The sequence below is a fragment of the Drosophila takahashii genome, chromosome 2L, assembly GCF_030179915.1.
Source record: "Drosophila takahashii strain IR98-3 E-12201 chromosome 2L, DtakHiC1v2, whole genome shotgun sequence".
Lineage (NCBI taxonomy): Eukaryota > Metazoa > Arthropoda > Insecta > Diptera > Drosophilidae > Drosophila > Drosophila takahashii.
The window spans coordinates 34,608,115-34,680,203 of NC_091678.1; the positions used below are offsets into that span (position 1 = coordinate 34,608,115).

General features: G+C 42.9%; 5 protein-coding genes across 5 annotated transcripts; 2 read left to right on the forward strand and 3 right to left on the reverse strand.

Annotated features, from left to right (window-relative positions):
• Positions 1-8,689: 8,689 nt before the first annotated feature.
• On the reverse strand, positions 8,690-9,795 carry LOC138914886 (uncharacterized). Its single transcript, XM_070219588.1, has 3 exons — positions 9,188-9,795; positions 9,027-9,127; positions 8,690-8,958 (listed from the first exon to the last, which is right to left on the reverse strand). Exons 1-3 carry the CDS (start codon positions 9,295-9,297, stop codon positions 8,690-8,692), a joined length of 480 nt encoding a protein of 159 aa, XP_070075689.1. The 5' UTR covers positions 9,298-9,795.
• Positions 9,796-16,670: 6,875 nt separating this feature from the next.
• On the forward strand, positions 16,671-18,302 carry LOC108056454 (uncharacterized). Its single transcript, XM_044393659.2, has one exon. It carries the CDS (start codon positions 16,671-16,673, stop codon positions 18,300-18,302), a length of 1,632 nt encoding a protein of 543 aa, XP_044249594.2.
• A 22,577-nt stretch (positions 18,303-40,879) lies between these two features.
• Positions 40,880-43,168, reverse strand: LOC138914887 (uncharacterized). The gene has a single exon (XM_070219589.1). The coding sequence runs from the start codon at positions 43,166-43,168 to the stop codon at positions 40,880-40,882; it is 2,289 nt and encodes a 762-aa protein (XP_070075690.1).
• Positions 43,169-43,293: 125 nt separating this feature from the next.
• On the reverse strand, positions 43,294-44,529 carry LOC138914888 (uncharacterized). The gene has a single exon (XM_070219590.1). The coding sequence runs from the start codon at positions 44,527-44,529 to the stop codon at positions 43,294-43,296; it is 1,236 nt and encodes a 411-aa protein (XP_070075691.1).
• A 24,593-nt stretch (positions 44,530-69,122) lies between these two features.
• Positions 69,123-69,887, forward strand: LOC138914889 (uncharacterized). The gene has a single exon (XM_070219591.1). It carries the CDS (start codon positions 69,123-69,125, stop codon positions 69,885-69,887), a length of 765 nt encoding a protein of 254 aa, XP_070075692.1.
• The last annotated feature ends 2,202 nt before the right edge of the window (positions 69,888-72,089 follow it).

Sequence of the window (72,089 nt, forward strand, 5' to 3'; positions counted from 1 at the left end):
ATGTTATGATGTATGCTGACGACGTAAAACTCTGTTTGCCGTTATCGAATCCCGATTCCCAGGCACTTTTGCAAGCTGATCTGAACAATCTGAATTCATGGTGCATCCAAAATTTGTTGTTTTTGAACAATTCTAAATGTAACTTTATGTCCTTTTATCGGAAGAAGCTTCTCCTAACTACATATTCTATTGGGTCGAATGAACTTGAACGCATAAATTCCGTTACAGACCTTGGAGTGTTATTCAACCACAACTTAAATTTCTCTAATCACATTGGTATCATAGTTAGTAAAGCAAAAGGCGTTTTTGCCTTTGTTAAGCGTTGGTCGAAGGAATTTGAGGACCCCTACACCACAAAACATTTATACATTTCCTTGGTTCGTCCAATTCTTGAATACTGCTCGTGTGTTTGGTCACCCCAATATACCATTTATCAGGACCTTATCGAGTCGGTACAGAAACAGTTCCTTTTGTTTGCTCTACGTGGTTTAAACTGGGAAACACATCGACACCTGCCATCGTACGTGGATAGACTGCGTCTACTTAACCTGCCCTCCCTCAAGGATCGTCGAACGTGCCATGGTGTTATGTTCCTGCACAAATTAATTACTGGACTTGTAAATTCAAGCTACCTTCTTGGTCAAATTCGTTTCTCCATTCCTGTAAGGTCTACTCGGCACTTTCGACCAATTGCCCTCGATATTTGTAAAACTAACTTTGAGTTACATGATCCATTTCGCGTTTTATGTTTGCAATATAATGAACTGTATTTTTTGATATTCTCGGAATGCTCTGTTAATTTAATTGTAACAAACATCCTAACTTACCTGTCCCTGCCCCCTTCCACTTGATGTGAGTAGGGTACTATGTTTATGTTGGCAGATATTTGCTAACTTTAAATAAATAAATAAATAAATAAAAAGGATACTACAAGATAACTCCAAGGACTATCCAAGGATACTACAAGATAACTCCAAGGACTATCCAAGGATACTACAAGATAACTCCAAGGACTATCCAAGGATACTACAAGATAACTGCAAGTACTATCCAAGGATCCTACAAGATAGCTCCAAGGACTATCCAAGGATACTACAAGATAACTCCAAGGTCTATCCAAGGATACTACAAGATAACTTCAAAGACTATCCAAGGATACTACAAGATAATTCCAAGGACTATTCAAGGATCCTACAAGATAACTTCAAGGACTATCCAAGGATACTACAAGATAACACCAAGGAGAATCCAAGGATACTACAAGACTCCAAGGATACTATGAAACTCAAAGGATAACTGTTGGCCGCTTTCTCGGCCAGATGAATTGCAGCCTTTTGGAGCTCCGGTAGTCCAGATGAATTGCAGTCGTATGCCTGCTCGTAGGCTTAATTCTCGATTAAATAAAAAACACTTGTTAAGTTGGGCTTGGTTGCTGAGTTTATTTTGCGTTCGTCGCATTCGCTCGTTCATTAGGCAGTGAAAATCTCCAAACTTGTGGGCATGGAAATTTCCGACCAGAATGGCAGTATCAAAAGGAAAGAGAAAGGAGCGAGTCTGGTGTTGCCAGATCGCGTGCCTTCCAGGGTATCGATGTATCGATATACAAAATAATAAGATTTCGGATTTAATCAAATAAACTATTTACAATGTGATAGAAATAAAAGTCAGCGGAGGCGTTCTCCTCCAACATCCTCCCCGCGTTGAAATGCGTCAGTTCCAAATTAATTAGGAAGAGGCGCGAGCTTATGTATAGGTCTCGTAAAAACTTTCTTGCCGGTGCTGACTTCGGCAACTCGAACCTTTCCATCGTTTCCAGCAGTAACGGACACTATCCTTGCCAACGGCCAATACTGCGCTGGGGTGTTATCCTCGTGAACGATGACTAATTGCCCGATCGTCAGATTTGGTTCTTCTCGGTTCCACTTGCCGCGTTGTTGAAGATTATGGATGTAGTCCCGGTGCCAAATTGACCAAAACTGTTGTTTGAGGTAGGTCACACGCTGCCATCTGTCCAGGTAGCGCATTTCTTTTCCTGGAGCATCCGAAGAATGGTGCAGCGACGACTCGGGTGCTGAGGTTAACTCGGTTCCAATTAGCAAATGGGCCGGAGTTAACGCGTTAAAGTCATTTGGGTCATCGGAAGCTGGTGCTATTGGTCTTGAATTCAGAATGGCTTCCACATCCAAAAACACTGTTTGCAGTTCCTTGAATGTTAAGTATGCATTCGCGATGTTCTTTAGCACCAATGTCTTTGCCGATTTAACGGCGGCCTCCCAGAGGCCGCCAAAGTGGGGTGCCCTGGGGGGTATAAAAGAGAATTGAAAACCTTTGATTGTACTGTAAGTCTTAACTATGTCGATAATGTCTGAGCTAAGCATTTTTGTTTTGAATTCGTCGAGTTTTTTGGCGGCGCCGACAAAGTTTGTGGCGTTATCGCAAACCATTCGCAGAGGAACACCACGACGCGCGATGAATCTTCGGATGCAAAGCAGGAAAGCATTTGTCGATAATTCGGACACCAACTCAATGTGAATGGCCCTCGAGGCGAAACATACAAAAATGGCTGCGTATGTCTTATACGGCTGCTTGCCACGCAGTTTGTATGACGTTAGAAAGGGTCCACAGAAGTCGACTCCTGTGACCAAAAACGGTCTTTCAGCTCGCAGGCGGTCTGCTGGTAGACTCCCCATCAATTGCGTCATAAGACGAGGTTTGAAATGAAAACATCGTGTGCAGTTTCTGACGACCTTCCTTATCAATTGTCTGGCATTAATTACCCAAATCCGTTCTCGTAGAAGAGACAAAACGATTTTTGGGCCAGCATGAAGGTTGCTGTGATGAAGGTATTCTACATACAGCTGTGTAAATCTATGGGTTTGGGGTAATAGAGCCTGATGCTTTGCGTTGAATGGAATATCGGCGTTTTCTAAGCGGCCACCTACTCTCATCACACATACTTCAGTTTTGTCTATGGAAAAATTATGTAGAAATGGAGCCAATCGCTGGAGGCTGGGTGACAAGGACTTGTTGTTTGCCAGCGACGCCATCTCATGCTTGTAGTTCTCTTTCTGTATCAGACAGACAATTCTCCAGAAAGTGTCTGACAATTCAGCTGCTGTGATGCGAAGGCTGTCTGCTGTTGTCGATCTTATCATTGTGTCAGGTTTATTACGGTTCACGCACCGAAACAGATATGATATTATATGAATAATACGTAGATAAGATGACGAATTGTTTATGATTGAATTCAAAGTAGATTCTGAGTTTGCGCTGTCTGCTTTGCTACACAAAAGGATTGCCCTTGTTCGTAATTCGATCGGTGGTGGAAGCGGCTCTGCTAATTGTGGCCACTCAGTCTCTGGTTGACGTAAGAATGAAGGACCTGTTAGCCACATGGTGCTAAGTAAGTCGACTGCACGGCAGCCACGCGATACGATGTCCGCAGGATTTTTTGCTGATGGGACGTGCCTCCAAGTCGCCTGGCTAGTGTGCTCTTGGAGTTCGGATACGCGGTTCGCTACGAAGCAGTTCAGATTTGATGCATGCATTGTGAGCCACTGTAGCACAATTTTGGAGTCGCTCCAAAACGTTACCTTGTCAATGTGTTTTATGAGATTATCTGCAATTTTACGCCACGTCCTATTTAACAGTAACGCTGCGCAAAGTTTGAGCTTGGGCAGAGATTGTACCTTTGTGGGAGCTACCTTTGATTTTGCGATGAGCAGATTTACTTCGATTTTGTCAGGGAGCTTAGCAAGGACATAAATACAACATCCGTAAGCTCTCTCGGACGCATCAGCGAAACCGTGTATTTCACTGCGATGCGATTTGGATGTGTGTACAAATCTTGGGATTTGGATTTTCGGTAAGTCCTTTAAATCCTCTAATAGGTTTATCCATCTCTCCTTCAGTTGCCCGTCGACTGGTTCATCCCATTCGAGTCCTTTTAAAGAGATATCTTGGATGAGAATCTTGCATCGCACGATCACTGGGCTGATGAATAGAATTGTTCGTTTGGTGAATGGCTCGTGATGGATGCAAGGATATTTGAAAGTAAAGACGTCGGTGTTTGGCTTCCAAGCCATCCCAAGTGTTTTGGTTATATCCTGGTCATCGAGCGCAATAAACACCTCGTTTTCCGAAGTTTTAGTAATTTCTTTACAGTTGCTGCTGAACTTTGTAAGATGAAGACCAGCCCGAGCTAAGATGTTGACAGTTTCGTCCTTGATCTGTTGGAGCTCAATGATCTGGTCTGCTCCTGTTAACAAATCATCAACATAAAGATCTTTTCGCACCGTCGCAGCTCCAAGGGGATACTTGTCCTCATGTAGATCCGCGATGTGCCTTAGCCCTCTTATAGCCAAGAAAGGCGCTGCTGACATGCCATAGGTTACGGTTCTCAGCTCGTATGTTTGTATTTCTCCTGAGGATTCTGGTCTCCAGAGAATTCTTTGGTAGCATCTGTCTTTTTCGTCAATAAGGAACTGGCGATACATTTTTTCGATGTCGCCTGTGAGTGCGTACCTATGAAGACGGAATGATAAGAAGGTTAATATAAGATCTTGCTGAATTGTTGGGCCAATCATTAGAAGATCGTTCAATGATTTCCCTGAGGTCGTCTTAGCTGACGCGTCGAATACGACCCTAAGCTTCGTTGTAAGGCTTTCGGGCTTAATGACGCAGTGATGCGGTATATAAAAATGCGAATTCTTGGTATTCGCATTCTCTATGGGGGCCATGTGCCCGAGGTTGATATACTCGTTGAGGAATTCCACATATGCGTATTTTAATTGATCGTCGCGATCAAGTCTGCGTTCTAATGATTTGAATCGCTTTACTGCAGTTTCGTATGAGTCTCCCAAGCATTCTGGAGAGTCCTTGAAAGGAAGTCGAACCTTGACTCTTCCATCTGTCTGCAGTGTCGTGTTTTTACAAAAATGTGCTTCACAAAGACTTTCTTCCGACGTGTATTTGGGAATAGGAAATTCACAGCCTTCAATCTGCCAGAATTTCTTAACAATGGTGTCGAGGTCCAAGTCCGATTGGGCAAAGAAACATTTCTGCAGAGGATTCCGGATTGCGGGTCCTAGGTTGCCACCGACTATCCAACCGTATGCAGTATTAATTAGATATGGCATGTTGTCGCCGAGGCTTTGCTTTCCTTCTCGTATCGCATCAAAAAATCCCTCTGTGTTGATGAGAATGTGGATTTTATGTGACTCGTTGAAGAACGGATCGGCTAACTGCAACGCATCAGGAATTTCCCATTTTGAAGTGTCAAACGATTCCTGCGGTTGGCGAGCACAAATCTTCTTAATGATTGCAAAGTTGGATGACCAACGAAAATCTGAGCACCGGGCTCGAAGAGTGGCAAAGGCGTTGAACTTAATACCTTGACTGGATCCAGAAATTCCGCTAACTTCTTGTGTGACCCGTTGTTTGTCCAGGTTTAGTCGCTTTGCTGTCTCCTCAGTGATGAAGCTGACCTCTGAGCATGAATCCAGAAGCGCGCGCAAGACGTGGGGTTGACCCGATTTGTCGTATACGTGAACAAGTGCCGTCGGAAGGATTCCTTTCTTGGCCATGCGTGTGAGGAGCGATGTTGTGTGTGAATGACTTAAGCCAGACGTAGTTGGCTGATCGAATGTTACCGAAGGTTCTGTAGTGGCTTCGAATTTGTGTAATAAGGTGTGATGCATCGCGCGACACACCCTGCATCGTGATCGAGATGGACATTCCTTAACCCTGTGTGTCTTACGAAGACAATTAAGGCATGCATTCGAGCGTTTGACAATTTCGAACCGTTGCGGCAACGGAAGTTCCGCAAAAGACTTGCAGCTGCCGACGTAGTGTGCAGCTGATTGGCAATGTAAACATTCGGAGGTTGTACTGATGAAGGTTTTGGATAAAGATCGCTTCCCAGGATGGAGCGCTTTGGGCTGGACCAGTTGACCTGTTGCTTGGCTTTCAAGGAACTGGCAGCGCCGAGTGAGGATGTTACAGAAATCCTCCCAGGTTGAGAGCTTGTCGAAACACTGCTTTTCGTCATACTTGCTTTTGGTGTCGGAGTCAACCTTCGTAAGAATAATGTGAATTATGATGCAATTCATGATTTCCTCAGCTGATCCTAAAGAGCACAGTGAGCCACGTATAGCAGATGCGTTGTCGATAAGTTTTTGTATAGCTCTTGCATCGGGTTGCTTCACCGATGGCAAATTGAAGAGACTTGAAATGCAATCCAGGAAGATAAGGACATCGTTGTCGTACCGTGCCTCAAGTCTTGCCAAGGCTAGCTCGTAATTCTTCTCTGTGATCTGAAATGATTGTACAACTTCTAAGGCAGGGCCTGATAAACAATTTAAAAGGTAATTGAATTTATCAATGGTCGCAATTTGCTGATCGTTGTGAATCAAGTTCTTGTAAGATGAATAGAACCGTTTGAATGCCGAATAATTCCCACCGAAGCTAGGAAGTTGTAGTTTCGGAAGTCGTTGACTGTGACCTGATGCTGGAGCGAATGTTGAGTTCAAACAACTTGCCTCGGGGCCGTTTGCTGAACACATTAACCGATTTTTTGGAATAAGAGACATGATTTTCACCTTCACTGCAATAAAATCCTCTTCCAACCGACCGCGCTCGTCGTCAGAGCTGTGCAGAGGTTCAATTTGTGTTTGAACTTGAGTCAACTGGCGATAATGTGATTCGAGGATTTGGAGTCTGCAGTTCAGCGTATCAGCATCTTCGGTGTCTCCTGTAGACATAACCCTTTGGTTTAGATTGCGGATATGTTTCTCGAACGTTTCTCGCTGAGCCTTGAGACTGTTTAGCTTGAGCAAGTTTTTTGAATCTTCGTCATGCATTTTGGGCAGAACTTAAGTGTAGAAAAACCAGCGCAAAAACACTACGGCTAGTTATGTAGGTGTAAACAACCAAGTATGTGATCTGCGTAAATATATTAGCTGTTCCCTACGATAACCTAGCTGTCCATAAGGTTTAAGTATTGACCAAGAAAACAGGGCAAGTTGGTGTGTATGTATATTTATTTGCACTGTGTGCGTATACTTGCGGTTTTCCTCAATGACTGTAAAACTGTATGTGGAGAGCAATTTGGTGGCACGCGGTGTCTTGCGAGTTGAGGTTATGTGATACCGTATGCGATACCGTAGTCCAAACTCAATCTTGTTGTTGCTGCAGGGTACGTTGAGCAGAGACCGCCGCTGTATGTGGGGCTTCTCAAGCTTGGTCTGTGATAACTGAACAAAATAATTAGACACACGAATCCAAAATGGTTGCAATTGGACGAAGACTCATCTAATGGCAAGAGTCCGTCCTGTCACGGTCGCCAATATGTTGGCCGCTTTCTCGGCCAGATGAATTGCAGCCTTTTGGAGCTCCGGTAGTCCAGATGAATTGCAGTCGTATGCCTGCTGGTAGGCTTAATTCTCGATTAAATAAAAAACACTTGTTAAGTTGGGCTTGGTTGCTGAGTTTATTTTGCGTTCGTCGCATTCGCTCGTTCATTAGGCAGTGAAAATCTCCAAACTTGTGGGCATGGAAATTTCCGACCAGAATGGCAGTATCAAAAGGAAAGAGAAAGGAGCGAGTCTGGTGTTGCCAGATCGCGTGCCTTCCAGGGTATCGATGTATCGATATACAAAATAATAAGATTTCGGATTTAATCAAATAAACTATTTACAATGTGATAGAAATAATAGTCAGCGGAGGCGTTCTCCTCCAACAAACTCGTCAGGAAAATGAACAAAAACACCCAAAGTCTCGTTTGGATCTGACCAGAGCACACGTTTCAAATATCTGCCGAAGGAAGGGAGAAGACGGCACAGAAAACTGTACCGTATTGTCCGCATAGAATAAGGAAGGCGAAGGAAATAGCGGTATCGGAGAAAAAGGAAGAAGCGAAACCGAGTTATCGTTAAAGGGGGCACGGCTCCAGTCGAATAATCTAAAGTAAGCAAGCAAAATGAGCACACGTGTTACAAGGAGTGAGGCGCGTCGCATCCTGGCGATTAACCACCCCGCCGAAGGATCCAGCCCGGTACGAGGGGTCACCCAGGTGGAGGCCTGCACGACCACCCACGCCGCGTTTCGAGCCGACGCAGCCCGAGCAATTACAGCAGCGGCACCCCGAGCCGCCGCAGCCGAAGCAGCCCGAGACGCCGCTGCCGCCACAACCCGAGCCGCCACTGTCGAATCCCGGGGAGCACCATGTCCGCACGGACATCCCGGTGGCGCACGTGAGCCACAGTGCGCGCGTTCGTGGTCGACGGTGTGCGGAGGCGGCAACAGACGATCACGTGGACATGGCCGGAGGGACCCGCGGAGGACGCGACTGCGGGGGAAGAACCACGGATCTGGGAGGAGGTGGAACCGCGGGTGAGCCCAAGGGATCCGAGGGTCCGAGGCAGACCCGAGGCAACGGCGACGCAGAACCCGGGATCGACGACGCCGGCACACGCAACACCAGGTTCTTGGAAGCCACCGACGCCGAGCACCGGGCCAACGACACCCGCGTCACCGTACTCAGGAGCAGCCGCAGACAACGCGACAAGACTGGCCGGTCAGCGGCCACCGTGGAAGCGGCAACATTCCGCGCCGGAGGTCGTCGGAGAGGCCGCGAGGCCGAAACTGATGCGGCAGACGTCGGCACCCGAGGGTCAGCGGTGGCGCGAGATTAAGAAGGACGAGTGGCCCGAAGGAATCGCGGAGGTACAAGCGGTGAAGGAGGCCCGCATCCTGGGCGGAAGGCGCAGCGTGCGCGTAAGATTGGACGGGCGCGGGTTCCGAGTGAGGATTGGGCTCGCGGGCCTGAGGGTGTTTGAAGAACAGCGGCCATAAATAAATGATCCCAACGAAACACAAACACGAAACGGCGTAGATCGGGGGTGACGCGGCTGAAAACAGGGGGGTGAAGAAAATGGGGCATACATGTCGGCATCACATCTGAAAAGAAAAAAAAAGGGAATGAAAATTTGCTGGTGGAACTTGAAAACAAACACCCCAATACTCACCTGTTGCCTCGTTTGAAATGCCAGTGTTGGGGCAATGTTGCCAGCACAAAACCCAGAGCCACTGGGGCACTAGCCAAGGGCAGATAGAGGGCGAAGGAGTGCTAGAAAGGAGATAGAAGGATGAAAGAGAAAGGAAACAAAAGAAAGTTAAAGAAACTTACCGAGAAAATGCCGAATCACCATGAACTAGGGACGGGGGCGCCTCGATAAGGCGGTCGATTGTCACTGGACGATAGTGCGATCGATGGGCACACGAAAATGGAAATATCATGGTGAATATCGCTGCGATCAGGTGGCAACGCTACACCTGCAATATCGATAGCTGAGGAATATCGATAGGTTATGAATATCGGTTCAGAGGGGAACCAGTTCAGAGATCGTCGCGGGAAATTCAAACTGCGGGCCGCTGGCATAGCGATAGCCGACGGCTATCGATGCCCAGTGTGGCCATATGGAGGAGCGGCGCGGGAAGTTCAAATTGCTGCAGAGATGACGACTGGCGCCGTAGAAACTCTCGGAGTTGAAAGCGTCGAGGGAGCGTCGAGGGAGCAACGAGGGAGCACCGAGGGAGCGCCGAGGGAATCAACAAGGTCATCGCAAGGACTCAATGGCTAGGATACACTAGCGAACGCCAGAGAGTAGGAACGAGTTTTCTTTAAAAACTTCCCGAAGTAAGGGGGGAATGTGAGGAGTTGAATAACTCCCCACAAATAGCAGCAACAACAATAACGGATCGCCGGCCGCATACCAGTTACGGCGAATTAGCGTAGTAGCGGCGCGGCGAAGAGAGAGTGGAGACTTCGCAGCGAAGAGAGAGTGGAGACTTCAAGGTGAAGAGAGAGAGTTTGGAGAGTGAGAGTCGGGAGAACGAGGGTGCAGATAAAGAGAGAAAGTGGAGACTTATCCGGCAGAGCGAGAGTGCCGGGTGCAAAAGGGATTAACGGAACAGGCACCGGACTTTGGACTCTGCCGTGGACTTCGGACTAGGAGGTCAAGTGCCACATCTCGGCAACCAAGCGGCACACAGGCGTGCCACATGCACCATTGAAAGCAGCGGGACGACGGCAACAAGCAGAACAACAACTAAAGGCCGTGGGCGATGTGCAAAGGAGTCAATCAGGAACCTTGGACTTTGGACCTGCGTTGGAGAGTTGCCGCGAGCAGAGCGCAGAAGGAAAATAAAGGAACTACACCGGACTTTGGACTCTGCAGTGGACGATGGACAAAGGCCACATCTCCGCAACGGAGCAACACTCAAGCGTGCCACATGCACCATCGGGAACGGCGCGATGGCAGCAACGCGCAGAAATAAAAGCGGAGGCCATGCGTGATGGACAAGTGGGTCAAACGGGAACCACGGACTTTGGACCCAGAATGGAGAGTTGCCGCGGACAGAGCGCAAAGGGGAAGTAACGGTACCCGGAGGCCCTATATAAAGCCGCCGGGCGCTGGCAGCAGGATCAGTCGACCACGAAGAGTCAATCTATCAAGATCAGTCCAGATAATCCACGTGAACAAGTCAGCCAGTACAGTGAACAGTCAGTGAGCAACGAAAGTCGAGTCGCCGGAAGCAACGCCGTGGGAACCTACAAGGATCAAGATCGCTACGTCGAGACGTTCGGGATTGGATCACCAGGAATCTCCGAATTAAGACACAGGTAGCTGAGGTCCAGAGGGCGTCACACGGCTAGGTCAAGGCGATCCGCTTTCATTCCTGTCTCAACGAAATCCTCGCATCTAGCCTGGAGCGTCGAACAGATCTTGAGTGGTGAAAGCCTGCGACAAGAAATCGTGAGCTTGGGAAGATCCTATCCTATCGGCCAGAAGGGAGATCGGTCAATCGTCTGTGGTCTCGAGTGGAGCACTCCAGAAGAGTCCTGCGGTTTGAGTTGTGTAGTCCCGGAGCGGCGTGTGTTGGAACCCCGAGTGAAACGAGCCAGAAGGGAGATCGGTCGAGCGTCTGTGGCCTCAAGTGGAGAACTCCATAAGAGCCCTACGGTTGAGTCGTGTACGACCAATACCCCGAGTATCAGAAGCCACGCTACGTCAAGCCAAGCAGCCACAAACCCCTACAGACCAGCCTACGCGGAAACGTCAAGGACGATAAGCCAAAGGGTGAAGCTAGGGCGGAACGTTCGTTTGCACTAGGCGTAGAAGCGAAATGAAGCGCTCGGCAGCATCCTTGCGTAACTTGGATTGCCAGCGCGATGTGAGTGGAACTCTAGTGGGACCATCCGGGACAGAGCAAGGGACAGACAGGTGCATCGACAGGAGACACTCCTGGAGATCGCGACCTCTGTTGACCCTAGTCTGAGAACGGTGACGCTTCCCTAAACCCGCGCAGCTGAACTCTTGGCGAGTTTAAGACGCTACGAGTAGGGGTCGATTCTACACAGCCGAGACGAGCAACGCCAAGCATCTTCAGGGAGCCTCAGGGATCTTCAGAAGGCTGCAGAGATCGTCGAGGGAGCTACAGAACCGGAGCACTCCGTCAACGAGGAGAGCACCAAGTCATCAAGGCGACCAGGAGTCGTCGACGGCCACGAGTGGCCATATCAAGATCACTGTACTATCACACCCGTAATAAACCCACTAAGAACCCGTGAATTCTGTGCTTTCTCACTGATCTACTGGGCGGTCACGCTTATATAAATTTGGTGGGACGAACACACAACTATACTGAGCTAGCCGCACGAATCTCGTAGCGAGCAGACCTAAATAATCAGTTCGTTACATCTGGCGCCCAAAACGTGATTGTCCCAGCAGTGAAAGCAACATAAAGCAGAATGGGAAAGAAGTGGATTTACCGCCTCAAGACAGAGGATTTTTCCTACGTCGCAGAGAGGCTAAACATCGCTCTGGAAGGAAAAACAGACGACAAAAGAAAGGTATTGTCAGAATACTATTCTGAGACGGAGAACGACCCGGAACTGGCCGGGATCTGGGTCGAGCTGGAGGCAGCATACACCGAGAAAACAGCCCCAAGCATCACATTGACTCCCGCCGAAGGGGAATATCTATTGGCAAGCCTGAGCATCGACAACATGCAAAAGGAGGCACAAAAGAGGGAGCCAAGCCAGGAGAGGAAAAATACAGAGTTCATACAGAAAACAGCAGCCAACCAGATTATGCAAAGGTTGCGAAACAAGTCCGCGAATGGTCGTTTAAGTTCGACGGAATTGAGAAACCGTTCGAGTTTCTGGAGCGAGTGGAGTGGTCCGCAAATACATACGGCCTGGATTTGGATATGATTCCCCGCGCCGTGCCAGAATTACTGAAGGGGAGGGCATTGAAATGGTTCATCTCCAACAACAAACAGTGGCAAACCTGGGCGGAATTCATCCAGAGCTTTAACACATACTTCCTGCCGAGAGACTTTTTCTCCACACTTTCGGACAAAGTCAAGCAGAGGAAGCAAGGCTACGGGGAGACGTTTAAGGACTACATGATCGACATACAGGCAATTCGCCGACAGAGGCCCTCACCATCATCCGCCAGAACTGCACACCGAACCTAAAGATCGCCCTCAGAGCATACACAGTGGCAGACCTGGATACACTCATGGACCTAGCCGACGAGTTTGAGGAACTGGAGAAGGAACGGGAGACATTTGCCCAGGAGAACAAATTCGCCAGGGCAAAACCAGCAGCTCAGGCACAAACGATGTGCAGACGGTGCGAGGACACTGGCGACCAGGAACCCCGTGGGAACAGTCAATGGACACCGCCCCTACAAGACCACCGACAACAGGCAACCAACCCACCGTATGAACGCCGTATGAGCGGCCGCCGATACAACACCAACGGAGGCAGCCAACAAACCCCTTGTGGAGGCCACCAATCACAACGCAGAGGCCACGAGAGAGTACCCACATCACAGACCCCCAGGAGGCCTGCCGAAAGTGCGGCGGTCACGGGCACTGGGAACGCGGCTGTCGAAACCAGCGCTTGTTGTTCTGCTGGGTGTGCGGCAAAGTGGGTATCAGGAGCGTCGAGTGCTGCCAAAGAGTGGGAAATGGTCAGCGATCTCAGCCGCAGAGAGGCGGGCGGGGATCGCAAAATGCTTCCTCTCCAAACTAACTGGCAAGCTGATCGAGGAGGAGCAGCAGTTGTCCGCAGCGGTAACGATAGGTGGAGGCACGTATAAAGCCACAATCGACACCGGGGCAACAGCGAGCTTCATAAGCGAGGAACTTTCGGACAATCTGGCTGCCCTTGGAAAGATCACAAGGACAAGACGGCAAGTTAGGTTGGCAGACGGGAGATGCGGCGGAATCAATGCACAGCTGGAGGTAGAAATCGCATTCGGAAACAAGCGATTGACCATGAGCCTGCTGATACTACCAGGGGTAGTGGATTCGTTGGTGTTAGGATGGAATTTCCTCACGCAAGTCGGAACCGAGATAAAGTGTGCCGGCCACGAGATCACAATACCGGCCAGGAACCGACACAATGGGTGGCTCGAGGAAAAGCTATCGGTGGCAGTCGTTCAACACACAAGCGAGGATAACGACACAGCGAAATTCCTGGAGGAACAGCTAGCCGACTTCAACACCATGACGGGAACGTCGAACATGGCCGAGCATCTGATCACGATGAAAGACGACAAACCAATCAAGCAACGATACTACCCCAAGAATCCCAAAGTTCAAGGGGAGACCAATGCGAAGGTGGATGAGCTTCTCGAAATGGGGTATATAGAGCACTCAAAGAGCCCATACAGCTCCCCCATCGTGATGGGGAAGAAGAAGACGATGAAATGGAGACCCTGTGTCGATTTCAGGCAGATCAACGCAAAGTCGATAAAGGATGCCTACCCAATGCCGCGCATAAATTATATCCTCGACCAACTGCGAGAAGCGAGGTACATCAGCAGTTTGGACCTGAAGGATGGGTACTGGCAAATCCCACTGGAGGAAAGCAGCAGGCAATTCACGGCTTTCACGGTACCCGGAAAAGGTTTGTTCCAGTGGAGGGTCATGCCTTTCGGTCTCCATTGCCGAATGGACTTTTTAACGAGTTTTGGACCAAGTAATTGGTCCGGAAATGTCACCCCACGCTTTCGCCTACCAGGACGACATAATAGTGATCGGACGCACGCTAGAAGAACACAAAGCGAACCTGAGAGAAGTGTTTCGGCGGCTGAAAGAAGAAAATCTGAGGCTAAACCCAGACAAGTGTCAATTCTTCAAGAAGGAACTGTTGTATCTAGGCCATCGAGTGACCAGCGAAGGAATAGGCACGGATCCGGAAAAGGTAGCAGCCATCGCCGAACTAGAACCACCATCCACAGTAAGAGAACTCCGACAGTACCTGGGCGTAGCATCGTGGTACCGCCGATTCGTACCTGATTTCGCGAAAATAGTCAAACCACTCAACGATTTGCTACGCAAGGGCAACAAGTGGGTGTGGACACCGGAACATCAGAAGGCATTCGAAGAGGTCAAGGCAAGACTCGTTGCAGACCCCGTATTGGCGTGCCCGGACTTCGACAAACCGTTCACCCTGCAGACGGACGCGAGCGAATACGGCATCGGGGCAATACTAACCCAGGAGACGGAGAATGGCGAAAAGGTAATCTCTTACTCAAGCAGAACACTCAACGGCGCCGAGAAGAATTAATCGACGACTGAGAAGGAGTGCTTAGCAATCGTCTGGGCGATCCGGAAGCTAAAGCCATATATGGAAAGTTACCACTTTAAGGTAGTAACCGACCATATGGCCCTGAAGTGGCTAAACAGCATTGAGAGCCCTTCAGGAAGGATCGCCAGATGGGCCCTGGAGCTACAGCAGTACGACTTCGAGATATCGTACCGGAAAGGACAGCTCAACGTGGTGGCGTATACCCTGTCAAGACAGCCACTACCAGAAACGCTTCGAGGGATCAAGGAGACATCGGCGGCGGAAGCATCTGCAGCATGCAGCTGGACTCAAGGAATGCACGAGAAGATTAAGACCCAACCGCAAAAGTACCCGGACTACGTGATGGAAGGTGACACCCTATACAGAAACATACCACACCGAGCAGGCAGCGAGGATGTCGCAACGTGGAAGATGTGCGTCCCTAAAGCTCTAAGGGAAACGGTGCTAAAAGAGAACCACGACTCACCTTCAGCGGGCCACGTTGGAAGCCGAAGGACGATTGGACGGCTGGCAGCACGATATTACTGGCCAGGCATGCACGGAGATGCCCGAGCCCATGTCGGAAAATGCGAGATATGCATGAGATTCAAGCCGAATCAAATGCAAGCGCCTGAAAAAATGCTAACGCAGGTGCCAGAGGAACCATGGGCAACGGTATGTGCGGACTTCGTCGGACCCCTGCCGCGTTCAAAGCACGGCAACCAAATGCTGATAGTACTGATAGACCGATTCTCCAAGTGGACTGAGTTAGTACCACTGCGCAGCGCGACGGCCGAATCACTAAAGAAAGCTTTCAGAGAACGAATAATCGCAAGGTACGGGGTCCCGAAGGTGGTCATTACGGACAACGGAGTACAATTTGCCAGCCGAATCTTCAAGGGTTTCCTAGCCGACATGGGTATCAAACAACAGTTCACAGCTCCATACACCCCGCAAGAGAACCCGACCGAGCGAGCAAATAGGACTGTAAAAACGATGATTGCGCAGTTCGCCGGGCAGGACCAGAGAAATTGGGACGAGAAATGGCCGGAAATCATGCTTGCAGTAAACACCAGCGTTTCGGAATCCACTGGCTACACCCCGGCATTTCTTACTCAAGGCAGAGAGCCCAGACTACCGAGCGCCCTATACGATCGAGAAAACTTGGGAACCGGACGAGCTACCGAAACGCCGGACGAAAACGCCAATAAACTCAGGGAGATCTTTCAGATCGTACGGCGAAATCTGGAAAAAGCCTCCCAGGATCAAGCCAGGCATTATAATCAAAGGAGGAGGCAATGGACACCAGCAGTGGGTGACATCGTGTGGGCCAAAGAACACCACTTATCAAAAGCGGCCGAAGGATTTGCAGCAAAGTTGGCCCCTATTTACGACGGGCCATTCCAGGTCGTGGATTTTGTTTCGCCTGTAATATGTAAAATACGCCATGTAAACACTAAGAAAGAGCGGACCATACATGTAAGCGAGCTTAAACAACAAGAAACAAGCGAGCGAACGCAACAGGCAGAAACAACAAACGAACAACAACATTGAAACTCCTCTAAGGATACTACGAAATCCCTCCAAGGATACTACCAGATCTCCAAGGACACTACGAGAACTCCAAGGATACTACGAAATCCCTCCGAGGATTCTACAAAATCACTCCAAGAATACTACGAGGACTCAAAGGATTCTACAAAATCACTCCAAGGATTCTACAAAATCACTCCAAGGATGCTACAAGACTACAAGGATAATATAAAACTCAAAGGATAACTACAGGAAACTCGTCAGAAACAACAACCGAAGCATCCAAGAACTACTTTAGAACTGACCAAAGCAAGCGTGCAAACATTTTCCCAAAGAAAGGGGGAAGACGGCACAAGAAACTGTACCGTAATGTCCGGACGTGAATAAGGAAGGCGAAGGAAATAGCGGTATCTAACAAAAGGAAAGTCGCGAAACCGAGGCATCGTTAAAGAGAGCGCGGCTACAGATGATCAATCAAAAAAACACCAGCATGATGAGCACCCGCATCACCCGCAGCGAAGCACGCAGGACCATGGAGATCCAACAACCAGCCGAAGGATCCAGGCTGGGGCAAGGACGGTCGACATCCCGGCCTATCCGAGTCCCGCGGCGGGTCCCACAGAGAGGTGTTCCGGAGCCTGTGATAAGCTCGGACAGCGACGTCGAGGTGGTGGACGACGAGCCGGGCAAACAAAGAAGATGGCGGATCCGGAGGGCGGTTGACCGCAGCCACGGCCATATCCCGACAGGCACTGCCGAGGTGGAGTGGGCTAGCAAGGAGCCACCCCAGGACCAGCCGCCGGTCGGGGACCAGGCCGAGATGGCCAACGAGGAACCACCCGAGGCCACAACAGCGCTGGACGAGCGGGGACCCACGCAGCCTCAGGATCTGCCGAAACCCAGCGTCTATGTCGACGCCATCATCGCGGCGACGTGGGAGAACCGTCGACGGTGCGAGGAGATGCGCAGGTGCGAGGAGCGGCGCAGGAGCGAGGGGCGGCGCAGGAGCGAGGAACAGCGGCGGAAGCAGATGGAGGAGTCGCCAGAATGGCAGGCGCGACTGAAGGAGGCCGAGGAGGAGGAGCGGCAGCTATGGGAAAACCCGGGGTACCCGCCCACGCCGCGGTACATGCCCGAGCCCTGCGTCCAGCCGCCCGAAGTGGCAGTAGAATGGGCACCATCGCCGCCGCGGTGGATGCCCGAAGTGCCGCCGACGCCGCGGTACGAGGGGTCACCCAGGTGGAGGCCCGCACGGCCACCAACGCCACGCTTCGAGCCGACGCAGCAGCTGCAGCCCGAGTCATCACAGCAGCGGCACCCCGAGCCACCACAGCCGCAGCAGCCCGAGATGCCGCCGCCACAAGTCGAGTCGCCGAAGCCGCAGCAGCCCGAGACGCCGCCGCCGCCACAACCCGAGCCACCACGGTCGAATCCCGGGGAGCACCATGTCCGCACGGACATCCCGGCGGCGCACGTGAGCCATAGTGCGCGCGCGTTTGTGATCGACGGTGTGCGGTGGCGGCAGCAGACGATCACCTGGACATGGCCGGAGGGACCCGCGGAGGACGCGACTGCGGGGGAAGAACCACGGATCTGGGAGGAGGCGGAACCGCGGGTGAGCCCAAGGGATCCGAGGGTCCGAGGCAGACCCGAGGCAACGGCGACGCAGAACCCGGGATCGACGACGCCGGCACCCGCAACACCGGATTCTTGGAAGCCATGGACGCCGAGCACCGGGCCAGCGACACCCGCGTCACCGTACTCAGGAGCAGCCGCAGACAACGCGACAAGAAAGGACGAGCCGCTGGAGAGGGGTCCATGGGTGTGGCCGGAACCGCTGGCCGGTCAGCGGCCACCGTGGAAGCGGCAACATTCCGCGCCGGAGGTCGTCAGAGAGGCCGCGAGGCCGAAACTGATGCGGCAGACGTCGGCACCCGAGGGTCAGCGGTGGCGCGAGATTAAGAAGGACGAGTGGCCCGAAGGAATCGCGGAGGTACAAGCGGTGAAGGAGGCCCGCATCCTGGGCGGAAGGCGCAGCGTGCGCGTAAGATTGGACGGGCGCGGGTTCCGAGTGAGGATTGGGCTCGCGGGCCTGAGGGTGTTTGAAGAACAGCGGCCATAAATAAATGATCCCAACGAAACACAAACACGAAACGGCGTAGATCGGGGGTGACGCGGCTGAAAACAGGGGGGGTGAAGAAAATGGGGCATACATGTCGGCATCACATCTGAAAAGAAAAAAAAAGGGAATGAAAATTTGCTGGTGGAACTTGAAAACAAACACTCCAATACTCACCTGTTGCCTCGTTTGAAATGCCAGTGTTGGGGCAATGTTGCCAGCACAAAACACAGAGCCACTGGGGCACTAGCCAAGGGCAGATAGAGGGCGAAGGAGTGCTAGAAAGGAGATAGAAGGATGAGAGAGAAGGAAACAAAAGAAACTTAAAGAAACTTACCGAGAAAATGCCGAATCACCATGAACTAGGGACGGGGGCGCCTCGATAAGGCGGTCGATTGTCACTGGACGATAGTGCGATCGATGGGCACACGAAAATGGAAATATCATGGTGAATATCGCTGCGATCAGGTGGCAACGCTACACCTGCAATATCGATAGCTGAGGAATATCGATAGGTTATGAATATCGGTTCAGAGGGGAACCAGTTCAGAGATCGTCGCGGGAAATTCAAACTGCGGGCCGCTGGCATAGCGATAGCCGACGGCTATCGATGCCCAGTGTGGCCATATGGAGGAGCGGCGCGGGAAGTTCAAATTGCTGCAGAGATGACGACTGGCGCCGTAGAAACTCTCGGAGTTGAAAGCGTCGAGGGAGCGCCGAGGGAATCAACAAGGTCATCGCAAGGACTCAATGGCTAGGATACACTAGCGAACGCCAGAGAGTAGGAACGAGTTTTCTTTAAAAACTTCCCGAAGTAAGGGGGGAATGTGAGGAGTTGAATAACTCCCCACAAATAGCAGCAACAACAATAACGGATCGCCGGCCGCATACCAGTTACGGCGAATTAGCGTAGTAGCGGCGCGGCGAAGAGAGAGTGGAGACTTCGCAGCGAAGAGAGAGTGGAGACTTCAAGGTGAAGAGAGAGTTTGGAGAGTGAGAGTCGGGAGAACGAGGGTGCAGATAAAGAGAGAAAGTGGAGACTTATCCGGCAGAGCGAGAGTGCCGGGTGCAAAAGGGATTAACGGAACAGGCACCGGACTTTGGACTCTGCCGTGGACTTCGGACTAGGAGGTCAAGTGCCACATCTCGGCAACCAAGCGGCACACAGGCGTGCCACATGCACCATTGAAAGCAGCGGGACGACGGCAACAAGCAGAACAACAACTAAAGGCCGTGGGCGATGTGCAAAGGAGTCAATCAGGAACCTTGGACTTTGGACCTGCGTTGGAGAGTTGCCGCGAGCAGAGCGCAGAAGGAAAATAAAGGAACTACACCGGACTTTGGACTCTGCAGTGGACGATGTGCAAAGGCCACATCTCCGCAACGGAGCAACACACAAGCGTGCCACATGCACCATCGGGAACGGCGCGATGGCAGCAACGCGCAGAAATAAAAGCGGAGGCCATGCGTGATGGACAAGTGGGTCAAACGGGAACCACGGACTTTGGACCCAGAATGGAGAGTTGCCGCGGACAGAGCGCAAAGGGGAAGTAACGGTACCCGGAGGCCCTATATAAAGCCGCCGGGCGCTGGCAGCAGGATCAGTCGACCACGAAGAGTCAATCTATCAAGATCAGTCCAGATAATCCACGTGAACAAGTCAGCCAGTACAGTGAACAGTCAGTGAGCAACGAAAGTCGAGTCGCCGGAAGCAACGCCGTGGGAACCTACAAGGATCAAGATCGCTACGTCGAGACGTTCGGGATTGGATCACCAGGAATCTCCGAATTGAGACACAGGTAGCTGAGGTCCAGAGGGCGTCACACGGCTAGGTCAAGGCGATCCGCTTTCATTCCTGTCTCAACGAAATCCTCGCATCTAGCCTGGAGCGTCGAACAGATCTTGAGTGGTGAAAGCCTGCGACAAGAAATCGTGAGCTTGGGAAGATCCTATCCTATCGGCCAGAAGGGAGATCGGTCAATCGTCTGTGGTCTCGAGTGGAGCACTCCAGAAGAGTCCTGCGGTTTGAGTTGTGTAGTCCCGGAGCGGCGTGTGTTGGAACTCCGAGTGAAACGAGCCAGAAGGGAGATCGGTCGAGCGTCTGTGGCCTCAAGTAGAGAACTCCATAAGAGCCCTACGGTTGAGTCGTGTAGTCCCGGATCGGCGTACGACCAAGACCCCGAGTATCAGAAGCCACGCTACGTCAAGCCAAGCAGCCACACACCCCTACAGACCAGCCTACGCGGAAACGTCAAGGACGATAAGCCAAAGGGTGAAGATAGGGCGGAACGTTCGTTTGCACTAGGCGTAGAAGCGAAGTGAAGCGCTCGGCAGCATCCTTGCGTAACTTGGATTGCCAGCGCGATGTGAGTGGAACTCTAGTGGGATCATCCGGGACAGAGCAAGGGACAGACAGGTGCATCGACAGGAGACACTCCTGGAGATCGCGACCTCTGTTCACCCTAGTCTGAGAACGGTGACGCTTCCCTAAACCCGCGCAGCTGAACTCTTGGCGAGTTTAAGACGCTACGAGTAGGGGTCGATTCTACACAGCCGAGACGAGCAACGCCAAGCATCTTCAGGGAGCCTCAGGGATCTTCAGGGAGCTGCAGAGATCGTCGAGGGAGCTACAGAACCGGAGCACCCCGTCAACGAGGAGAACACCAAGTCATCACGAGTGGCCATATCAAGATCACTGTACTATCACACCCGTAATAAACCCACTAAGAACCCGTGAATTCTGTGCTTTCTCACTGATATACTGGGCGGTCACGTTTATATAAATTTGGTGGGACGAACACACAACTATACTGAGCTAGCCGCACGAATCTCGTAGCGAGCAGACCTAAATAATCAGTTCGTTACACTCTTCTTCTTTGTCTCCTGCTTCGCACTGCAACGTGCCTATCTCCGAGCACTGTACCAAATACTTCTACGGGTATTCTACTCAGTGCGTCCGCATTAGTATTTAATTTGCCTTTTTTGTATATAATTTCATATTCATATTCTGCTAATTGTAATCTCCATCTTACCAATTTCGACGATGGCTCCTTCACGCTATTCAACCAGACTAGCGACCTATGATCTGTTACTATACTGAATTTCTTTCCAAACAAATATGGCCTAAAATACTTCACTGCCCATATTAGGGGAGAGTGGGGAAATTTCGTCAGCATTTTTTCAAAGCTATTTTTTGTCCATCTTGAGACACGTTATCATATTTCTATTTTTATTGTTGAATGCGGTTAGCACCAAGTTTTAAAATGTGACATTCCCCTATTTTTTTAATTAGCTTGGTGATTTATAAAAAAATAAAATGTAAAACCAATATACTGGGGCAATCTCACCACATAGGGGGGTAAAATCACCACACAACTGGGGAAATTTCGTCACCTGAAAAATGTAGGGAGTTTAACGCCTGAAAATATGCTACACTGATCAAGCGTACCATTTTTGTTGACGTCCTATATTTGTTGCTGCTGCTGGTAGTCTGTTCGTTAGCCAGCTCGTCAAATATAAAAATATGTATTTAAAATAGGTGCGAATTTACCCTTAGCGTAGGGTGGCGAAATTTCCCCAGACCGTACTTTTTTAGAAATAATTATTTTTCTTGCGAAATTAGGCGCGAAGTTAAAAATCACTGGCATACAGAAAAAATTTCGTCGAGAACTAAATGTAGCTTTTGAACTGTTAAAACACATTTAATATTATAGCTTAATTATCTTGGCCTTCTGTGCAAAACAAATGCATTGGTTGTGTCTGGCCGTCTTGAAGGACTAAAACAAAAAAATTATATATTTTTACGACTTATGGATTCCGAGATATTGCAGGTGACGAAATTGCCCCTGTGACGAAATTCCCCCACTCTCCCCTATTGCTAACATTTCCTTCTCTGTTGCTGAATAATTGATTTCCGAAGAATTCAAAGTGCGACTCGCATAAGAAATGGGTTTATCGCACCTATAGGTCCTTGAGACAAAATCGCCCCCAATGCAAAATTACTTGCGTCTGTTGTCAAAATGAACGTTTTCTGCATGTCCGGGTATTGCAAGATAGGGTCATTACATAACAATGATTTACAATGCTCAAAGCTGTCCCTATATTCCTGGCTAATCTCTACATTTTTCTTTCCTTTCAGTTGGTTAGTTAACGGCTTCGTTATTCTTGCAAAGTCCTTAATGAATTTCCTGTAGTACCCCAAAAACCCTAAAAAAGATTTAATTTGCTTCCGGGTCTTTGGCATCTGATACTTTTTGATCACCTCAATTTTCTTCTGGTTTGGTTTAATTCCATCCGACGTCACTATATGTCCCAAGAATTCTATCTCCTTCTTCAGAAACTCTGATTTGTCCTGCTGAACCTTAAAATTCGCTCCCCTCAATTTCTCGAATACTATTTTCAGATCAATAATGTGTTGTTGCAAAGACGGTGAATATATAATTATATCATCCATATAAACTAAACAGTTTCTTTCCACTGTCTCCCCCAATACTTTGTTAACTACCCTCTGAAATGTCGCTGGGGCATTAGTTAATCCGAACGGCATTCTCAAAAATTCATAATGCCCACCTACTGCCGTAAAAGCTGTCTTCTGTACATCCTCCGGTGTCATCTCTATCTGATGATAACCGCTTTTTAAATCTAAACTCGAAAAAAATCTGGCTTTGCCTATCGAATCCAACACCTCGTTAATCAACGGTAAGGGGTATTTATCTTTGATTGTTTTGTCGTTTAATTTTCGAAAATCCACTACCATTCTCCATTTCTTCTCCCCCGACGCGACTAGTTTCTTAGGCACCAACCATACCGGTGCACTCCACGGGGAAAAACTATTCTGAATAATTTCCTGTTCTAGCAACTCATTTATTTGTCTCTTAATTTCCTTATTCTCCCCCTGGGAATATCGAAATGGCCTTACATATACTGGGTCCTGATCCGTTAACTTAATAGCATGCTTGATTTCGTTCGTAAATGACAGTTTCTCCCCTTCGACATAAAATATGACCAGGTACTGCGAACACAATTTCTGTATGTGTTCCTTTTCTTCCCTATTAAGATGGTCGATCCTAATCTTTAACTTTCTTATTATTTCATTCTCTTTTGGTTGCGAAACTGTGAAATTAAATACTTCAAATTGTTCCAGTTTGTCTCTGCCCGTTACTTCTAATGCTTTTTCGAAATAAACTATTGCGTCCTCCTCTCCTTCGTTAATCAATTCCATCTTTGCTTTAAAGTCCTCTGCTTTATAAATTTCCCCTGACAGGTATAATTCATCGTGTTATTTAATTGTGTCTATTATAATTTCTCCTGCTTTTATCGATACTTGTACTTCAATCATCATTCTCGTCTTTCCCTGTATTTCTCTGACTCTAGGTCCTCCTCTCGGTTCCCTGATCATAGGAATTACTGCCTTTTCTGTTATTAACTTTTTAACTTTACAATCAACTTGCGCTCCTATTTTGCACAAAAAATCTTTCCCCAACAACCCGTCGAACTGTGGTGAGATTCGAGCCAATAGAAATGTAAACGCTCCCTCTGGTTGAAATTCCTCAAACAATTCGTACTTCACTACTTTTTATACCCTTGTGAGGGTATTATAATTTCACTCAGATGTTTGCAACGCAGTGAAGGAGACGTTTCCGACCACATAAAGTATATATATTCTTGATCAGCACCAATAGCCGAGTCTATCTAGCCATGTCCGTCTGTCTGTCTGTCCGTCTGTCCGTTTCTATGCGAACTAGTCTCTCAGTTTTAAAGCTATCGCGATGAAACTTTCCCGAAAGTCTTCTTTCTATTGCAGGTAGTACATATGTCGAAAAGAGCCGGATCGGACCGCTCCCATAGGAATATTCATAGAAAAATAAGAAAATTAATTGTAACTTTGTAGGAAGTAGGCGTTTTGATTCTTGACTACTTAAAAACAAAATTTAAATAAATAGGAACGCTGAATCTGGAATCCCTGGAACTGCACCGAGTGAGCATTCTTTTATCTACAAGGGTATATAACCTTCGGCTGGCCGAAGGTAGCTTCCTTTCTTGTTTAATCTTAAAAGTATCGATTACTCCTACAACATCAATACTTTTTGGTATATCCGTCTGATGATCCACCGGTATAAGTTCCGGATCAATAAAGGAACATTGAACGCCTGTGTCTACCAAGAATCTTAATAATCTACCGAACGGAGACTTAATTAGTATATACGGTAATTCTCCTCCTAATCCTGATCTGTCCTTTGCGTCGAGGCTTTTAAGCGAAAATTTTGAGTCTCTCCGCCCTGTCCATTTTCCCCTGTGTTAACGTTGTTGAGTCTCTGTGAGCTCCCTGAGTTCGTCCTCGAGCTCTCCAAAGGTCCCGATGTAATCGCCCTGTAGGTACTTGGTTGCGAGTTCCCACCATTCTGATTCCTATTAAAATTTCTGTTTCCAAAACCTCCATTGTTTTGTCCCCATCTTTGTCCATAATTATAAAAAGAATTTGTATAATTGTTATTCCTTCTGCTCTTGTCAACGGAATTATTCTTTGTTTCGAAGACCTATTTGACATTAATATTTCTTCTCGCTCACTTCCTCTTCTCCACTTCTCTGAATGCTTGTTTAAAAAATATCAATAATAGTCCCTAATATTATCGGGTTCCGATACTCACTACCGGGTTGTACCCTGGCCTCTTTGTTCAAGTGGACTTTTATTGTCCCATAGTCCCTACTAATACTCGAGTCAAATTCGATCTCAAGTGCCTTTCTCTTTTTGTTTATGCCGTTCCCTACTTCAAGTGGGTCTCTCTTATTCTAGGGGTCGTAAATGTGTAAAGGAATTTGATCCTGGGTATTTCCCTTATGTCGTTTTCTGAATTCAAATGGGTTTTGAGCTCAAGGGTTTCTTGCAGCTATGTATTCTTCTTAAAAATTACGGTTGGTCTTAAAATTAATGTCGTTTTTGTAATGTTCGTTTCTCAGGCGATTAAAAATGGGTTTCCGATATCGTTCTTTTGTTTGTGTGTATGTAATACTGGACTTTCTTGGACTTAATTTATATGAGTATTCTGACTACTAGTGACAACGTGGAATCTAGTATGCGTAGTTTTTCTTTCCTTCTCTCATATCATTCAACTTTCTCTTCCTCTTAAATTTTTCTTACTTGTTCGTTGTAAGGATCGCTCTGCCCAATGCAGTTGGAGAAACTACTTTATTTCTAGCACGGTTTTTTCCTTCTACACCCGATTCAAGTTCAATATTTTTTTCTCACTTTCTACTTCACTAATCGTATTTTTGATGTATTTTCCGTTCTGCCCAATGCAGTAGGGGGAAGTTTGGTTAACCTCTTTAATTTGTCGTCTTTTCTTTTATTTCTCTTTTACTAGATATACTTCAGCATTCATGGATTTTTTCTACAAATTCCAGATTTGCGAACTATTCGACCGATATCCACTCGGCACCTCAGGCTACCTGCAAATCAAGTGCACTGCTCTTTAAAACTTGAAGGCTTTTCTAAATAATTCCTTCTCTTTTTTTTATCTTTGGCTTTTGTTCTCTTATTTTTACACTTCTTCTTTCCGCTTTAATTTTTTGCTAACCACGAACATTAATTTCCACTATGTCACTAAAGTATTCACATCAGTAATAAAATAGCTCCTTGAAGGTTCTTCATCATCGGCACTTCTTCTTGTCCAATGTTGAGTCCGGCTGCGCCAGTTACCAGTCGTAGGTCGAACGTATGGTTGTAGAAATAGATAATGTGGGGAGGATGACGGTGAACCAGATGCGATAATAAACGAAAGGTGAATTAGCACTTCTCTTTTTATTGTGATTTGTTAAACAACGGGTAGTTGCGATTTCACGATGATCCGGTATGGGGTCATCTCTCGTCGATGTCTTTAACCCTCTCAAAGAATCTCGCAGGGTTCTTCTTCAGTAGTCAATGTTTGCTGTGTTACTCGTGGGATTTTATGTAGGCAAAAATGGATTTGAGTTTAAAGTAGAAATAAGAAGTCTGAATGGTTTGGTTGTCAGAATCGAACTGCTTTGTAGTATTTAAGAATGAGAATTCGTAACCTACGCTGCACACAGGCAGCACTTATATATAATACAATTCGTGTATGTGTTTCTTATGTATATGTATCTCAAGTATTTGTCGCTCAGTCGGCGCTTCTATATTCTGCCTACGCTGCATTTCTTCGGCCGCTGCCGCTTATACCCGGATGCCAACTTGTTGGCTTGCATTTTATTATTCGGACAAACAACTGGCCTTTTTTTAATGGAAGCGGGGTGCGGGGAGTTTGGCGGCAACCCTCACCCAACTTATGTTTGCTAGCTTGTAGACGACCTATACTTGAAGGGGTGCGGGGAGTTCGTTATCGGTAACTCTGGCAGCAGGATCAGTCGATCACGATCAACCCGTCTATCAAGATCAGTCCAGATAACAAAGTGAGCAAGTCAGCAAGTACAGTGAACTACAAGTAAACAACAACAAGTCGAATCGCCGGAAGCAGCGCCGTGGGAGCCTACAAGGAGGAAGATCGCTACGTCGAGTTGTGCAGTCCCGGATCGGCGTATGACCAAGATCCCGAGTACCAGAAGCCACGCAGCCAGCATACCCAGAAGCAGCAAGCCAGCCAACGCATCACGACAGATCGAACTACAAGGAAACGTCATGGGCGGAACGTTCGGTTGCACTAGGCGTAGAAGCGCTTGGTAGCATCCCTGCGTAACTTGGATTGCCAGCGCGACCTGAGCGATACACTAAAGAGACCATCCGGGACAGAGCAAGGGACAGGTGGTGGCATCGCCAGGAGAGATTCCTTGAGATCGCGGCCTCTGTTCACCCTAGTCTGAGAACGGTGACCTTCCCTAAACCCGCGCAGCTGATCTCCTGGCGAGTCTAGGGCACTACGAATAGTCGTCGATCCCTCGCATCAGAGACGAGCAGCGCCGAGCATCTTCAGGGAGCTTCAAGGATCTTCAGGGAGCTTCAGCGTCTTCAGGGAGCTTCAGCATCTTCAGGGAGCTTCAAGGATCGTCGAGGGAGCTACTGAACCAGAACGCTAAATCAACGGGGAGGGCACCGAGTCATCAAGGCGGCCAGAAACAATCTACAGCCACCAGTGGCAACACCAAGCCAGCCGAGCCTTCAAGAACACTGTACTATCACACCCGCAATAAACCCACCAAGAACCGGTGAATTCTGTGCTTTCTCACTGATCTACTGGTCGGTCACGTTTATATAAATTTGGTGGGACGAATCCTCCTTTGGTGGAATCCTCTGGTGCCTTTGCTCTTTCGGCGATGGGGTGGGTTTGTGTGCCTCCATACATACTTTAGTTTTTTTAAGATTCCTACAGAAACTACTTTATAAATTACCGTTAAAAAGAAAAGATGGAAAAAAAAATAACAAAATTTAAATCTGCTAATGTCAGGCTAGCGTTTTAGAAGGTCTGAGCTGATATTCGATACTGACTTTCTCTACCCAAACAACCATAACGTTCTCGACTATTTGCAAAGATACCCCAGAGATAAATCCGATTTTTTTTATTCAAGTTGACCTTCTTATGTTCTATGTATAACTAATTATTTATTTTACTAAATTCATTTTTTTATTTTTAATTGTAAAACTAGGTTTGAACAATTCGGTTATATGGTTGCTATACAGTCATTATTTGTGGTGGGTTCGGCCTTATTAATATTGTGGAACCGAGAGCATTTTATTGATTGTTTATTTACTTTGCTTTTTATATTCAGATATTTGGGGGCTATAATAATTGCTGGGCCATAATCTTTATAAGTTACAAGCGGTCACCAAGCTCTCAGTAGGTATATGCAAAACAGAACTCTGATAAGCATCCCGATCGGGGCTTAGACAAAACAAGACATTCGAGAGATTGGATCGGCTTAAAAATAGATCACAATAAAGGTGTGCAAGAGCACATAACTCACTTTGTTGAACTTCCAGCGCCTTCCAGCGTGATAGTGATAAGACGGTGTTGTGGTTAGCTGTGTATTCTACTTTGACATGTACACTGATAAAGAATCTATGGGATTTGTTGGGGCCGGAGGAGACCTTCCAGATCCGTAAAAGCCAGGGTAATTCTCTCTTCTACGCCGGACGATGAATATTGGCTCACGAGATGGTTGGCTTTGGCCTTCCAGCGTTAGCAGGCCGTCGACGTATGGGAGCTTGGGCAAGTAGCAGCCCTTTAACTGCCAAGAAAGCTGATTTAATTTAGGGTACGGGTATACTTTGGAGGTGGCCCATACCTGTGATCTAAGAGGTTTTTCCAGGAAGTTGAAAATAAAGCAGTAGCGGAAGAGATCTTCCGCCCGGGTTTCCACTAACCAGCTTGTGTTTGGGGCACACAAGGTTATACCATTCACGAATGGACTGAAATCTGCCACATCCGATAGGAATATTCTTGTTCACTTATGCAAAAACGATCACGGTTTGGGTTTTGTTAATTGGTACAGCGGCGTGATAGAGTTTATCAATGCGCGGCAAACTTAACCTTGTGACGTTTTTAAGATCGCTTATATGACGATCTGATACGAATAGTTTTGCGGGTTGTGAAAGAGACTGATTGCCACCGCGTGGGCGTTTATATACCGAAAATTTTCAGACATTCAAGCTTTTAGTTCTTGGAGCGTCATGGAAATATTGCACCAAGTTGGCGGCGCTGAACAATGCAGCTGATATTCAAAAGCTAAGCTAAGATAACCCCTCGCGGCCGTATATAGGGGTCAAATACAATTATTGGTTTTGGGGTTTTCTGGCTGCAAAATAATAAACGCGCATTCAGTCCAGAATGACTAACATTACAGATTCGAAGGGTAAAGGAATTAGCGCTCTGTCCTAATTGCTTGAAAAAGGAGAATCAGATGCGCAATTGTAAGTCAAGCTGGTGTCGAACTTGCAGGTCCAAGGATCACAACCTTTTGCATCTTGGCACTCAGTCTTCGACCCAGGTTCTGCGAGCTCCCGCTGCAGAACAAACTCCGCCAATTGCAACTACTTCAAGCCCTTCTACCTCTTTGCTGGCTCAGAATGACATTGTGTTTCTTGCAACTGCAGTCATAAGCGTTCAAGGTCGAGGTGCTAGACTCGAGATCGCAAGACCACATTGTGACTTGCAATTGTATAAAACAAAGTCTACCGTATCAGTTGCAGGTCTTGGAGATGCTCGATTTGCATCGATTTCGCATTGCGATTTCGCATACCTCTGATTACTTCGCATGCCTGTCTGCTCTTGTTGCTTCACCGATTACTGACAATCAACCCAGTTTGACCTTTAAACCCGATGGCTGGAAAATTCCCTCAAATATTCAGTTAGCTTATCCTGAGTTCTATGGATCTCAGCGAATAGATCTTCTTACTCGGCTGCCGATTGTAATTAGGTTTATTCTGGAGTTGAATCGATGGATCAACATTCATTGGCTCGACAGCTGGTTGCTTTTGAGTGTTATTTTTGTTCTTGTTCTGCCAAAAATTTCCCTTTTGTGGCCAGTTATAATTTTGGTTTTTACCCCAATTGCCCGTTTTATTATTATTGTTATTATTATTTTGTCGTGCTTGATCAAATCGTAAATTTTTTCCCTGATAATTATTTTTATTTTTAAATCCCTTAAACCTGTTTGCAAATTGAGCTCGAAAATTGTTTGATTCTAATTCTTGGATCTTTGCCAAAGCATTGGGCAAAATGTGGTGGGTTTAATGAGAAAAGAGTTTCTGAGATAGACCCATTAAGTCCGGATATAAATATTCGTAGAGCGTTGCTCCTTATTAATTTGTTTGATTCCTTGGTAATTACGATGTCCTTTCCGTGAGTCATTAGGTCTTGTTTATCAGTAAGTTATTATACCCGTTACTCGTAGAGTAAAAGGGTATATTAGATTCGTGCAAAAGTATGTAACAGGTAGAAGGAAGCGTTTCCGACCCTATAAACTATATATATTCTTGATCGGGATCACTAGCCGAGTCGATCTAGCCATGTCCGTCTGTCCGTCTGTCTGTCCGTCTGTCTGTCTGTCTGTATGAACGCTGAGATCTCGGAAACTATAAAAGCTAGAAGATTGACATTTTGCATGCAGATTCTAGGAGTTCCTACGCAGCGCAAGTTTGTTTCAAAAGGGTGCCACGCCCCCTCTAACGCCCACAATCGCTTATATACGATTTTAAAAATTTCAATATTTTGGAAAAGAAATGCAGTTTTATTGTGTTTATCAATACCTATCGAAATGTAGAAGAAATTTTTTAAATCGGACCATTCGTTAAAAAGTTACGGCGGATTGTACTTCGCAAAAGATTGGTCTTTATTTGATTGCTACTAGTGCTAGTCGAGCTAACGGACAGTTTGAGCGAGTTATGGGGACACTTAAAAGTATGCTTACTGCAGTCGAAACTAGTCAACGGTCCTGGCAAGACGCGCTACTAGAAGTCCAATTAGCCGTGAACAGTACAGCAAATAGAGTGACCAAAATAAGCCCCTTGGAGTTAATGATCGGTCGAAATTTAAGGGTCCCTTTGAAATAATTGAAGTTTTAGAGGGTGACCGATATAAGTTAAAGTCTCGAACAAGTAAGCGTCAATATAAGTATGCACATGAACTCCGAAAATAGAAGTACTGGCAGAGATCGATGAAGAATTTGATAGGGAAATTGATGACGATGGTCAGACCCAAAGTAGACAAAATGAATTGTAAGAGCAAGTAATGTTGTATGTAAGGATGCACCGAGATCCTGTGTGGATGTACGGCGGGAGTCCGTGTACTGCTGCACCATGATCCTGTGTGGACGCTTGGCGGGAGCTTATGTAAGGTTGCACCATGATACTGTGTTGATGCATGGCGGGAATCAGGAGGACGAGTTGGTTTTTGAAAGTCCAATTGGAAAGTAAGAAAAATGTGAAAAACGACATGATACAAGTTATTAAGAAAGAATGTTTGGAATGTACCCTTATGAACATGAATAATTCGAATAATTTAAGTTTAAGTTACTGTTAATAAATAAGTTAAAAGCGCAGCATCTAAGTGGTAATGCTTATTGGGTTGTAAACATCATACACATGGACGTGTGCCTGTCAGGAAGGCCGTGTCAGTATTCTTGGAATTATTTAAATTATAGAAACCGTTGTCTTTTTTGGCGGGTATCAAAGCTGATTATTCCTAGAAGGCGACCTATTCCTAGAATACAAGATATTTGTTCTTTCTTGAGAGCGAGAGCGCAATATTAGCGAGACGGTGTTGCCAGACCTTTTGAAATGGCATAACCGTCGAGTGTGGAGTTGAGTGAGAGGGAAGGTGAGCTCAGAGGGAGAGGCGTTCTCGTTGCACAGGCACTTCGATCTGAACTCTTTCCACGATCGGTACTCACTACGATAATTTAAATGGATAACCCAGAAAATGTTTGTTCTCCGATATATTTATATTCTAATGCACCCTTCCCCCAACGCATTGGTCCATACTATTGTACTCTGCTGTTTATAAGCTAGTGTTTTACAAAATAAAAATCAGTTTGAATTATCAACTCAGCAAATTTGGATTTCTTTTTTTTTGGATTGAACATCTTTACATTTTGGTCCTTCGAGCCTTGGATTCCTTGCGGAACAATTGGCCAGACCTCTCTGTAGTCTTCCCCCACCAGTGGTAAGAGACTCAGGGATATTCTGCACCTTAAAGATTCTGCTAAGTGCTAGACGCTTGCAGCTAAAGGTAGCAATAGATTCACACGACTGTTTTCCCCCACCAGTGGTAAGAGACAAGAGTGTTGAACAAAATAAAAGTAAAACAAGAAAGGAAGCTACCTTCGGCCAGCCGAAGCTTATATACCCTTGCAGATAAAGTAAATACCTATAGTTTAATGCTCACTCGGTGCAGTTCCAGGGATTCCAGATTCAGCGTTTCTATTTAAATTTTGTTTTTAAGTTGTCAAGAATCAAAACGCCTACTTCCTCCAAAGTTACAATGAATTTTCTTATATTTGTTTGAATATTCCTATGGGAGCCTTAAGATATAGTGGTCCGATCCGGCTCGGATCTGCAGTAGAAAGAAGACTTTCGGGAAAGTTTCATCGCGTTTTAAAAAAAATTTATTGAATAAAAATAAAAAATTATAAAATTTAATTAATTTTTTTTTAATTTAAAAATAAATATTTAAAAATGTTTAGTAAATTACATAATACAAAAAAATAATAAATAAAATAAATTTAAAATTATTGTTTATTAAATAGACGGTTAAATAAATAGTTGTAAGTTTTTAATTGATTAAAAAATGACTTTTTACTTTTTGTCATTCAGAAATTGTCAAAAAACTTAAAACTTTTAATCATTAACAATTGTTAAAGGACTAGTAAACAATGAGAAAACATAAATTCCATTAGGATCCGATAAGAGTGAGAGAGTAGATCTACTTGCTGCGACGGTTTTTCATAGAAAAAAGCCGAGGCCTTGCTAAAACAAATTCGATATTTTAAAAACTAAAAGTGGCTCCAACTTTTTACAAAAACCGATTGTAACTAACAATATGGCGCAAGTATTAAAATAAAAAAAAATTTTTTTTTTGTGGGGGCAATAGTTAAAAAATTTTTTTAAATCTTAATTTGTTTTTATTTTTAAGAAATTAAAAATTTTTTTTTTAAGAAATTTTATTTTGAAAGCAGAGGTTTTAGAGGAATTATTGCAAAAGACATGAAGTCAATTGGATTCATATAACCGGAGATACAGATTTTCAATGAGAGGGTACTTTTTCAAATTTGACAATTTTTGGCACACTTAAAAAAATTCTAACTAGAAAAATAATTTTTTTTCGGTCAAATCCTGATACACGTGCTTACTTATTTTCTGAATAGTACGTGTAAAAAAAGTTTCAGGCAAATCAAAAATGTGAGCCAATACAAGGTGTTCGGTTTGTAAAAGAACCGCCCATATAAAAAAAAAAATTTTGAAAAGTGCATTAGAAACAAAAAAGTGCCCACAAAATAACATTTGTAATAGGTGCCAAATTACAAATGCAATACTCTTGTATTGGAAAAAGAAAAAATCCACAAGAGAACAAAAAAAAATAGCGCAAAACCCAAAGATTTGGAAATATAAGGGTGAAAAGTAACTAAAAATGCTATAAAGCCAAGAAGCCATGTATAAAGCATAAAATTAAAAAATCCGACTAAATAAAAATATTATTATCAATAAAAAAAGTGCACAATAAATAATAATATTACCATTAGCTTTTTTTATGGTTAACAAGAGCCTACAATATAAAGATAAGTGGTGCAAAAGGGCCTTAAATTGAATTGCAATTAAGCGTTCAACTATATTAATTTGGATTATGGTAAAATGTGTTCCTATAAATACACCATTTGGCAAATGGCCTGCAGATGCAAGATTGCATTTTAACATCCCGAAACTGGCATACAAATAATACATCGAAGCTACCGAGAAGACGATCTCGGCACCACAACATAATTTTATCTTGGAAGGGAAGAAAAATTGCTGGCTACAAAACCATCTCCACGTCGCTGATCACAGGACTTTGTCACTGAGGGTAGTCGTCGCCAATAATCATCGATAAGTTCGATATTATTAATATTGTAATATAGAAAACACGATGTCGTCCGATTATGGAGATAATGTTCCAAGGCAGGCTTTCTTAGGTATAGTCGATCAGTTGAACAAATATCTCGATGAGACGGTAAAACATTTGGGTGGCTGAAAATATTCTCTTAACATAAGAAATAATAAGAATAACTATTTAGCTACAAAAGTTTTAATTGTGGAGGAACAGGCTAGATTGTATTTTGAAAGCCATGAATTTGAAGACATTATTAGTGTTTTACAATTCGATGTTTTAAATATATTAACGGCCATAAAGGAAAGATTTAGAATTGTAGGATAGTTTCCTGTGGTTGTTAGGGTAGAGGAATTTCTTACTCTGCCTGAGGAAGAGTTTTCTAGAATGGTCAATGAGTTTATTTGTACGAATAAATTCAAACATAAAGATAATAGTTCAGATTCAAATAAAATATATGCACAATTTGTATTATCGATTCCATTAAAAGAGAAAAGGTTAGGTAGCTTAGCGATTTATCAAGGAATAGAAGATGAAGAAATACATTGCCGTAATATTCCGCCGGCAGGACCTCACTTTGGAGGTAAGGTTGTTTTAAATTCCCCATCCTTTTTAGTTGAAGGAAATGACGTTCTTACAACCGTTCATTTAGTAGAAGAAGAGTCAATAGACAAAGAATTACCAAATGGAAGTTCTATGACAATTAGGATATGAAACGCATACTTTCGGGCCAAGTTATATAATTACAAATTTGTAAAGCAAAGTAGTTTCTATTTAAGAATGATTTGGTGCCCATTAAAACATTGTCCTGTTATTCGTACAGTTAATATTAAGCGGATAAAGAATGAAAAAGAATACATGAAAGGGCACCATGCTAAAATCAAATATTTTATATGTAATGATTATAAATTTGGTAATAAAATCCAAAACCGATGCAAGGTGTCTAAATATATAAGTTAAAAGGCAAATACAATATATTGCATTAAAAATACAGTCCACTAAGTTTATATTTGCATTGCTAACAAAAAAAATCTATGTTATTACACCGCATCTTGCTAGCCCTTGGCAGAAAGAACACTTTTTTATAATCTAAATTTTCGAAGTATGAATACACGAATAGAAAACATAACAGAAGTTTTGACAGAAAGTTACTATGTCTATAAAGAGTCAATTAATTTCTTTATGGTAACAAAACAATTAAATTCTTCAATTGAAGAACGTGAAAAGATTCAAGCAGGTGTAATAAGCTTACGCATAGATATAAACCATGGCAGATTGAATCCAAATATTTTAAAGCCAATGTAATTTAAAAAGGAAATTTTCAGAGTTAAGGATGCATTACTAGAAACCTTAGTACTACCAGATAAAAGAACAGGAACGGAGTTAAAGGAAATTTACACATTATTAACAGCTAAAGAAATTTTTGTGGATAATAAATTAATTTTGAATGTCAAAATTCCCTTATTTGGTAGTCACCCTTCCCACCCTTTTAGAGTAATTCCTATGCCAGTCAAAATTAACAATGAGGTAATTATTGCAGACTTAAATTCGAAATATTTAGTGTACAATTTTGAGATAGATTCCTATCATCTAATGTCGGAAGCTTCTTTAAATAGGTGTCAAAAATGGAAAGCTAATAACGTAATATGTGAAGGTAATTGGCCTTGGACTACTTGCAAGATAACTCCCTTTAAACCCTCTAATTCTCTTATCTCTCTAATTGTATTTATAAAAGAATGCCTCAGATCAATTCTTACTGTTGCAAAAGAAAGGTAGTTGGCTATTTAGGGTTCCAGAAATAACTAAAGTTAGAATACAATGTAATAATTTACCGCAAAAATTAATAGACCTGCCTGAGCAAGAAATTCTAATGATTGTGCCTGGTTGCACTATAAAAACAGACGACAAAATATTAATAGCTCAACATAGTATTCAGTCAAAAGCTTATGAGCCAATATCAGTTTCTTATGTAAGTAATATAAGTAAGATTCCAAGTATTGTTTGGAATCCACTAACATTGCCGATTTTTGAACATGATAAAGAATTGCTAAACTAAAGAATGAATTAAAAGAAATAAGAGAAAATCACTATGAAGCTGGGCTTGTCAGGTTCGGTCAACCTTTTCAAAGTGTTGAAAACCTGTCATTTACAAACCCAATGAGAACTGAGCTCACACATTCAAAGGGTTTTTGCTTATGCGGTTATTCCACTACATTGTTCGGCTCAATCATTAGAGCAAATCAGCCTATACGATTTTGCGTAGGTGTAAGGAGGACAGATATATGTCGGCTGCAATGGGCAATCAATGAGAAAAATTGTTAAAGCCGATGGGCACTTTTAATATTTTTTTTTTGTTATTTAAAATGCCTCAATACGGTACTACCTGGACCGATGAGCAATGAGCAAACATTGAATCTAAAAAGTACAATTTTGCTCATTCTTTAGAGCTACTGTAAAATGGGATCAACAATAAAAATTGATTTGATTCTTTTTGGTTGAATGGAGTGCAATAAACAAATAAGAACAATACAAAAATTATTTTAAAGGCCTAATTACTCCGTTGCCAACTAAAAATAACGCTTATATTTCTAAATGAAGACATAACTGCGTCTAGAAATTTATATGAAATGGCCTTTCTAAAAATTAATGCCGGATATGATCAATTTAAAAACCATTACATATGTACTTTGAACAGCCCAAAACATTTTAAAAACGTGGTAAAAATGTCTGGTTTCGTGTTAATACACACTATTAATTTTACAGCATTCAACCTTAACTTGTTAAAGTTATTTGAATTATTAAGTTTAAGTTTAACGTCTAAATTCTAAGTGACCATGCCAAACAAATCCCAAAAATAGCATATATATTTGTCTCTTTCTCAGCTTATAATGAATGCTCGAATGAATGAGCCGAACAATGTAGTGGAATAACCGCATTAACAGATGTTACGCTCAGAGCAAAACCCTTTTATTCAGAGTTATTTTGGATTCGGTTTCTACTGACTACTTTGCTCGGTCTGTTAAGGAAAACGGTTTTTTGTGAATGTATGAGTGCGTGTGTGTGACCTGTTCAGTAATGCTTCAGTCGTAACATTGCTTTTTGATTATTAAAATTCAAAAGGGTAAGGGAAAATACGTAATGTGTATTCTCTAAAGCTGAATCTGTAAGATTAGCCCATTTACGGTAATTGTCTAGAAGAGGGGCCTGTGCCCCAAAAACCGCGAAAAAATTACAATCGATGGACCTCGATTTCTTATGAATTTAAGGGGTTATATACCTTTTTGAGTGAAAAAATTGAGGGAACTTTGAATTTTGTTCAGGTGTGTAGCAATTATTGGTAATACTCTAGTTTACAGTCCTCACCCCCAAAATTCGCAAAAAAATTATCCTCGGACTGCCATGGTTCTCTTGTAATCGAATTTCAAAGTTACGTGTTTTGCTATAAAAATAAAGTAGCCTTTTCTATGATTTTGAGTAGTTTGCTATAAAAAACATAAGGGCTTTTCATCCCTTGTCAAAATAATAGACGTTCACAAAAATTCGACCAAAATCTGAAATTGTTTTTATAGGGGGCCAGACGCTGCGAAAAAATATCCTCGGTGGACCGCTATTCCTTAAGAATTCAAATGACTATGGATGACCAACATATGCGTAACTTATAAAAGTAAAGTTTAAGAAATCGCGGTATTGCAAAAAATGCGCCTCTAGCAAAAAATATTTTTGAAATAATCGCGCGATTTTTTTAAAAATATTTTTCGCCTGCGGCGCAATGCACTTCTTCTTTCAATTCTCTTAAGTTCTTGTATTGCGGTGAGGATTATAAAATACGTGCATTATTGGTGTAGCCTTTTCAACAATTTTCTTAAGACAGGGAAAAAGGTTAAAATATAATATATAAGACCACAAAATAGGTAAACTGTAATGATCCTCGTTGGACCGCGATTTTTTCAGATCTTTCTTAAAAGTTTTATATTGGTCCTCCATGGTCAATAAATTCTTAAGGAATCGCTGTCCACGGAGGATATTTAGTTCGCGGCTGTGGGGTCTGGCCCCTATAAAAACCAATAGACAATTTTGTCGAATTTTTCAGAAGGCCAATTATTTTGACAACTTATGGAAATCCTGTATGTTTTTTATAGCAATTCGTAGAAAAGCCAACTGTATTTTTTTAGCAAAGCACGTAACTTTAAAATTCGATTACAAGAGAACCATGGCAGTCCGCGCCTATATTTCTTCATGTAAATTCTTAAGAATCCGCGGTCCGTCGAGGATAATTTTTTTGCGAATTTTGGGGGTGGGGACCGTAAACTAGAGTATTACCAATAATTGCTACACACCTGCGGCTTGCGGTGACCAGGAGGGAAGTCCAGCAGGTCAACTGAATTCAAAAAACCAAATTTTTTTAGTATAGGGGAGAGGTTTGTAGGTTTAGACGGTCTGTAAGTTGAGACACTAAATTTTCTCAAAACTTATCCACTAAAAAAATTGTGTTTATTTTTTTTTTGTAGTCCTTTTTAGTGACAAAACTTTAGGGGAAAACATTATAAGCCAAGCTCTAGCCAGATTTAAGCTGTGAAAGTCGTGTACCATTTTTCACCAAAAAAGTATTTGTCTACTTTTTTCAAAATTCCATTTAAAATTAATAACGTCCTTAAATTAACTTGGTAAGAGATTTAAAACAAGGGTATATTAACTGTTAACAAATTAAAAAAAGATTCAGCTTAATGTGACAGTCAGAAAAAAAGCTATTAATTTTTTCCCGAAACATCCCATTCTGTGTAAGTTGGGACACTTTGAGCGTGTAAGTTGAGACACCCGTTTTTCATACAAAAAGGCCTTTCTGCCTAGTACATTTCTTTGATATTAGGGGAAAAGTGAATGTTTAAAGAGCCTTTTGATTTTAATTGTTATTTGGAAATAATTTAGGACAAACTAAAATTGATTAAATTAACATAATTAAATAGTTCCTTATAGTTTGGAATACTTTTTGTGTGAGTATTATTGACTTTTAAAAGTGTCTCAACTTACAGACCTCTTTTTTAAAATGTCGTTTTTGGGGCTTTTCAAAAAAAAATACTTTTTCAGTTTTCCCTAAGGAAAAAAATTTTTTTTTTGTTTTTTATTAAGCTAATAGACTAACCTTTCGATCAATACCAAATGCGTAAAGTTTCATAAGTGAATGTTGTGAGGAATACCCCACATTTTTATAGAAATAAGTGTAGAGATAAGATAAATAAGAATAGAATAAGAGACAACGCAAAGACCCACGGAGGGCACTAACACCTAGGGAAAAACCACACGCACACCGGGCGGGAGAGGAAAGGAGAGAGGAAAACGCAGCCGCAGCCGAGACACAGCCGCAGCCGAAAACGCAGCCGCAGCCGAGACGCAGCCGCAGCCGACCGCAGCCGCAGCTGAAACGCAGGCGAAGCTAAAACGCAGGCGAAGCTGAAGCACAGGAAAAGCTGAAACGAAGCCGAAGCTGAACACGAAGGGGTCCTCTGCCCGGAACGACGACAGCGCAGCAGCCGACACGATCGTGAGCAGAGGACGGCAGCCGAAGCTTAGCGATTTGCGGATCGAGACAGTCTCTCGAGAGCCGGCAAAGGAGCCGGACGTTTTCGGTCGTGAACAACAGGAACTTGGACAGGAATTTGGACTAATCAATCGCCGCCGCTGCCCAGAGGATGCAGGAGGAGTAGAGGGGGTAAGCTGGCCGAGGGCCCAAAATCCCAAACAGTGGGAGGACATGTGTGGCGGATAGGTTAGGGATAGTGTTAAAAATAAAGTGTGACAATGAAAAAGGACAACAGCGTGTTAATGAGAAGTCGGGAGTGTTCGGGAATAGTGCCCTACGCTACCGGGACAAAAGGGGAAAGAGGACTCACGGCTGACGGAGCCCCTCTTTCCTCCGGCAACCCGGGCAGTGTTTTTGCCTTCGCCTTCGGATCGGGGAAACTGGCCCACGGGTGACGGGGCCGGCCTCCCCTCTCCGGAAGGTTTCCCCACGCCGAGATTGGAAAACGCGCTACCGGGTGACGGGGCCTGTTTTCTCCAATTTTCGGGCTGTGAATTCGATATCCGGGTGACGGTATCGGATTTTCCCGCAGTTTCGTCTTTAGGGCTGGAAACCGACCCACGGCTGACGGGGTCGGCTCCTGCCTGCACGGACCTTTACTTTCCTCTCCTCCCCCCCCCCCCCCCCCACCCTCTATGACCCGACACAGTCGTCGTCCGTTATCCTGTCTGTCTTAAAGATAGAAATATTTTCTGTAAAGAGACCCTGGAATGACAGTTTTCATCCCAGCTATAAAACTACTTTACAATGTCGAAATGGCAGATTAAAAACAATAGGTGTACCAACCTACAGACCTCTCCCCTAGTATTATTTCCAGTTCGTGAACTATTATTTTCAAGAATATTTGGTTTTTTCTGCATACAGTAACAAATTTTCCAAAAAGTTGATTTTTCGAGTTCTAAAAATTTGATAAAAAAATTCCGATCTGCGAAATTAAAATCGGCGCTTAAAAACTGAATCGTTCACGAGCTCGGCACAATCATTACGAATAATTAAAAAAAAAATTAAGGAAGATCGATCAAATAGTTCTTGTGCAATCGTGGTCACAGCGAAGGCCCTTTTGGAAAAACACGACTTTGAGATAGTCGCATTAAAAGTTTTACGTTTAGTATATGCAACTATTGAAGTCGAGCAGACAACACGCTGTTTTCCTATAGAACTATTATTCAGATTGTTACAGCCGACCCTTTAATAGAAGCTTTCAACAGCGGTTGTTTGTACTTCGATGTATTTTTATTGGTTAAATCAAGTCACAAATTAATAGTAAATCAAGAGCTTTAAAAAATCTTCCTCTCCTCTTGAGGATCGCACTGCAACAGTGTGGCCGTTGGGTTGTCGGCCAGATATATCGATTAATATTTGATCCAGCCGATATATCTAATTAAATTGATCGGAATTCAAAATGTGCTGGGGCGGTAACATTCCCCCCCACGTAAACAGCTATGGGGTGTTTACATTTACTTTAGAGCAACGTCCAGTACAGCTATTTTGGTTGTTGGCCGTACCATTATACCATGCTGAGTCTTAATAGTAGCGGATCTCACTTGGCCATCCTTGGCTGTGACGACATCTGTAATTCGTCCTTTGGGCCAAAGGTTCCTGGGCAGATTTTCGTCCACTACGATTACGACGTCGTTAATAGCCAGAGGACGTCGTTTGGGAAACCATTTGGATCGCCTGGTGATTATTGGCATGTATTCCTTCACCCATCTCCTCCAGAATAGATCGGCTAGTTCGTTTGCCTGGCACCAACGTTGTCTTGGGTTTGACTCCTTTGTTACTGGGGGCTTAAAGCCGTCTGCGGATCCTAACAATAAATGGTTGGGGGTAAGAGCGTCATCGTCTTCTGCCTCCAAGGAAACGAAGGTCAGTGGGCGGGAGTTTATAACGTACTCTGCACTTATAAGAGCGTTTTTGAGACTTTCGTCGTTGTAATTGGCGTTCGGAGAAATTGATTTGAGTACCATTTTAATCGATCGAATTAAACGTTCCCATGCCCCGCCCATGTGTGGGGCGGCAGGTGGATTGAAGCGCCATTTGATTTTGTCATATTTTACCACGAGCTTGTCAAACTCAACATTTTTGAGCTCCTCTTTGACGATCTTTTCAGTTGCTTTAAAATTAGTTCCATTGTCGGAAAATAGTTCCTTGGGCGTCCCGCGTCGCGACATAAAGTTTGCCAGGCACATTACGCAAGAGCTAGTGTCAAGACTGTGGGCTATCTCTATATGAACTGCGCGCAAAGTGAGGCATGTAAAAATTACACCCCAACGTTTTTCCTTGTGTCGGCCCACGTTAACAAGAATTGGACCGAAGAAATCCACTCCAGTGTACGTAAAGGGCCTCTCGAAGCTAGCGATTCTAGCTGGTGGTAGTGGTGCCATCTGAGGTGGATCCGGGATCGCCGAGTTATTCTTGCATCTTTGGCACGCTTTCCGTACGGATTTGTAGACAACACGTAACTGGGGAATAAAATATACGGTTCGGATAAGATTAATACTTCCCTCGTGCAGCATGTGATGGTTTGTTTCGTGAAATTCCTTTATTATTAGATGAGGGATGTGGTGACGCTTTGGCAAGACAATTTGGTCTCGTCTTTGATTTATGGTGTCTGAACGACCTTGAGTACGCATTATTCCATCACTATCTATGTAAATGTTCTGTCCGATCAATGCGCTGGGTCTATTTAAGAATCCGTCCGATTGAAGAGTCTCAAGTTCCGATTTGAAGGCGTCTTGTTGTGCTGTCTTGTACAGTAGATTTTTGGCCGACGTCAGTTGTTCGAGCATAAGCACTTTTTGGATTTTTCCCGCTGTGCATCTAGCTCGAAGAAAGGCCAGATATAACAGAAAGGTAGCCGTTGCTCGGTACAAGCGCTTCCAATCGGAAAATCGTTCAACGTTTAATGGTATCGCTCCTATGCTTTGCTTTCTAATTACCAAGACCGTTTTTCGAATCTCGTCAGTGTTGACTTCATAAGATGGGCATAAAGTGGGCTGTTCCGGCCATTGGTCCTTTGAGTGCTGAAGAAATGATATGCCGTTTATCCATTCTTGTGAGTTTGGTTTGTTGATAAACTTTGTCGCCATGTCTGCTACGTTAAGCTTCGTTGGTACCCAATGCCACTGACTAGCGCTTGTGGTCTCCAGAATTTCTCCTACGCGGTGCATTACAAAAGCGTGAAAATTACGTGGGTCCATCGTCAGCCAGGAAAGTACTGTCCTTGAGTCAGTCCAATAAGTATGTTGATCGACGCTTATGTTGCGAGTACTCCGCGCTTTGTAGGATAAGCGTGCACCGATTACAGCAGCAAGTAGCTCCATGCGTGGTATGGAAAGTGGTTTGAGGGGGGCCACTTTGCTTTTTGCTGCGACCAGTGAGACAGTGATATCGTTCCCTTTTCCTATCCGAAAGAAACACACGGCGGCATATCCGTACTCGCTGGCGTCCACGAAAGAATGTAGTTCCATGAACTCCGCCATATGAAGTAAGGGTGAGTAATGACGCGGTACTTGAATAGTTGTAGCTTGGGGTAGCAGGTCTTTCCATTTCGTCCAAAATGCCAGCTGAGGTCCTGGTAAGATGTCGTCCCAGCCAATGCCTGTACGCCAAATTTCCTGAAGAAGCATTTTAAGGCCTATAGTATAGCAGGATAGGAATCCTAAGGGATCGAATATGGACTTCAACACTTGCAGTACCTCGCGTTTGGTTGGCAAGGCTTCTTCGGAAAGGACGTTTCTTTTCATTCGTGCAAATCTAAAAACATATTTAAACATGTCAGTTGCTGGTTCCCAAAACATACCGAGTACTTTTTCTGGATCTCCGAATTCCATTGGCGGTTGTAGAACGAGCGAATCACCCTGTAAATGTTTCAAGACTTCGGGTGAATTAGAAGCCCAGTTCCTAATATGGAAGCCTCCAGCCGCGTGTATGTCTCGTTGGCTAGGCTATCTATGTAGTCGTCGACGTAGTGTGCCTTGGTAATGGCTTCAAATGCACGCGGGCTTTGCAACTTGTATTCTTCCGCGTTCTTGTCGCGAACATAATGAGCAATACATGGCGCACAGGATATTCCGAATGTCATAGATCTCATTACGAAGGTTCTGATTGCCTGTGTTTCCTTGTTGTACCACACGAAACGTTGAGCGTGCGCATCTGCTTCCAGGATTCGAATTTGGTGGAACATTTCAGCAATGTCGCCACAAACAGCTATTTTACCAACTCGAAACGCCATTAATACTTCGGTGAGTGGATGTAGTAAATCGGGCCCGGTATACATAAAATCGTTGAGTAAACTTCCATGAGATTTCGCAGCCGCATCCCAGACGAGTCGGACTTTTTGAGGCTTATTCGGATTGTGGGTTATAAATATTGGAAGGTACCACACGCGTTCAGGTTGTTCCACAAGTTCGGCACTGGACAGTTCGTTTGCATACCCTTTTTTGAGTAGATTATTTATCTGCACCTCAATTTTGTCAAAGAGTTCAGGTTCTCGGTTTATCTTAGCCTTTAGACAGTTTAGCCGTTTTACTGCGTTGTTGTAGCTCTCCGGAAGAATTGGATTATTGTTGCGCCAAAGAAGTCCTACTTGGTAATGGCCTTCACTTTTTGAACAAGTTTTGTCCAGTATTTCCAGGGCCTTCTCGTCATCCACAGAACGAAACGTCTTTGGTGTAACAGATTCAACACAAAAACTCTCTCTAACGCTCTTTTCAATCTTGTCCCAGTTGCACTGGCAATGGTGCATGGAAAAGACAGTTTTGGGGCTTGTGGAGCCTTGTAGTCCCCAACCGAGTATACACTTGGACGCAATGGGGTCATTCCATTTTCCTTCCTTGACCTTTCGTGGCACAGCGAGCTTCCAGTTGTTGTTTCCAATGAGAATCATTGGTTCGGCATTCCAATAAGATTGTAGGGGTATTCCATCTAGATGTGGAAACTTGATGCGCAATTCTTGTACGTTGACCGTCCGTTTTGGCAAGCCTAGGTTTTTCACCGTGTGAACATTATTTAGCCAATATGTTTTGGTTGCGCCAGCTCCGGCGACTCGAATATTGAAGCGTACGGAATTGCTCTCCTTTCTGGTGGTTTGATTGGTCCACTGCATACAGATCGGATCGGGGGTGCCACGTATGTTTAAACGCTTAAAGAAGGATTCGTCTATGAGTGTGACCGAAGAGCCTTCGTCCAGGAAAGCGTCAACCTGCCGTCACCACTCATTTTTGTTTACATTTCGCCGCCTATGATAAATCTTAAATTTGGACTCTGTCAACCGAAAAAAGTAGAAAAATCATAACTTTAAAAGTCCCCCATAAATCCAGTTTTCCTTAGATTTGGGCCATATCCGGCTTGTTTTATTCGGTAGGATGTAAACTTTAAGTTTGTACCCATTATGATTTTTCAACGGATTTATTTCGAGTTTTTACGATATATACAGCCGACTTACAGTCGACCAAAATATACATTTCTCATCTTTGTCGAGCTTCTGCGCTGCCATTACTTATCCAATCATATTGATCTGTATGGCAAAGTTAAACTCTGATCTATTGACTTTAAAATAAAACTAAAACTGGCCCAATCGAGTGGATATCTGCCAAGATATAAGAAGAAATTCGAAAAAAGTCCGAAATTTAACATTTCGAACTTTAACAAATCTTTAAAAAAAAACTGTGCCATCGAAAAAAAAATAAGTGCTATTTTTGTGATCTAGGGGTCCAACACCAACAGAATTTGCCATCAATTGCTGGGGAGCACACCAAGAATATTATTTTGTAAACTAGTGATATTAGTTGATATATTTATACCGGGTGTTTCTTGTAGACTCATTTTCGGAAGCTCAACTTCGGCTACATTTATTTGCTGTAAAGCATTGGGTAGGGGTTTTCTATTAGTCTGCGTAGAGTCCAGCTTGTCCTTTTCGAGAGGTAATGGAGCATTTTCCAATCCCTGCGCGGCGGCGCCTTGCTGTGTTGTATCAATCTTTTCGCAAGGAGGGCAGGCCTAGCCTTTAATGTTATGATCACTTTCCTCACGCACACAAGAGAAATGGTACCAAGTTTTGCAATTATTACATTGAACCCATATTATGTCTTTTCCGGTTGCATCTTTTTTGCAAGAACCGCACGTTGAATTATCATCTCCGCGTGGAACCATTTTTACGTATTCGCCAATTTGATTTCGGTTGTAAGCTTCTCTGCCCGTTGGGGGAAAATTTATTTGCTTCAGCAAGCTATACCCCTACTCACAGCCTTATTTGGCAGAGAGGCAAACCGTGTAATCAGATTTTAGTTTTGTTCTTGTTGGTTTTGTCACAAATCACTAACACCAATACGCAGAGCGTCTTCGCAAAATTTATTTGCCTGCTTCTGTCTGCGCTTGGTGTGTACTCACTTATCGTAAATGACGCAGTTAATTTGAGGTTTGCGGTAAATGTAAAGTTAGTGTACGGGACTGCGGAACTTTCTTGTTCTAATAGACGCAGCTGAACACTAATTATTAGATAACCCGCGATTAAAACTAAATTGTTTTTTAACATTAATACTACGGAACTTTATTGTTCAGACGCAGCCACTTAGGGTGTTTCTTTGCACACGCGGAACTTAATCGTTCTGACGCGAATAACAAGATTTTTTAAAGAATGTTACAGCCGACCCTTTAATAGAAGCTTTCAACAGCGGTTGTTTGTACTTCGATGTATTTTTATTGGTTAAATCAAGTCACAAATTAATAGTAAATCAAGAGCTTTAAAAAATCTTCCTCTCCTCTTGAGGATCGCACTGCAACAGTGTGGCCGTTGGGTTGTCGGTAGGGATGTCAAAAATATATCAAAATATCAATATATCGATATTTTTTGCAAAAAAAAATATATTTATATCGTGATATTTATTTAGCCAAATATCACAATATCGATATTTTATTTTTCGATATTATTTGATATTTGCATATCTTTCTCTCATCTGTGCACAAAAAAATGAAGCGTGTTAAAATTTATTTCGGTGAATTTAATAACAAAAAACTAGGTGCAAACTTTGTTTTAAAACTATTAAAACATGTGGGAATACATCAAAAATGTTATCCCACTTGAAAAACAAAAACTTTTATGTGTGGAGCTAATAAAATAAGAAATTTCATAAAACGTATTATATTGTTTATACTTTTCTAGTGCTTTTACATTAATTTTAGGGCAAAAGTCTTTGTTGTTAGCTTATTTACGCGGTTAAAATTTTGAAATTCAACTGAAAAAAAAAATATCAAAAGTATCTGATATATCGATGTTTTTTTGGCGATATATTATATATCATATTGATATTTTTCTTAAAGAAAATATATCAGCGATACGATATTTTTAAAATATTTGACATCCCTAGTTGTCGGCCAGATATATTGATTAATATTTGATCCAGCCGATATATCTAATTAAATTGATCGGAATTCAAAATGTGCTGGGGCGGTAACACAGATCTCTATGCAAATTTGGGAAAATGTTCTCTAAGGGATATTACTTTAAGATTCAGCAAAAAAAAATATTCGTTTTTTTTTAAAAAAAAAAGGTATATAACCCCTTAAATGCAGAAAATTATCGGCGGAAATGCATGGTTCTCTTGTAATTGCATTTCAAAGTTGCGTGTTTTGCTATAAAAACAAAGTATCATTTTCTAGGATTTCGAGGTGTTGTGTGACATTTTGCTTTTCGTTTGTTGTCAAAATAATAAGCGTTCAAAAAATTCGACAAAAATGTTAAATTGTTTTTATAGCAGGCCAGACCCCACAACAGCAAATTAAATATCCTCGGTGGGCAGTAATTCCTTAAGAACTGGAGTGACCATGGATGACCAAGACATACATAACATTTAGGTGAATCTGAAGAAAACGCGGTCCAAGGGGGACTATCTATTTCAACCTTTTTTACGGTCTTAGCCGTTATAAAACCTTTAATTTTTATATTTTTAAAGGAAATTGTATAAAAGGCTACACCAATAATGCACGCATTTTATAATCCTAACCGCAATACAAGTACTTAAGAAAATGTAAAGAATAAGTGCTATGCGCCGCAAGCAAAATATACTTTTTAAAAAATTTGCGCGATTTCTCCAGAAGTTATGCCTGGTTTGCAATGGCCGATCATTTACCCTCTGTTCACCTGTCTGATCATAAAACTTTTATGTTGGGTATCTATGAGAAGAAAAAATAAAATATATTTAAAAAAAAAATGTCGCGTCCGTCACCCTGGAAATGACCATATGACAAACGCAGGCGCAACACTTCTGGTACCAAAGAAGTCTCAATCGGCCTGGCTAAAATAAATGTAATATTTTGATTAAGTTAAACAACCATTTAATGAACACTTCACATCATTTACCACTGGTAAAGATTAGAAACATTTCAAGTGTCACTGAAATGCAGAATTTGTGTTGAAGATAGATAGCATCCGGAGGCGTATAGTTATTAATGGCGAAAATATCTGTGGTACTAACCTTTGTAACGCTGAAATAAAGATTATTAAAAGACAACAATTATTTTATTAGTCCCCTTTTTATTGTTTATATACCCTTGAAAATGGTATTATAATTTCAGTCAGATTTTTGCAACGCTGTGAAGGAGACGTTTCCGACCACATAAAGTATATATATTCTTGATCAGCATCAATACCCAAGTCCATCTAGCCATGTCCGTCTGTTCGTCTGTCCTTCTGTCCGTCTGTCCGTTTCTATGCGAACTAGTCCCTCAGTTCTAAAGCTATTGCGGTGAAACTTTTCCGAAAGTCTTCTTTCTATTGCAGGTAGTACATATGTCGGAGCGAGCCGGATCGGACCACTATATCTTATAGCTCCCATAGGAATAATCAAAAAAATAATAGAAAAACCATTGTAACTTTGTAGAAAGTAGGCGTTTTGATTTTTGACTATGTAAAACAACATTTTAAGTAGGCATATCTGCAAGGGTATATAAACTTCGGCTGGCCGAAGTCAACTTCCTTTCTTTTTTTTTTTTTGTGTGTTTTTTCACTTTGCTTGTTTGGGTTTATTTTGGGCTATTAATAAATTTTTCGGTCCATCTTTGATATATTTCCGGGTTTAAATTGATTATTACATTAATTGATTTCCATTTAATTTTTGAACAACGATCACTGTCACAATGTTAGGTGCCGTCGATTGGTGATGGATGTTTCAATTTTTCCACTAAAAATATTGGGTTATTGGCCGCGCGAGCTCTGTTTATATTTAACTTATTTTTCATTAATAACACAGGTACACGGCAAAAAATTTCCGCGCACCATTTCTAATTTTCCATGATAATTGTCCCATACAAACTTATGTCCCATTACATACAGGTTCCGCGGTATAACTAAGAATACAAACAAGAGAGAACGCTAGTCGGGTTTGTGTCCCGACTACCCAGCGGGAAAGTGAGAAGTTGGTTTTTGTGTTCTTGAAATCCTGTTCCTTTTTGCAGGCGGCGGTGTAGGGATAGATAATTATTAAACATTCTTTGTACCATTCTCGCATTTTATTATTAAAAACTAGAATTTCTGAACGTTTCTTCTTAACGTATTTACCGCATACAAAACAAAAATCATTAGGATCATTTAAACAATTAAACTGTCTTTTATTATCCATGTCAAGCTTTTTGCCAAATCATTAAATGTTTTCCTCGTAACTGCAATCGCATACTTTTCAGCTTGCACAGCACTAATAGCACAGAAACTGACGTTATGCATAACTACTTGCACAAAATTCTGACGTTGCCCAACACTAAAAATTTAAAATCTCGTTTAACGGCCTCTGCTCCAAAATGCTGAGCCTAGGTACATACGATTAAAAATCTGTCAAAAATCTATTTACCGACGGATTGTCGTGATCAATGGCTCAATTTCTTCGTTAAAGATCAATCTTTAAGAATAAACTATAAAACTAATTTCGGTTTTTAGGCGTGTATTTTTTATGACCCGATTTATGCCTTCCAAACTTGAATTTTACCTTCTTTTTTAGACTTTGACAAGGTGTGGCTTCTAAACTAATGACTGAAACTCAATGATGTGTATAAAAAAGTTAAAAAGCAGTATATTACCTGTAAAATGAGTCATCGATGACCTCAGTCGGTTTACCAGAACTCGAGATAAAAAATAAAAAAGGGCCAAAAACGTTTTTTACACTTAAAAAAAAATTGACACCATACAAAAAATTATAAGTGTCCATTTCTTAATCAGGGAGATGTACTTTACCGGAAAATTAAGGTTGCCTTCGATTAGGGTGAGGTCGATTTTATTTTGTAAACTAGTGTGTCAGGCCACTTATGCGCAGTGTGATTTCTGTGGCACTACGATTATAATTACAATTACAATTATAATTATAATTACAATTATAATTTTTTAACAACAACTTATATATATAAAAATTTTATATATATTATCATAATGTCTATAATCATAATATTAATTTATTTTACACAAAATTTTTACAAATAATAATAAGAATGAATGTGGGACTCAACAAAATTATAGAGAAAAGCCACGGTAAGACGATTAAAATATTTGATCACATTTATCAAAAAGTTACATTAAATTACAAAAAAAACTATTATTGTTTTTTACATTTTTAAACATTTTCTGTGAAATAAAATAATTTGATCGTCAGATAGTGGCCTAAGCCATTTTTAAGTGTTGTTAAAAAATAAAAATTCGTGTTGGTAGTATTATTAACACGAAAAATGAATAATATACCTATAATATACGTAACCTTTAATTAATACGGTTCTTGACAAATATTGTTTAAACTTAATATTTATTCGCGTGCAAAGTGTGACCTTAACTTACAACGAAATTATGACCAAAAGTTATCTTTATTTGGCATGTTGGTATTATCAAGTATATGATGCAGGGTCACATCATTTTTAAATTTGTTTGAAAAAGTGAAAAAAAAGTGAAAATAGTTAATTTTAATCTAAAAAACAATCAAATAAAAACACCTCTTAACGTGGTAAAAAACTAGTGACGATCGCACCTTGAACGTACAAAAGTTCTGATATCAACTTTTGTGACGAAAAATGATTTTAGATGCGACTAAATAAGTACGCTACCTAAAATTTACTCGTTCGGCCCGCTTTAGCAAATATTTAATATCTACACGAAAGTTTTCTGTTGTAGCGTGCCGAATGAATAAATTTTAGGTAGCGTACTTATTTAGTTGGAAACACAACTAAAACATTGCGAGGGGGCATTTATCCCCACCGGCCCCAACAGCTCCAAATTTCGAAATTTGCACTTTTTCACTTTCACCGCTCTCTCTTCCAAGCCAATTGATTTTCTTAAAGTCTTGGTTTGTAATCCTTTTAGTTTTTGCAATACCTTTCGATTGATGTATTACTCATTATGATCGGACCATCACAGTAGATTTTCATTTCTTCGTGTATATATAGTAGTCGCCTTCGCACACTCTCCTGGTGCGCTTCGTCACTACATGGACTGCCGTCCATAGTGATATGTAATTTTAAAGGGATTCATTAAATTGCTCTAAAAAGCATAATTACACTGTGCAGCATTTTTAGTGCTTTTTAAATTTACCTCGATGGATGCTATATTTTTGGATTTGTTACGAATTCCCAAGTTAAACTGCGTTTTCCAAAGAGTTCCCCGACGCAAGGATTCTTAGCAAAAGGACCTCAAAGTTTGAAAAATGCTGAAATTGACCAACTTTGCGGAGATCTCAGAGGCAAATGGATGCATGGTTTGATTCGATGCAGATGAGCTGGCGTGACAACCTCTCCCTCGTTGGGACTGCCACTGTCTACGATGAGCGGCTCCCACACAATTCGTGGCGTTGTCGCAATAAAGTTTGACAACAGGACCACGACGACCCACAAACCTGGATAAGCATAAAATAAATGTATTAGACGTCAAATCTTTCACAATTTCCAAATATACAGCCTTGGAAGCAAAGCAGACAAACACTGCTATGTACATCTTGATTGGCTGCTTTCCCCGAATTCCAAGTGAGACTTTAACAGGCCCAAAGAGATCCACTTACTTCAAAGGGTCTATTTCCATGCAATCGATCTCTTGGTAAATTACCCATTATCTGTGATAGAAGTTTTGGTTTATAGTGAAAACAATGAACGCACTGCCGTACAATGGTACTGCACCCATGACGTGCGTTAATAAGCCAAATCACTTGTCTGAGAAGCCCAACCAACGACCGTGGACCCGCGTGACAGTTGGTTCTATGTAAGTGTCTCAAGTATAGGGTCACAAATTTGCAATTTTTAGGCATTAACAAGGGAAATTTAGCATTGTGAGCAAGGGGGGCATGTAGAAGACGACCACATACTCGCAACAAAGAATATGACGACGTTCCAGACTGTTCAACTAATAGAAAAGGATTTAATTTTTGAATTCCAGCACGAATATTAGCGGATTTTTCTAGTTTTACAATTTCTTCAGCAAATGCCGTCTTTTGAATAGCTTCAACTACTTTAAGAAACGCTGTACCAAGCTCGTCCGCTGAAGGACAAATTGAATTCCAAGACATCTTTTTTCTTCGGTGGATAAATCGATACATATAAGCCACAATGCGAACTACTTTCAGATACGACGATGACCTTTCTACAATATTTAACATCGGGCTTACTTCAACATCGGCCGCGATGAGAGCAACGTGTGCCTTTTTGGTTTCTAGTGCTGCGTCTATTTCTGATAGCTGAAAATAAGAATTTATTGGCCTTCTGTAAAAAGCTAGGACCATTGTACCAAAATGAGGTATTTAGCTCATCAACAGAGCATCCTCGCGAGACTAAATCAGCCAGATTTTCCTTGGTTGGCACATGCCGCCAAACAGCTGATGACACAATGTCTTGTATATCAGCAATTCGATTAGAGACAAATGTAGCCAGCTGAGATGGATGAGTTTGTATCCAGTGAAGAACTACTTCAGAATCGGACCACAGGACAACACTATCGACTGGAAAGGTGATGATGGTGCGAACTTCTTCCCAAAGCTTTGCCAACAAATGCGCTGCACATAGCTCTAGTCTGTGCACCGTCTTTGTTTTTAAAGGTGCAACCCAAGATTTTGCTGTTAGCAACTGCACCGACACCCCACTTGGCTCAACCACTCTAACGTAAAGGCAGCACCCATAGGCCCGAGTAGAAGCATCAGCAAACCCATGAATTTGACACGATGCTTGTTTGCGTGCTCCAACGAATCTTGGAATAACCAATTTGTCCAGGAATGCATAGTCATTTTTACCAGGTTCCACTTCCTTTCAAAGTCTTGGGGCACAGGGTCATCCCAGTTCAGACTCAAAAGCCAAGCCTCTTGCAGAAATATTTTCGATCTAGTTATTATTGGGCATAACAATCCCAAAGGATCAAAAAGTGTGGCTATAAAGGACAAGATCAATCTTTTTGTAACCACCTGATCTGTGGAAACTTTCCTAACGCCATACTTGAAAACGTCAGTCTGTGGATTCCATGTCAACCCCAGAGTCTTGAGATCTTGACGATCTCCTTGTAAAATTTCCGCATTCGATTTGTCGCTTGTACCTGTTTTGCAATTCGAAGCCCATTTTGTCAAAACAAAGCCCGCTGGTTCCAGGATCTCAATTAGCTCGCGACGAAGAACAGCCATTCCCTGCTCTGTGTCCGCTCCGGTGAGCAGATCATCGACGTAGAAGTCCGTGCCGAGACATCTTGCACCTTGAGGATGAGATTGCAAATGGGTCTCGCTAAGATACTTTAAGCATCTTACTGCAAGAAATGGAGCACTTGCTGTTCCATAAGCAACCGTATTTAGGCGATAAGTTTTTAAGGGGCTGGCAGCATCTCTTCTCCATACAATTAATTGGAAATTCGTTGCGCCTCGTCAGCCTCCACTTGACGGTACATTTTAGTTATGTCTGCAACAAGTGCGTATTTGCGACAACGAAACCTGAGGAGAGTGGAATACAAGCATGGCTGTATTGTTGGTCCTACCATAAGAAGGTCATTAAGCGATACTTGAGAAGTAGTCTTGCAAGATGCATCAAATACCACTCTAAGCTTAGTGGATGTGCTTTGTGGACGTTCTACACATTGGTAGGGTATAAAACAATGCGAATCTTTCGGAATTGAACCCTCGATTGCAGTCATATGTCCGAGAGCCAAATACTCTTCCATGAATTGATTAAACATTAACTGCGTCTTCGGATTTTTAGTTAATCGTCTCTCTAACGATAAAAGCCGCCTTCTCGCCATCTCAAACGATGATCCGAGACACGTTGGGCTAGATTTAAATAGTAAGGATACTTGCAATCGACCTGAGGGTAAACGAACAATTGTTTCTCGAAAGATTTTCTCACAAAGCATTTCTTCTGGGGTATATAGTTTGTCGCCCGAAACATTTGGAACTTGTTCCAACTCCCAGAATCGTTTAACTAGTTCTTCAAGTGGACCAGACTCCTCAACTATGCTCACCAAAGAACACGCTTCAGTCCCTTGGGGTTGGTTTGATTTACACCGCCCTGACACCACCCAACCAAAAACAGTGTTTTGCAAAGTCAGTGTATTTTCTTGTTTAATTTTGCCATCTTTTAAAAGATCAAAAAACGCGTCTGCTCCGAGCAGCAGATCTACTTTTTGTGGCTTATAAAAGGCTGGATCAGCAAGCTGTATATTTGGAGGAATATTAATAGATTTAATTGAAACGCCTTTTTCTGGGTGATAAGAGGAGATAGATTTTAGAACGACGAAGTCAGCAACCATTTCATACTTTTGAATGCGAGAACTAATTGTTGTTTGCACAACTTGGTGCGCAGATAAGCTTGATTTTCAAATTCCCAACAAGTTAATTTCTTTTTGAATCCGTTTTAGCTGCAAACTTCTCGCCAACTCGTCCGTTATAAAATTGACCTGGGAACCTGAATCCAAAAGTACCCTGGCTGGCTGAATCTGACAAGAGCCACCTTTAATATCTACAATTGCTGTCGCCAAAACAACTTGCTGTGCATCGAGGGTGCTTGCATGATTCGACGACAACACGTTTGAGTGTTGCAAAGTGGGACCCCTTTGGCAAATTTAAAACGAGCCATGACAGAAGCAGCTGAGAATGATGGACATGTCGTGATAAAATGGTCATTAGACTTGCAGAACGAACATTTGGCTGTTTCTGGGGTTCTAATTGTTTGTGATACTGCCAGTGAAGTTTTGCCAAATTGCTTGTTTCTAGTATCTTGTTGTCCTTTGCGACCTATTGAGCGTCCACTTGTAGCCTCTTCAGCCGACAAATGCTGAAAACGCTTATTAAGGGCAGTAACACACTCAGACCATAACGGGATTTTTTGGTAATCTAAATTCTCTTCCCACCTAGAGCGAGTCTTTTCGTCAACCTTTGACATGACAATGTGAATTAATAGTGCGTTTGCAATAACCTTTTCGTCGCCAACGGACAACAAGGACTCATATATTGCCCATACTGTATCAATAAGCGACCGCAATGCGCTTGCAGGTGGACTTTGGATAGGCTTTTACAGTACCTAACGCTTCGCTTTCTAAGCAACATAATAAATGATTAAACTTTTCAACGTTGCTTAGGGATGGGTCACTATCAATTATGCTCGAAAATAATCCAATAAAGTTTTTGAATTCAGAATATTTACCACCAAACTTGGGCAACTGCATTCGAGGAAGGTGTCTAGTATTCGATAGAGTTGTATTAAACACTGATTCGTTTAGATTGCTTGACGGGGCTGGCTTACTGATAATAACAATTCTCTGGTTAGCACGCATAAATCTTCAAGTTCAGATCGCGATGCCAAGTCCGGATCGACATCCTCAATTTGCAGTTGTAACGGAAATACGCGATCTATATACGTATCTAAAATACTCAAACGACAATCCAACTGTTCAGAGTTAAACGAAATCTTTTTATTTTCCACGGCTTTAGCTAAACGATTTATATCCTTCTTAACTGAATCCAATTTTCTCAAAATATTTTCTGAATCAGCTTCTACAATAGAAGTATTGCTGTCAGAAGCTCCACGACGTTTAGGCATTTTTAGAAAGTTACAAACAAAATTTTAATTATTTAGCAAAGCTATAATTGTTGAAATGTTTTACTGTAACTCTGAACAAAATTACTCAAAACAATCGAACTCCGTATTAGTGATCTCCAATTAAATAAGCGCAATGATATCCAAAAATAATTTTTTTTTTTTTTTAATTATTGTGCAAAGCTGTTCTTACATATTCACAATGTAAAGGGCTCAATGTGGCTCGAATATAAGAGTGACTTCCAAATAGACGAGCGCAGTGCAAACAATGAGTGAAAAGCTACCATGCAAATCACTCAACTTTTTTGATGTATATAAGCTGGGCTTAGCTGCGGTCAAGGGGCTTAAATAACTGTATGCACTTATGTATGCAGCCACAGCAAAACGAAACTGGGACAAAGAGAAGACGATTACCAACGATACGGTACTTATTTTCTTGTGACCCTTTTTACTGGTACTTGCGAATTAGCGGTAATATATATGTGGCCTTATGCAATGTGCATCAGCCTTTATGAAATATATTTTATTAGGGTTTTACCTTGTTTGTTAGATGCCAACTATTTTTGTAATAAGGCATTCTCACTCTCAAACCAATTTTTGCGATGAGGGCTTTTAATCCAAATTTAATTGCCCGGCGTCCAGAAATCGGCTCCAACCAAATTTTCCAAAATGACTCCAACGACATGGCTCCAACGAAATGGGTCCGACGAAAGTGTCCAAAGATATAAACTCCTCGAAGTGTCCAATTTTATGGCACAAAATGTCCACCCGGGGGCGCCAAAATGTTCATGCAAATCACGAAGGCCAATACGGCAATTTATTTCCAACTAATAATTCGGACAGACAAGAATAGTACTTGTAGACACTTTCGTTTCCAAATTGAGAGTGATCCAATCACATTTATTCAAACTCTTCTAGAGCCATTATATGAGTTTCAAAGTTATAATAGTGGTTCTTGCGAGTGCGAGGGAGCAAAAGCTCTTTTTAATACGAGAGGGAAAGTTCGACTTCATGAGATCTTAGGTACTAACTGTTACATTCTTTTACAAAAGTAAATCGCCACCGAATTGACTGAACACCCCTCATATTAAGCGCATTTTTAGTAGAAATACAACTATTAAGCGCATTTTTAATAGAAATACAACTAACGTAGTCCGGAGGGCCAATTATCCCCACCGGCCCCAACAGATCCAAATTTCTAAATTAAAACTTTTACACTTTGACCGCTCTCTCTGCAATCCTTTAAGTTTTAGCAATACATTTAATTTGGTGTATTACTCATTACGATAGGACTATCACAGCAGATTTTCAATTTTGCGGCTATATAATAGTAGTCGCCTTCGCACACTCTCCTGGTGCGCTTCGTCACTACATGGACTGCCGTACATAGTGATAAAAAAGGGTACTAATAAAATAAATTTTGTCTTATGTTATTTCAGCGTTACAAAGGTTAGTACCACAGATATTTTCGCCATTAATAAATATACGCCTCCGGATGCAACACAAATTCTGCATTTCAGAATTTACATTTATTTTAGCCATGCCGATTGAGACTTCTTGGGACCACCAAAGATACACAGCTGCGGTCAAAATAGTAGCAGTGTTGCCGCCTTGTGTTTTTAAAAGTTTGATGTTGTAATTTTTTCTTATCCAATTAGTCTAATAGTAAAATTATAATCAATACAATATTACCAGGAAAAGATCAATTACAACAACAAACTTTTAAATACACAGGGCGGCAACACTACTACCATTTTGACCGCAGCTGTATACTTTTATGTTTTTTGACTATGTTTTCTAGAATTTGTTTCTGCCTTAAAAAAATATCATAAAAATTTTTTAAGTATAGGGTTTAAAAGATAAAGGGTGTATCTTTTAAAAAACTTTAACATCGAATCAAACCATGCATCCATTTGCCTCTGAGAGCTCCGCAAAGTTGGCCAATTTCAACATTTTTCGAACTTTGAGGTCCTTTTGCTAAGAATCCTTGCGTCGGGGAACTTTTTGGAAAACGCAGTTTAACTTGGGAATTCGTAACGAATCCAAAAATATAGCATCCATCGAGGTAAATTTAAAAAGCACTAAAAATGCTGCACAGTGTAATTATTAAAATTAAACTCGTCAAATTTTGCATTAGCTGAAAGGAAATGAATAATTTTATTTGTATTTGAGCACATTATCGACTTTCAAGTAGAAACGTAAACACACATTGTGTGTATGTATTGTATTGTACATGTATTGTACAAATCAAAACATATGCAAATATACATACGTATTTGGGCTAAAGTTCGAATCTTAAGATATTTAACTTGGAAATATTTTGGCTTTGTTTACAGAATTTTTTTTATCTTCTTCCATGGTGGAAATTAAATAAGGCTCTTACTTCTGCTACAAAATGAAAAATATTTTTTTTTTAAATAAAACCTAAGCATTTTATCCACAGGACTGACTATTGATCGAAAATCATATTGATCGGAACAGCAGTAAAAAGTTTTTAAAATTCAAAACTAATTTTAACTTAAATTGCCCTTTTTCCCTCCCCCTTCCCCGCAGCACTACCCCACCCCATCGGCAGTTTTCTTTGCTGCTGCTCTCTCGGCCGTCGCTCTCTTGCCATCCGCTCTCTGGGTTTCGCTCTCTCGGCGGGCTCCCACGAAATGAAGGAAATCTAAATAAATTCGGTAAAAATACTTTAAAAAAATGTTAAAAACTTAAAAAATTAAACTTAAGCATTTGGGCCATAGAATAACCATTTACCAAAAAATCATCTCGATCGGAGCAGCGGTTTAGATTATTTAAATCGAAAAGTTCATTTTAAATGTAGCCCCCAAATTATAGGGAATATCGAAATTTCTTTTAGATTTCTAATTAGGACCTTTCAAGACCTAAAATTCTGCAAAATCAAAATTTCGAAATTCCAACCACTTTAGAAGCTAAGCTTAAGTAAATCTAATGATTTTTTGCTCTAAATATTGGAGCTGTTTGGGGCCACTGGGGGGACATGTCGGACCTTAGTGGGCGCCTACGCCCTCAATGGAATACTGTGAAAAAATTTGGCTGCTCTAGCTCTTATGGTTTAGGCTGTGGTCGTATCCCCCTAAAAATCGGTCTTTCATTTTATAATCTTTAGAGATGCATGTGATCCAAGTAAAAGTGGTGAACTTGTATATTTTTTTTATCAGTTACATGTTATCAATGCAATTTTAATTTGCGCACAAATATGTATACGAACTAACTTATTATTTTCCGATTCCACATTTGATTGATAACACTATGCAGCATCAAAAATAAACCTCGATGAATGCTATATTTTTGGTTTCGTTACGAATTCCCAAGTTAAACTGCGTTTTCCTAAGAGTTCCCCGACGCAAGGATTCTTAGCAAAAGGACCTCAAAGTTCGAAAAATGCTGAAATTGACCAACTTTGCGGAGCTCTCAGAGGCAAATGGATGCATGGCTTGGTTCGAAGTTAAAGTTTTTTAAAAGATACTTGGAACGCGCCTGCCGATGTCATATTTTATTTTTTTTCTCATAGTTTTTGATATAGATACACGACATAAAACAGCTGATCAGAGGGAAAATAATCGGCCTTAATTTCTGGAGAGATTCTTTACTTTTGTGCGGAGACGTAATAAAGGTAATTACTCTTGTTATTATTCCTGGTCTTACATGATATTACAAGACATGGATACCTAAGAACTGCATTCGGCCAAGCAAAAACCGGGAATGCTTCAGGCATTAAAAATGTTTAATTCCAATGCTTGGGTTGTAAATATTATTAAAAAATAAACAAACAAATAATACAAAAAATTTTATTGTGGACAATCAGATACTGCAAGGCAGTGCAAAACCAAAACTGCGAGGGTCTGGAAAAACCAAAACTGGGAGGGTGTAGAAAAGCAGATATTGCAAATGGAGGAAAACCATAACTGAGTACGTGTGGAAAATCTATAATGCGGGAAGTCGAAAAACCAGTGGATTTTGTCCTGCATTCTTCTGCCAGAGATCCAGATGTAAACCTCATTCCCCCCTTACTTTTTGTGTCACCCCGTGTATTTTGAAACCAGAGATGGAAGAAATGTAAGGGGTGAATGAGGTTTTGTCCCTTCCGCTTGTATGGAGAAACCTGATGAAAATATGTTATTTTCCAGAGGAATTTTCACGGTGGGTATCTAATAACCGTCACTCAGCTAAAGGGAGTGCGAGGGAGATGGATATATAAAATTTTGATTGCACATAATTTTTTAATGAATGGTAGATTTGAAAAATGTCTTCTACATTTCGATAGGTATAAATATACACAACAAAATTGCATTTATACTTCTCGGAAATCTTTAAAGGTGTGGGCGCCAGACACATTTTAAAATCGTTAGTGGGCGATTGTGCGCGTTAGAGCGTGGCGCTCGGCTGAAATAAACTTGCGCTGCGTAGGAAGCCCAAGAATATGTGTGGGAAATCTCAACTTTCTAGCTTTTGTAGTTTCCGAGATCTCAGCGTTCATACGGACAGACAGACGGACATGGCTATATCGACTCGGCTAGTGACCCTGATCAAGAATATATATACATTACAGGGTCGGAAATTCTTCCTCCTAGCTGTTACATACTTTTGCACGAATACAATATACCATTTTACTCTACGAGTAACGGGTATAAATATACATGTGGTTATAATTTTTACGCGGTTGTGAGGACTAGTTCCCAATAATACCAATTACTCAGATGTTTGGAATTTTAAATTAGGCTTATTTTGACAAAAAAGGAAAAGGGTACATATATGCATATATGATTTTTATAGCAAACGTTAGAAAAGCATACTTGTTTTTTATAGCAAACCCGGAAACTTCGGAATTTCGGGGGTGAGCCCGCTAATATATAGTATTACCAAAACCGATGTTCGCCGACATTTCGAATTATGTGGCCTATATAATTGGACTAACGTTTATTATTTTCGCTGAAATCTACTCTCAATACATCACGGCATTTAGTGTATCCAAAAATAACGTATATTATTCTTTCGAAATAGAGAAAAAAAAACCATATTAATTACAAAATAATTTGTACTAAAACTAGAACAGAAATATTCGATCCGATTACATCCGTACAGTGGGACCGTACTTTTGTTAAAATATTAATTACACTATGCAGCACCCAAAATTTACCTCGATGGATGCTATGGATGCTATACGACGCAAGGATTCTTAGCACAAGCACCTCAAAGTTCGAAAAATGCGGAAATTAGCCAACTTTCCGGACGTATCACAGGCATACGGATCCATGGTCTGTTTTGATGTTAAAGTTTCTTAAAAGATATACTCTTTAGTTTTTGACTTATTAAAAAAAAGTCAAAATCATTAAAAATTCCCTAACAAATTCGAGTGTGGCAGTATATCCTTACGACTTTCGATTGGTTCATAAGATTCCAATTCGCTTTTGAAAAATTATTAATTTGTTATATTAATTTTTTGTGTCAATTACAATTTAAAATTTATTCGTAATGGCAACCGCAGTTTTAAACCAATTTATTGCCACAGATGATCGCCTGAGCCATTTCCAGGCCAGCGTCAACAGTCCAGATGGTTTGATTCCATCCGTATTCGCCTGCAAGGTCCGCCGCGACCAAGTCCAAGCTTTATGGCAAAAGGTTCAGGACGCATACGACGTATGTTTAAAGTGCATTGTAGCAGTAGGCGAAAAAGCCGCAGACTCCAAATTCGACCTCAAATTGAAAAACTTTCAGACGTTCAATATATACGAAAAGTTGGCCACTCAGATCTTCTAACAAATCGAGCAGGGCTCCTCCCAATCATCTGAACCTCCAGCATCTTCTCCCCAAAATCAAATTTCGTTTGGCTGTCAGCTTCCTCCGATCGATACGGAGATTTTCTCATGCGATTATCTTCGCTGGCCGACTTTCCGGAACCTTTTCACGGTGATCTACATAGACAATCCGAGTCTTACGCCTGTTGAAAAGCTGTACCATTTAAATTCCAAAACCAGTGGCGAAGCTCATGATATAGTTTCCAAGTCCCCACTCATCAAGATGTGCTTCCGCTCAGCTTAGACATATCTAACTGAGCGTTTCAAAAACAAGCGATTTCAGGTGAACAGCCACCTAAAAACATTGTTCAATGTGCAATCAATACAACAAGAGTCTGGAGATGCCTTGAAGGAACTTCAAAACACCATTCTGGGGTGTTTAACAACTCTCCTTACAACTCTTCGGCATTAAAATTGAGAATTGGGACCCTATATTAGTCTGCGAAATATGGTTGAAATTCCTACTTGAGTAGAGCTAAAAAATTTAATTTTAGCTGAGCGTCATCGAACATTAGAGGCCGTCGATAGTATCCGGTCTGATAATTCACTCAACGTCCAGCCCAATAAGACACATCGAATGGCAGAATTGCCAAGAATAAATTCATTCACTACGAGGGTATTTCCAATACCCAAATACCCGTGCGTATATGACCACGCATCCTAAAAATTACTGTGAATGATCGTTCAGCCTACATCCGCGATAAACAGTTGTGCTTGAATTGCTTTGCAACCAGCCATCCACTAGGTGATTGCACAAGCGCCAAAATCTGCTTGACTTGCCAAAGTCGGCATCATATGCTGTTGCATCCAAGCAACAATTCTACAATTCTTCCGAGGCCAGTGTCCGCCGCAATCCCACATAGAACTTCGTCCTTCTCAGCGCAAATTGTCAACACTAATGAAACTCGAAAATTGTCTACTCTGAACCTCCACCCTAAATTCTGAGAGAATTTACTCTCATGTTCCTAAGGTCATTGAATTTGTTTGTGTGAAAGTTTCCCTGCAATCCTTATCTATTTTTATTTTATGTTATTATATTCCACCTGGCTCTGGTGACTCTTATATAACCAAATTATTATTTACTTCCCTTGTCCGTCCTATATTGGAATATTGTACTTCGGTTTGGAGCTCACAATACCAAGTGCACATTGTCCTTATAAAGTCGGTACAAAACAAATTTCTGCTTTTTGCCCTTCGTAGTTTGAACTGGGATCAAAACGTAAGGCAATCTTTTTACCAGAGCAGATTATTATTGCTTAATTTACCGACACTTGCAAATCGTAGGAAAATGCTTGGTACTATTTATATGCATAATCTTATAAGAGGTGATATTGATTCTCTTAAATTTGAACTAACTAACTAATACGAAATTATCATCTTTTAATTTGCCACGATGTACATCAAATTTTAGTCTGCACGAGCTCTTTCGCGTTCTATGTTATAAATATAACTACCTTTATCATTTAATTTGCACTCTACTTCTATCACGCTTGTTGTGACTATTCGCACCCGATCGTCAAAGTTGGGGGGTCTTTCACACACTTTGTAAATGGAAACGAAGAAGGATGTAGAACTTCACCAGTTGTAAACTGTATTTACTTTCAATCTTTGACTTATTGTAAATTAATGTACAAAATTAGGGAATAGAACAAAATCGGGTTTAAACGCGACCAGCTTCTCTTTTTTGTCTTCCTTTTTCTCGTTGTTGCGTTGCGAATGCCAGCAGAATTCGAACATTCGCTGTTAACACTGCCGTTGTGCACTGCTTCTCAGAGTCGCCAGAAACAGCTGTCCAGCTTGTCCAAAAATGCCAGAAACACCCGTTCATGCCGCCCCCAATACTGGACCCAGTATTCCAAGCCTTCGACCATGCTGAACTCTAAAAAAAGGTTAAAGTATATTTGCGCACTTTGCGCATTTATAATGAAATATGTTGAATAGTGTAAGGCGGGAGCGGGAGCGCAATAAAGCTTTAATCGCGCTCGCGAATTCGCCCCGTCTCTCGCCCCTTTCGTTAAGTTAGGCTTAAGCGTTTATATATTGAAATTAAAGAGTCAGTTATTATATGAATCTCATTGCGCAAACTCCCTTTCGTCGTCGCCAAAAATAAAATATCAAATTTCCCTGCAATCACAAGTTTTCGCGTTGTAATACAAAATAGTATTAATTTTTCATAGTGACCCCGACGTGATTAGCAGTGAAACTCTAGTTGTTATTTTTTTTGGTGAAACAAACAAATTAATCAAATAAATCGCGCCGGCCCCTTTTTTAAACATTAAAGTGATTTGTTGCTGCCGATTTAATTCGTCGTTGCTGCCGCCAAATAAAATTGTTGCCGCCAATTAAATTTGTTGGAAGTTTGGAAGCTGCAGTTTCTTCGATTTCCATTGCCGCTGCTGTTCTCAATCGCCGTTAGCTGGACCTGTGTAGTTGTTGTTGCCGCTGCTTGTCGCCAGTTGCTGCCGATTTACTTCGTGGTTGCTGCCGCCAATTTAATTTCTGGGCCAGTGAAATTGTTGTTGCCGCTGAAATTCGTCAGTTGCTGCCTACTGAAATACGCCTTTATAATACGGCTGGAAAATTTTGGCCGCTGCAGTTCTCAACCGCCGTTATCGCCAAATTCACCGCTGTAATCCCCTACGCACAGGAAGGAAGGCATATGGATTCGAAGAGGAAAGTTACCGACGGATGTGAATCGTCCCACCAGGTATAGAGTGCTAAAAGTTGAAAGTTAATCTGTGGCGTTTTGTAAATTGCATTGTGTGAAAAATTCGGTAGATAGCGAGCATTCTAACCAAGAAATAAATAAAACTTGCATGCACTAACGATTATAATTCTGATAATTCCATACAAATATACATATTTCGAATTATAAATACATAAGTGAATCGCTTTGGACCAAAATCAAATAAATATTTGTCGGCATCCTGGCTGTTCAAAGAATAAAATTCCCCCATTTCTCGTCGTAGTGAACACCAATTATAGCTTTGCAAAAATTAAAAGGGTAAAAGTTAAGAGGTGTGAAAATTTCTAATTCGAGAATTAAATTCCAAATTTTCGGCCGCGCATTTTCCTCAAATTTCCCTCGCATTTCGCCATTTCCCGCGCTTTTAAGCGTCAGGTTTATATATTCGTTGCCCTTAGTTATCGGTCAGTGCATCATTCTCCGTTAGCATTGCGTTGAGCACCGCCACCCGTACACATACACACACACGCACAGACAGCGCAGCCCGTTATTTCAAGTTCTCTTTCGTCGTTTTCGTTTTCGATCGCTGGAACGGTGCAAGCGTTGCCGTTGCCTAAACGCTTGTTCTTTTTTGGTGTTTGAGCTTGGCGTGTGCTTCCCTACACGACGTGCGCTCGGCATATTATAATTATTGAATTATTATAATAAATTAGGATTCCTTAAATTAATTCCTAAATTCATTTAAATAACTCCCCTACACTGCTTGCGTTCAGCTTATTCCTCTCGTTGGTTATTATTTTTAAATTTAATAAATTTAAAAACAAATTTTTGTATACATTTACATAAATACAATTTCAAAAAAAAAAAAAATAAAATAAATTAAATTATAAACTCTTCGATACCAAAAAAAAAAAAAAAAAAATGCCAAAATCAGAAAGTAACAACAAGGACATCGAAGGGTTGAAAAACCAACGAGATGGATATATGAAGAGTATAGAGGGAACGCAAAAATATTTAAAGGAGGGTCGATTCTCCTTAAATACGGTTGAGTTAGAATGTCGATTAGAAATCCTAAATACGCACATTGAAAATGCTTCGCTTATACAGAATAAAATCGAAAAATGGAGATGATGAGTACCGCGAAGAGTTAGAAGAGACTGCGATAATAGCAAAATCGTTGCTAATTTCCCTAATCGCGGAAACAAAGCTTAAGAGCGTTGATAATTCCGCTCCGCCGGCAACGCGCACACCCCAATGCCGTTTGCCGAGCGTCGCTCTTCCAACCTTTAGCGGAAAACATTCGGAATTTAAAAATTTTATAAGCCTTTTCGAAACTTTGGTTGACAAAGATGACACGCTGCACGATATCGAAAAATTTAACCATTTAATATCGTGTTTGGCTGGAGACGCGCTAGGAGCAGTCAGGGCATTCCAAGTTACAGCGAATAATTACCCAAAAGCCTTGGCTAGCCTAAGGCGGGTGTACGATAATGATTGTTTAATTTTGTTTGACAATATATCGACACTATTTAATCTGCCAAAGATTTCCCAGCCATCAGCTACAGCCTTGAGAAACCTGATCGACACAGTCACAGCGCTGTACGTTTCTCTTTTGTCCATTGGGGATGACAAACGTATTACGAATGCCATCCTCATCCATCTAGTAATGGGCAAAGTCGATGCAGGAACTAAAAGAAAATGGGAAGAACAGTTAGATTATACTTCGCTTCCTCTTTGGAGCGAGTGTGAGTCGGCCCTGAACAAGCGCTATCAGCATATGGTTGCCGAAGAAGCGTGCAAGCCAAAAATTGTTCAGCAGACCCAGGCTTATCCTAAGAAGAATGGAAATCGGAGTTTTTCGTTTGTTGCTGCCATAGACGACCCCGAAGTATGTGTGTTTTGCAACTCAGCAGAACATCAAGTAGGAAATTGCACTGCTTTTGCTGCCCCAACAGTTCAGCAAAGATTCGATTTTGCAAAAAAGGCTCCTTTAAGCTTTAACTGCCTCCGAAAGGTCCACACGGTAAAAAGATGCAAATCGAAAAGATGCAGGGTGTGTAAGCCCTCACACCACACATTGCTGCACATTTACTCGCCATCAAATCACGCGTTGCCAGCTCCTCCTCAGCCCACGCTCTTGCAGAATACTCCATCCACTTCGCATGTTATGAATGCGACTGCATCGGATAAAGTTATTCTTGCCACAGCCATCGTGAGCGTCCAACAAAAAGTGGCGAATTAGTTTTGGCTCGAGCGCTGCTCGATTCTGGTTCTCAAGTAAGTTTTGTGACCGATGAGCTCGCTCAGAGACTTCAGATTAAGAGAGAGGACGTGTGTTTGAGCTTGCGGGGCATTGGTGAAACTAATGCTCAAGCAACCAAGAAAATTCACACGATAGTTAAGTCGAGAGTGGGTAGCAGTCAATTGTCGTCCGAATTTTACATACTTAAAAATATTTCTGGTTATCATCCGGATCAAACGGTGAACACCAGCGGCTGGAGGGTGCCTGAAAATATTCAATTGGCAGATCCATTCTTCTTCAAGCCCCAAAAAATAGATATGCTTATAGGCGCAGATAAAGCAAGGGCCTGAGTTTCCCATTTTGCAAAAAACAGTTCTCGGCTGGATAGTCTCAGGGAGATGTGCCTCAGAAAAAATAAGAAATACGGAAAAGTTGGTACATCTCAGCTGCCAGGAGGAAGTGTTGGAGTCAATCGACACAACCCTGCAGAAATTTTGATCTGTTGAGGACTTGCCGCCCAAGGCCAAGGTCCATACTCCTGAGCAGCAACTTTGTGAGCAACACTTTGAGAAAAATACTCAAATATTGTCGTCCGGGAGATTTTCGGTTCGTCTGCCGTTCAAATCTGACCCAAACACTCTTGGTTCATCATATGAAGTTGCAAAACGTAGATTTTTGTCGCTTGAAAGAAGATTATCCAAAGATCCTTCTTTAAAAAAGATGTATCTGGAATTCATGGAAGAATATGAAGCGATGGGCTATGTCTTTCACTAACAATAAAACTCCAGACAGTCCGCACTATTTCATTCCGCACCAATGCGTGCTGCAACCTCAAAGCACCTCGACAAAGTTGAGAGTGGTATTCGTCGCCTCGAGCCGTACATCGACGCAGGTCGCGTTGAATGACATCTTGATGGTTGGCCCCACCATTCAAGAGGAGCTGTATTCGACCCTGCTTCGGTTCAGACTGCACAAGTTTGCGCTTGCAGCAGACGTAAAAAAGATGTATCGTCAAGTAATGGTTGACGAAGCTGACCGAAACTTTCAGCTCATAGTGTGGAGACGAGATCCATCTGAGTCTCTAAAAATCTTCAAGCTGAACACAGGATTCGTGTCCAAAAGCCGGCGAGGTCATTTAGAATGACTTTTATGTTGACGATTTGTTGACTGGCACCAGATGCGTTGAGAACCTGTTAAGCCTTCGGGACGAAGTTTCTCAGGTATTGCAAGAGGCAGGATTTGAATTGGCAAAGTGATTTTCTAACTGCCCAGAGTTATCCGCATCTGAAAGCGCTGTCATGCCGCTAACGGCAGACTCAGACGTAACTAAGACCCTTGGCGTGGTTTAGTTGCCGGGTAAAGATTACTTTCAATTTCGGTTGGATGACTCTTTCCTGGATCTTCGTGCGACAAAACGAAACATACTGTCGGTGACTGCCCGACTTTTCGATCCGCTTGGCCTGTTGTGCCCTCTAGTGACTAGGGCAAAAATGTTGTTGCAGGAACTGTGGCTTCGAAAGTTAGACTGGGACGAGTCGCTGCCGATGCAACTGCAGACATCTTGGGAAGGTTTTAAGGGAACGCTGTTGCAGCTGCCCAAGATCAAGGTATCGCGATTCGTTCATACAGACGCCAAAGCCCCGGCAGAAATACATGGTTTCGCTGACGCTTCCATGCGAGCATATGGAGCGTGCATCTACGTTCGCACTAGTACCGCTGAAGGTTTAAAAGTATCTTTATTGACAGCAAAATCCAAAGTAGCTCCCCTCAAGACGAAAACTTTGCCCCGCCTTGAGTTGTGCGCAGCTCACCTTCTTGCGGATCTTTATAATCGTGTAAGACCATTGCTTAATTTTCCGATCACAAAGGTGTTCCTATGGACGGACTCGGAGATCACTCTGCATTGGATCAAAACGCATCCGTCGTCGTTGTCGGTTTTCGTCTCAAGCCGAGTTGCAGAGATCCAAGAGTGGTCGGAAAAAGCAATTTGGTGACATGTCCCCACGAAAGTAAACCCAGCGGACATCGTGTCACGGGGATGTGACGTTGAGGAACTCACAGCTTCCATTTGGTTCGGTGGGCCGTCGTTTTTGCTCGATGCAGAAAAAGATTGGCCTGTGAATCGACACTTCGAAGTACCTGCTGATGTCATGTCGATGGAATTACGCAAATCAGCTTTGGCGCTTGTGGTTATCCCAGAGCCTAGTTGTGTGCTTCAGAAAATAGAATCCTTTTCGTCGCACATAAGGCTTCTAAGGGTTTTCGTGTGGGTCTTTCGGTTTATTCAAAGATGCAAAAAAGTGTCGCAGCCTTTTGAAAAAAGTATTACTCCAAGAGAACTGAATTTTGCGTTCGAGAAAATAGTGGAAGTTATCCAATCTCACGAGTTCCGTGACGACATAGGCAAAATTCGGAAAAATAAACCGGTAGCAACGAATATTCAAAAACTAAGCCCTTTTCTCCAGGAGAAAAAACTAGATTGGTGTTCCTCGACATTGCTGCGAGTTGGGGGTCGGTTATTGAATGCTCCTATCCCGTACGAAGCCAAATTCCCGTTGTTGTTGTCGAAAGGCTCACAGTTTGTTAAAGCCTACGTGTCCTACCTTGTAAGTCCTACGTGTCCTATCTTGTAAGTCTGTTGCGAGAAAAGATATGGTTGGTTAATGCGCAGGAAGTTTGCCGCAGAACAGTTCGGTCTTGCATTCGTTGCTTTCGGTGCAAGCCTCAACTTTTGACGCAAATCATGGGGAACTTGCCATCAGACAGACTTCGAGCTCTCCGCCCCTTTAATATCTGTGGTGTTGATTTTTGTGGCCCATTTAACACAACGTAACGTATCCGTGGTAAGCCGCCGTACAAATCATACGTGGCATTGTTTGTATGTTTTGCGTCCAAAGCGGTACACTTAGAGTTAGTGTCCGACCTCACCACTGATGCGTTTTGGTTGGCATTCCAAGAGGTTCGTGAGTCGACGCGGGATTCCGGAGAAGGTGTGGTGCGACAACGCGACGAACTTCGTCGGAGCCGATCGCCACATGAGAGAGTTCCGGGCCCGTCTGGAGGAGCAGGGGGGCGGTATCGCAACATTCGCATCAAGAAGAGGATTCGAGTTTGCGTTCATTCCGCCCAGAGCACCTCACTTCGGCGGACTTTGGGAGGCAGGTGTGAAGTCTGCAAAGCACCTGTTCCTTCGGACGGTCGGCGAAGACATCCTGACCGCGGAGGAGCTCGGAACTCTCCTCACCAGCGTGGAGGCCGTTCTCAACTCCAGGCCCCTCGGAGCGATCAGCACGGATCCCAACGACGGCGAAGCACTAAGCCCAGGCCATCTCCTGATCGGCGGGCCCCTACTAGCTCCACCCTCAGCAGCGCTCCCGGACCAAGTCAGCCCAACCTGCTTGCGACGATGGCGCAGTGTCTCGTGTCTCAGGAACAGGTTTTGGCAGCGATGGTCCCGGGAGTACGTCTCGAGCCTCCAGGCGAAAAACAAGTGGCACCAGGAGGTTACAAACGTCGCCGTGGGAGCTCTCGTCGTCGTCGCCGAGGACAATCTTCCGCCGCAGCAGTGGATGATCGGTCGGATCGTGGCGGTGCACGTCGGCGCTGACGGCAAGATCCGAGTGGCGGACGTGAAAACAAAGGATACGACGTATCGGCGAGCGGTCCATAGGCTGGCGGTGCTGCCTGTGGCGTGCTGATGACGGTGGTCCTTCAGAGGGGGTGGTGTTTGCGCACTTTGCGCTTTTATAGTAAATGATAGTGTAAATGATAGTGAAACCTTGTCTAAAAACTACTTTATTTATAGAAATGATCGTCCGTGTCGTCGTGGTGGTGGGGTCCTTATTGCGGTTAAATCCAACTTGACTTCAGAGCTTATTAACTGTCCTAACTCCTCAAGTATTGAATTTATTTCTATCAAACTCTCCCTTCCAAAGTCTAATATGTTGATTACCTGCTCTTACATACCTCCAGGGTCTGAAATAGACATGTATTTACTCCACCTGTCCTCCTCTATCTCTCCCTGAAGATAATCATCATCCTACCCTCCAGTTATCTTTAAATGGTGTTTTCCACTCTGCGAGAGCTTCAGCAAGGCCACAGCTAAGATTTTGCTTTAGAAAAACTAATTATTCGCAGCTTTTGCATTCGTTATCTATAACTGATTGGTCATGCCTAACAGATGTCCCTGTTGCGGATGGTGTGGCGTATTTCTATGGTGTCCTTTATAGTTTGTTTGATAAATATGTACCCCTTTTTAGTGGTAAAACTCCTTACAGCTCTCCGTGGTTTACTCGTCAGCTTTCTTATCTTAAGAATAAAAAAACCAGACTCTTTAAACGATTTAAACAAACTGGCTTGCAGACAGACTTTGCCAAATATTCGTTAATCAAATCAGACTACTTAAAGCATAATTCTGAATGCTACAATAACTATCTAGCTCGCTGTAAAAATGACTTTAAAAGTAATCCAAAACTATTTTATTAATTTGTGAATGCCAAACGAAAGTCTCAATCCTTTCCTCCCTCCTTGTTTTTTAATTCTGCTGTTGCTTCCGATGAAAATGGTGTTTCTAATTTATTTGCTGATTTTTTCCAATCAACTTATACCAATGCTGACAGTAGTAAAGATTTTAACTATCCTCATTCTCTACCTCATCTGGACTCAATCTTTAGTCCGGTTATTCTCGAAGCCGATGTTCTCCAGGGCTTAATCGCTTTGAAACTCTTCTTTTCAGCAGGACCAGATATGGTTCCAAGCTGTATTTTAAAAAATTGTGCAAATTTTCTTTCCAGTCCTCTAACAATCCTTTTTAATATGTCTATAAATCAATGTAATTTTCCATCCGCTTGGAAGGAATCTTTCATTGTTCCGCTGTTTAAAAAAGGTGTAACGAACTGATTATTTAGGTCTGCTCGCTACGAGATTCGTGCGGCTAGCTCCGTATAGTTGTGTGTTCGTCCCACCAAATTTATATAAGCGTGACCGCCCAGTAGATCAGTGAGAAAGCACAGAATTCACGGGTTCTTAGTGGGTTTATTACGGGTGTGAGAGTACAGTGATCTTGATATGGCCACTTGTGGCCGTCGACGACTCTTGGTCGCCTTGATGACTTGGTGCTCTCCTCGTTGACGGAGTGCTCCGGTTCTGTAGCTCCCTCGACGATCTCTGCAGCTCCCTGAAGATCCCTGAGGCTCCCTGAAGATGCTTGGCGTTGCTCGTCTCGGCTGTGTAGACTCGTAGCGTCTTAAGAGTTCAGCTGCGCGGGTTTAGGGAAGCGCCACCGTTCTCAGACTAGGGTGAACAGAGGTCGCGATCTCCAGGAGTGTCTCCACTCGATGCACCACCGTCTGTCCCTTGCTCTGTCCCGGATGGTCCCACTAGAGTTTCACTCAGATCGCGCTGGCAGTCCAAGTTACGCAAGGATGCTGCCGAGCGCTTCACTTCGCTTCTACGCCTAGTGCAAACGAACGTTCCGCCCTAGCTTCACCCTTTGGCTTATCGTCCTTGACGTTTTCGCGTAGGCTGGTCTGTCGTGGTGTGTGGCTGCTTGGCTTGACGTAGCGTGGCTTCTGATACTTGGGGTCTTGGACGTACGCCGATCCGGGACTACACGACTCAACCGTAGGGCTCTTATGGAGTTCTCCACTTGAGGCCACAGACGCTCGACCGATCTCCCTTCTGGCTCGTTTCACTCGGGGTTCCGACACACGCCGCTCCGGGACTACACAACTCAAACCGCAGGGCTCTTCTGGAGTGCTCCACTCGAGACCACAGCCGATTGACCGATCTCCCTTCTGGCCGATAGGATAGGATCTTCCCAAGCTCACGATTTCTTGTCGCAGGCTTTCACCACTCAAGATCTGTTCGACGCTCCAGGCTAGATGCGAGGATTTCGTTGA

What these genes read in the sequence shown, in the direction of transcription:
- LOC138914888 (XM_070219590.1), bottom strand. Translation starts at nt 44,529, where the DNA reads ATGCAGTGGACCAATCAAACCACCAGAAAGGAGAGCAATTCCGTACGC.
- LOC108056454 (XM_044393659.2), top strand. Translation starts at nt 16,671, where the DNA reads ATGATGAGCACCCGCATCACCCGCAGCGAAGCACGCAGGACCATGGAG.
- LOC138914887 (XM_070219589.1), bottom strand. Translation starts at nt 43,168, where the DNA reads ATGAAAAGAAACGTCCTTTCCGAAGAAGCCTTGCCAACCAAACGCGAG.
- LOC138914889 (XM_070219591.1), top strand. Translation starts at nt 69,123, where the DNA reads ATGCGTTTTGGTTGGCATTCCAAGAGGTTCGTGAGTCGACGCGGGATT.
- LOC138914886 (XM_070219588.1), bottom strand. Translation starts at nt 9,297, where the DNA reads ATGATATTTCCATTTTCGTGTGCCCATCGATCGCACTATCGTCCAGTG. An exon ending in GGTGATTCGGCATTTTCTCG is followed by an intron (nt 9,128 to 9,187) that starts GTAAGTTTCTTT and finishes TCTCCTTTCTAG; the next exon opens with CACTCCTTCGCCCTCTATCT. An exon ending in CATTTCAAACGAGGCAACAG is followed by an intron (nt 8,959 to 9,026) that starts GTGAGTATTGGG and finishes TTTTCTTTTCAG; the next exon opens with ATGTGATGCCGACATGTATG.